We start from the raw sequence: 72,089 nt of genomic DNA, 5'->3' as shown, positions 1-72,089 counted from the left end.
AGTAAATGGAAACTAAGAGGATGGATAAATGGATGGTTGGGCTGGTTGATGGGTGGGTGTGTGTGAACGAATTGGAGAGTAAATGGAAATTTGAGGATGGTGGGTGAAAGCATAGCAGTGTAAATGGAAATCTGAGAGAATGGATGGATGGATTTGTGGGTAAAATGATAGCATAGTTAATTGAAATTGACAGGTTGGATGAGTGAAAGGATGGAAAATTAAATGGAAATCGGAGAGGAAGGATGTATGACATAATACGTGGAAATCTGAGATAATGGATGATGGATGGATGAATGGAGGGAATGGACCAAAAGATGGATGGATGAACGGAAAGGTGAAAGACTTAATGATGGATGCAATAACACATGGATGACAGAGTGTAAAGATAAAATGGTAGATATCTGTGTGTGAATAGTAGGATTAAAGCATGAAGGGCTAGATGTTTGGATGGAATAAACAAATGTGCTATTCTGGGAGGTTTGGGCTTTGCTTGCTTGGTGCCATCAAAGTTTTGCTTCAAAGTGGGGGGTATTTTAATTTTCTCGTTTCTCCCTGGTGCACGATTAATAAAAAGCATTACAATTGACTACAAAATAAAAATAAAATGCATAATCAATATGTTAGATACATCGTAAACTGGAGAAAAATAAGAACATAGTTTTAAGAGTTTAAAAACATAATGGTAGGCTAAAAAATGAGTTGAGTCAAACACTGCATGATGCAGAAAAAACCTGAATATTTGGCATGCGCAATGTTTTTAGCACTGGAACAAAGTATACCATTTTTAATCTCCCTACAGGATTACTCAGTCACTAGTAAGGAGGCCCCTTGTGCTCTTGTGAGGTAGTTGGTAAACTCCCTGCTCTACAGTTTACAACTATCGCAGGTAGGGGGCTCTGTGAATCAGGCCTCGCATCTTCTTTCTCTCCTAGGTGAGACCATCAGAGGGCTTTGGGACATGTATGGGATAAGGAATATGGTACATGGAACCATTATCTAGAAACTGAGCACACCGAGAAAGAAGCAATACCAAACCTCTGATGGCGGTCCTGCTGCGTTACTTCTCTGTAGACTCCAGAACGTTCTTCAATTCAAGCATCGTAGGTCACTCTGTTCTCCCTCCCAATGGGCCGGGTCCGGGTGGTAGGAATAGTAAACCCCCTTCTAATCTACTCACTTCCTGATCCCACATTGGGGTCCAGGTTCTATGAACGCGGTCGAATGTGGATGGGTCTCGGTGCGTAGCTATCTATGCAGGCCTGCAGCCAGGAACAATAATTATTTGGGGGCATGGCCCCTGTAATGACAACGTCAAGAAAATGTTCCGACCAAGTTGTATTGAATTAAACATTTTGAAAACAAGTCTGCAGTACTACTATTTCAATGCAGACTATGTAAGATCAGTAACACTGGTCAAAAGGTTATTTAAGGCAACTTTGACGATTTCACGATAGGAGTTTTGTCTAAGGCTGTGGAAGATGATACATCACAAAGCTTACTTGAGTATGTACACTGTTTATAATTCAAATACAACTGTACAGGAGACTTTTGGGCTCTCCTGAAAAGCAAAATAAAAATGAATAGCAATTTGTGGCTTTTGTTTTCTACTTCTGTTGTATGGAAATGTAGGTGAAAATGTGTTTGTTGCTTATATTTTAGTCTGGGTGTTCCAGTTAGTGGTCATCGTTCACATTTGTCTAACAGTTTACCATTTGTAATCACCTGTTAGGGCACCTGTCCCTCATTGGTTTTTCCTCCTTTATTTATACCTTCTTCCCTCTTTACTCTAGTTTTCCTCATAATGTAGCCTATTTTCCTCTTGTTTTCTGACAAGCAACGTCCATCACCTGTTGGTGAATTGCTGGTTTGCTGAGGACGCTGTGCAGGGACTCCAAATCCCAGGAGCCTGCTAATCGCCGCCACCTGTGCCGCTGAGGTCCGCCCACTACCACCACTAAATAGCTACTCGCGGGTGCCGCTTCGCTGGGGTGAATTGCTGGTTTGCTGAGGAGGCTGTGCAGGGACTCCAAATCCCAGGAGCCTGCTAATCGCCGCCACCTGTGCCGCTGAGGACCGCCCACTACCACCACTACATAGCTACTCGCGGCACCCGCTCCGCGGATCATGCGCAGGCAATGCCGGGCAAAGCCCAGGCCAAGGGCGGGCCCGTTTGTGCCCGTTGGAGACCGGTGGAGGCTGGGCTGGGCCCCCCTTCTAAAATCTGCCGACTGAAGGTTAGTAACAACCACCTAATTGCCACGACGAACTATAACCTGTAATTTGTGCACTTGAACAAGCCATAATGTCGGGCCGTGAGGGAAATGGAAGGAAAGTAGCTACTGGCGGCCATGTGGTTGGGACCCCTGGATCAGTTTATTACAAGGGCCACCTCGGTGCTGGCCCATGAAATAGCCATAACAGAGCATTGCGTGTCCCAGGAACTTGAACTAGTAAAACATTCTTCATTGGGTGATCTAGCTTTGGCACAAACTCCTGAGAGAGCTAATCTTGGGGCCATAGCTCCTGAAGTCTCGTGTACAAGTGATAACCTTGGGTCACCAGAGGAGGTGCATGCCTTTTATTCACGAGGAGCCTGCCCAGGAAGGTAGAACTACCCGCAAGAATGCACTGGCCATTACGACTAAAAAACAACTAACTGCCAGTGCACCGGTAGGGACTACTAAGAAAGGCTTGCCCAACCAACAAACCCAGAATACAGGGGCAATCCCGAAAAGGAAACGGGATGGAGGCTCAACGAGGGGGGGAAAAGCCAAATTTCCTAAATTGAATGAACAGGGAGGTTTACCCGGTGCTAGTTCTAAAAGCCCGGATTTACCTCATGCGGAAATTCCCCCTGGTGTTCTCCTATCAATGGTCACTCCCATTGGAATGCTTCCTCCAACGGATGAAGGCTTTCTTTTAAAGATTGGTGGCCTTATCACCACGTCCCTACAACTCCTGTTTTCCAGACTTGCTTTGTTAGAGGAAAGGCTGGCAAAATTTGAACATTCAGTTCATACGTCTTTATTTCGAATGTTTCATCATAAAAGACACAAGCATAAAAATAGCAGCATCCAAAGATACACAGCAAAGTAATTTTTTAAAAAGCATTAAAATATCGCAATATATACACATAATACAATTTTATACCAAAAATACAAAGGTGCTCCTACCATGAAACATTACTTCAGATGATGAAATATGAAAATGTAATACTCTAAAATAACTTAAAACACAGCAGGCCTATACCAAATCAACCCCATACCTGATGGTTGGTCCTAATAATCCACATCCAGCCAAGGAATTTTGCTACCGCAATTACAGTACATTCCCTAGTATCAGTCCTGAGAATCCTTAAAGCCTCCAACCCCACCCGAGTACCGAGATTTTGACAAATAGGTTTAAGCCATTTTGTTCGGGGGGCTGAATAAGCAGGACATACAAAAAATATATGGCCAATAGACTCCCTTTGTCCTTTCCAATTTTTTGTGAATGTTCTTATAGGCAAGGAACCGATCCTAAACTGATGGTATAACTTCCTATTACTCGTCTTAGTGATGGTGTCCCAGTATTCTTCTAAGGACGGATCAAGTTTGTGTTCTAAGAACATTCCTGACAGGGATGAGGTATTTATCTGTGCAATATATTTTTGCCGGACTGAGTGCCAATATAAATCTTTAAAAGCTTTTTTCGATGGAAAAGGGTTGTTTGCTGGATCGGTCCACAAGTTACTTACTCCCATGTCCGCTAATAGCAATCTTACTTTTTTAAACCAGGGTTTATTACCTGAACCCACGACAGATCTGACATCCATAATTTCCTTGGCAAAAAGTGCCAGTTTGGTAGTAGTCCAGATCCTCCTCCATAAGGCCACCGGTTTAAAACGTGCAGCATCATCGATTGAGTGGCATCCTAGATCCATTAAAAGCGGCTTCAATGGACTAGAACGAGAGAGGCCTGTTATGTTTCTAAGAAATTTATTTTGAATTTTTACAATTTGGGATAGGTCCGCAAAACCCCAGAGGTCCGCACCGTACAGGATCGCTGAACTAATCCTGGAGTTATAAATCTTTAAGGCAGGACCTATCCTTTTTCTTTGTGAGGACCTCTGTTCTTTGACTAAACACCCCGATAACTGGGCAAACTTGAGCGAAAGAGTGTCGATCTGGAGCTTCCAGCTAAGCTTATTCTCTAAGACAACCCCTAGATATGTCATGACGTTGGTCTGCTCAAGCAATATGCCATTCATTGTGACGAGGCCCACCACTGGTCTATTTTTTGTAAGACTCATAAATTTTGTTTTTGCTACATTCACCTGTAGATCATTAATTTGGCAAAATTCCTCAAATTTGTTTGAGGCCGCCTGCAGGCCCTTCTGGGTTTTTGACAATATAAGGGTGTCGTCCGCAAACATAAGTAGCGGAAACTTAATGCCACCCAAAACTGGAGCATCGATTGGAAAAGCTGAAAAGTACCCTGTTAATGAACAACAAAAACAGGGTTGGTGCTAGTACGCACCCTTGTCGCACACCCCGGCAATCTCTTAGTGACCTGTCCTTGCTTTCCCCAGTGCACCTGCGCAAAATTATCATTATGCAGCTTAATCACTAGATCCAGGAGCTCCTGGGGCATCCCCATACTACTAAGTGCCCCCCATAACTTTGCCCTAGGAACCAAGTCGAATGCAGACTTAAGGTCCACAAAGGCGGCATAAATGGTGCCACCTCCCAAGCTAACAACTCTCCAATAAATCATTATAAACCGAAGCACCTTCTCGATAGTACTTATGCAGGATCTAAACCCAGCCTGCAAAGGAGACAGGATATCCTCAAGTTCCATCCAGCTCTGTAGTTTTGCCTGCGCCATCCTTGCAACAATTTTCTGTACAGAGTCTATCAAACTTATTGGTCGGTAGTTCCCCGGGGTGGAGCTTTTTCCCCTTTTCGTATATTGGCAGGATCTCTGCTCCACGCCAGGAATCCGGAATACATGCCCCCTTCGCAATTGCATTACCTAAAAAGGCAATGTATGGGACCCAGTTTGTTAAGTCATGTTTAAAGAGGTCTGCTGGGATGCAATCCATTCCCGGGGCTTTTCCACACGGAACCTTTCTTAAAGCATCCCCCACATCGTTGCAGTGAACATTAAGACTTGGCAGTAGGGCAAGGGACTTATATCATGAGAAGAGCAGTCTCTTTCCAATTCCATCCCCCTAAACTGGGACTCGAAATACCCGACCCAGTCCTCAGGTGACACATGGTTACCAGGATCTTGAGAATGAGGAGTGTTTCCCCACTTAACTATGTGCCACAACTTTGTCTGGTTTTTCAACCTGCTAGCTTCTAAGAGCTCCTCCCAGTGTTGGTCATACCACTCTTTTTTGGCGAAACTTTGTGCTTTACGATAGTTGATACTAGCCTTCCTAATGTCTGGCGTATTTCCTGACGTTATAGCTGTCGCCAGTAAGCCATAGGATTCACGGCAGGTTTTGTTATACCATGCTTTTCCAGGGGCTTGGGTTTCGGGCCTTTGGGTTTTACTGGTTTTGGAAAAATACGATATTAGCTCCAAGAAAAAATTGATTCATGGAGTGCAGTTGTCTTACCAATTATATCTTCCTGAGTTGGAAGCGATCGCAGGACACACAGAGTCCGAGATACCTCCAAATTAATCTTAACTAAGACCTCGGGGGTCATCAATGATCCTAGCCCAACAAACCCTGTGCATATCATTAGTGAGCAGGGCATCCGCAGTGATTGTCTCAGTTTGATTTATACTCCTTTCACCTCCATTTAAGTTTAGACTCAACAAAAGTGGGTTATGGTCACTCTCAGGGCGGTCAAGAATCAGCATATCATCAAGTATAGACCAGTACTCAATCTTGATGAGAATATAATCAATACGGCTTGTAGATTTTCCATTATCAAATGTTGCCCTACCGATTTTGTCAGAGGTGGAACGCCCGTTTACTGGTCTAAAACCATGCTCCAAACAGAAACCCATCCACTGCAAGGCTGCTTCTGTCCACTTCTTAAATGGCTTCACATCAAGTGGAGGAATATTCCATTGTACGTGATCCTCAACCAAGAGAGTTTCCCCATCATGGTTTAGGGGTTCGAACGAGCAGTTTAAGTCCCCGGCTACTATCGTATAACAGTCTAACCTGATGGTGTCAAAGAAGATGTCCAAATCTAGGAAGGTTGGGGAACCCCTCCCTCCCGGCTGTTTTCTAATATACACATTTACAATGAGGATATGTAGCTGATCAGGCCGTTTCAAATTTATGACAAGGATGTCCGGGCTGTCTACAATTATTTCCACTTGTCTATAATTAATAGATTGCCTAACCCAAATGGTTAGGCCCCCAGATGGTCTACCTTTTTTCCCTCTCACAGCCGCTTTATGGGGTCCACAGCCCACGTCTCCTGAAAAATCCGGATATCGTGTTCCTCCACAAATTCGATCCACTCGGCTATAGGTACTTTACTCATTAAACCTGCGATATTCCAAGAGACGATTTTTAACTTGTGCATTACAGTGGCTTGTATAGTGTGTTTGGGGACCATAACTAGTTGGGAATTCTTGGTGGCCACCACGCCCATGTTGATACCCCCATACTCATGGGGCCCGAAAGCCATCATTTTTAATTTACAACCGGCCTTCGGGAAACCCCCCCTTAATCCACGACACAGAGTTTCCCATTATTCGATATTGGGTACCTGGTAGGCGAACCAAGGCCCTTGCCAGCCAAGATGTGGTCTCTGTTTATGGTCACCAAACCTGAGACAGCTCCCTCCTCCCTACGATTATTTTCTCTGATGATACCCTTGCCCAAGTTAGAGGTTACATTTGCCATGCACTGATCCACTGGAAAACCTTTAGGATTTTGCCCCAGTCAGTCCACCCCCTCCAGTCCAGAAAGAATGTCATAACGGTTAGACAGGGGGGGACAGAACTCTTGCCAACAATCAGGGTTTGATCTACTAAGTTGATTATCTCGCCAAATTTGCGGGTTGGTTGGCAGGCGGGGAGATGTACGAACATGAAAGTAATTCCCCACCTGACCCTGTCCCATTACATATAAACCTTACCACCCTAGGGTCCCTGAAATTCACAATTATACAGTCCCCCTCTTTATCCTTCGGTCTACAACCCAACCAGCTCACCCTTCTAACATGTAAGATCTCTGCATTAGTGTAGGCTGGGAGCGACCTGTTCCTATTCAACCAATAGATGACCTTATTTTTCAACTCGCTATGGGTTTCCAATATGTCATCTCGTAACCCGGGGACACCTGTCAATATTACCATATAGGGGACAGACTCGGGGGAAGATTAATACAAGGGAACTTCTTGTTCCCACCCTGTTTACCTAAAACATTATTCCTTTTGGATTGTATCTCCCCATCCACAACAGGGATCCCTAGCTCTTTTCCATCATCCCTACCAGTCGTTTTTGTACCCTCTCTACTACTATGAGTTTTCTTTCTTATATCTATTCAACTCTCAGTACAAGATTGAATTTGGCAATTATCCACACTACCAACTCATTCTTGGGGGGTGTCGTTAGTGGAGCTCACTGGACCAGGGGCCTCTTTATGATGTACTAGGGGGCCACGACCATGTATGCTCTCCACGGCCTTTTCCAACATATAGGAATTTGCCGTTACGATTTTTTCTAATTTCCCCATGTATTCATTTATAAGTTTTATACTTTCTAATAGTGGTAGCATCAGGGATTTCACTAACTGCTCAATTTGTCCCTAGAGGCCCTCATTAGTTCCTATAACAACTTGTTGACTAGGTGGTTGCTTGGGATTCCTATTGCTTTTATCAATAGCGGGAGTAAAGGATTTCTCGATAGTAGGTGTAGTGGGTGTTGGCCTAGTGGTTTTAGTAACTTTGGCACATCTACCCTTTTGGGCACCACCCCCACGCTTTCTTTTGCCAGTGGACTGTTGGGCTTTGGTGCCTTTCCTAAGGTTCGACTCAGTGATTACATTTGTGCTGGTCAAAGTTGATGAGGTTGGCAAGATTAATTCTACCCGCCTATTTTCTATGGGTGGTGTACTGTCATTTGAAGTGTTCAATGAGGTGCAGACAACCAATCCTACAGACCCTACCAATACTGGACTATTGCTCGGGCTGAGATCACCATTGGGTTGATAGATAAGAGACTGCTCAGGTGTAACAGCAGACCTAATTGTACCCAACGATGATCGTTTAGCAAACAGGGGATCTAGAGATAGTCTTTTTTCGGTTAATACTATCTCATGCTCTAATACGACTGCTGCCCTAGTAATTAACTGATCAAGAGTTCCGGTCACTGACCCCCCAATAGTACCAGTCCCAACGTTTCTACCTTTCCCTGAACGAAGCGCCATTTATCTACGTGCACTAGAAATAAATATTATAAATAATTAAAAAGTGCAAGAGCGGCTAGTTGAATAGTGATCCAAATCTACAAAGCATGTAATAATCCCACAATATATTACAATCAAAGAATATGAAGCATGAAGTCTCACTTTTGGGATCACGAGTTAAGGGGGTGGCCCTGCCCGGCCTCAATCGGCCTCGGACGGCCTCAGACGGTCCTGCCCTTGTCCCGGGCTTCTCCCGGCGCGTGCCGTGCAGCGGAAGCTCAGGTTAATTATATACAATCAGGTAGGGGGCGGGAAGAGGCACACAGCTGTACGGAGTTACGGGGCTGCTGGTCCTCGAAGTCCCTTCCCGTCAGACCTCTCACCTTACCTGAGTTCTGTGTCCAGGGGCAGCCAGGAGATTTGAAAAAATAATGCCCAGGAAACGCCAAGGGTATTGTTCCGAAAATGCCAAGGTTTGAACAGCTACTGCGAGCGGCATTCAATAATGTCCAAGTTAGACTGTATCCAGAAGTCTATCCAAGTGGATGGTCAGGCCAAGCAGATACTAACTGAAAGACGTATGACTTCTGGTGAAAGGAATTTGACTATTGCCGCTAATGCCCTAGACCCAAAAGTACCAAAGGAAGGAATACCCTGTGGGAATATTGTAATAGGGAACACCGTCGCAAATGTTAGAACTCCTACTGTGAATTGCGACTCTACTAGAGGCAATAGAGATCATTGTCAATCAGTGGAAGAGGGTCTAGCCACAATCGTACCAGGGGGCCTGAAGGAACCAGTCACGTCCGTTAAATTCACTAGTGCATATTGATTTGCCTCCGGAGTCAGTCCCTTTTGCGGTAGTTTTGGCAGGGGTTCCTGCTTTAGTCGAGGGCAGGTCGGAATCACTTACTGAGCTAAAGAATAAAAGAATCCATTGGCTTAACATCAATAGGCCATTGCCCCCAAATGTACGTAGTCAAATTCTGTTTGTTCGCAGAGTAAGTTGTGTAGGGAGGAGGAACAAAGATATTCCAGGAAATTGTGTAATAGTCAAATTCGGTGACAGACGGGTAGTCTCACATATCTGCGAGGGGTCATGTCAAAACCAGAGAACAACTATCCGGGCCCTTGGCCTTAGCTACTTTTACCCAATAATGCCACATGTGGAGTTGTTTGGGTGTTAGCAAAGGACATGGGAGAGACAACATATACACGGAAACCCTGCTAGTGGTAGCAGGCCAGTAGGCATGGTTTCGGGATATATTATTCCAGTAAGAAACAGATACAGTGCCTTGCTTATGGTCGACTGACTGGTTCCAAACTGTTTATTAAATTCCACCACCAGTAACCATTCTTGCGACCCTCGACTAAGTTTGGGGGTCGATATTTTAGGTCAATCGCTGGAGTGCTGGGGGAACATGGGCTGGGAAGAAACTTTAAGGAAAACATTGCTCGGCCACGGGGAGGATGTGGATAATATGGCAGTCGGCTTTCCATATACGAGTGCAATGACTGGTGAGGAGGATTCACACCCCCAAATCCCCATGAATATTTCTAGCAGTCCAGGAATGGAAAACTCAAGCAGGTAAGAAGTTGAGTTAAACTCTGGGGGCGAGATGGAAATTAGTGTGAATGGCTTTAAGATTATCTCATGGAATATAGCAGGATTGCAGGGTAAATTAGAGCAGACGGATTGGGGCACATTTGTAGATAAACATGAGATTTGTTTATTTCAGGAAACCTGGGCTACAAACAACTTGTACAAAGCTGGCTTTGTGTCGTATAGTGAGCCAGCAGTGAAAGGTGGGAGAGGTAGACCATCAGGGGGCCTCTGCGTATGGGTGGGCATACACTTAGGGTTTAATGTGAAGCGTTTGAACACCCACACACCGGGCATTCTTTGTATTCTCCTCTCTAAGGTAAACTTCCCCAACCTGGCAGTTATTAATGTTTATTCTAGGCCAGTTAAATATGGGTGCACGTCGCCAACTCTGGATCATTTAGCGGCCTTACTTGCTACTCTATCGGGGAATATATTTCTCATAATTCCAGCCAAATCCGCCCTCAGATCCCTCCATTGGCTGCCAATACGGGAGAGAGTCAATTCAAATTGCTGTGCATTATGCACAAATACTTACATGGCAAGGGCCCCCCCATTTTGAGAAGCTTGATCAGCCCCTATATAGCCAATAGGGCACTCAGATCTGACCACCTGTACCTCGCTAATGTCCCCAGAGTAAAGAAGGCTCGAACAGGAGGATGACGCTACTTTGTGAACGCCGCAAAGCTTTGGAACTCCCTCTCCCTCAATATTCGCACTGAACCCAGCCTTTAGAAGTTTTGCAAGCTGTTGAAAACCTTCCTTTTCCCTTAAAGGTTCCACCACTTCCGCTAGCTCTGGTCTAATCTCTTTTCTTAGCGCTGGGACGCCTACGGGTAACCACGCGCTCTATAAATCCTATTCCATTCCATTCCATTCCATAATAGGTGGCGATTTTAATTGCCACTTCGAACCCCTAAATGGGCTGACACTACCAATTACCTCAGAGGAGGATGCAATACTATCAATCTCGGCAGCCAATGCTTATCCAATAAGGGGATGGACCCCCTTGGTCCTCCAAATGACATCCTTAACACTGACATATTCGCCTAGGGCCTGTAATGGTCGGTTCCCCGATGATAACCCGGGGCACTTTTGATACAATAAGTTAGCCCAGGAATCGATAATAGATAAAAAATGTATTAATACTGAAATCTGGCCAAAGTACTAAAGTTCCGTGTCTATCCGAGGGCCGAAAGTGATCACAATCTGTTGGTAATAACACTTGAAACACATGTACCTGAATCAGGGGTAGACTTAGAATATAATCACCCCGATAATCTAATAGTGGCCGCGGGAGGTCGACGCATCCGCTGGGGTGCAATATGCCAGTCTGAAGACATCATAGCGGGAATGTATTCAATCGTCATCCCAATGTTGGAAAATGCAATTCTTCTTTCAGGCACCCTTTTTTATAGCAATAAATTAACTGAGAGTAAACAACTAAGAGGAAAAAGTCCTTGGTATAACCCGGCATGCAGAAACGCGAAAAGAGTTCTCCTGACATGCCTTAGAGAGGGCGATACGATTAGTATTAGGGAAAGTAGGTCTTTTTTTAAACAAATGATCACGTCTGCGAAAGCAGAGTGGGAATTGGGAAGATGGCAGGCAATCAAAAATGCCTTAGCCCATAAAGACACCAGAGGCTTCTGGAATTTGGTCCATACTGGATGATTGGAAGGCAAGTCTACTATGGAGCCCAATATTAGCGAGGAAGCCTGGTGCCTCCATTTTAAAAATGTATACTCTAGTTATAAAACAACCCCACGTCTGACTGGGAATATATGCAAATCACGAATTTTAGCTCCACATATGGATGCTCCGATCTGTACTTTAGTTGAGGTATCATCTGCAATCAAGAAGGTACTACCAAATAAGGCCCCCGGGCTAGATAGAATCCCTGGGGAACTGTACAGAAGTGAACAGGCAGTGTGGGTCCCATATTTACAATTACTTTTTAATGCGATCCTTAATGGATTGTCTCCCCCCCCCACATGGGCCGGGCGGAGATTATCCCAATTTATAAAAAAGGATCTCCAATTGACCCTTTAAATTATAGAACCATTAGCCTCATTGATGTGTCCCAAACAATATACGCTAGAGTCCTATTGGCCAGGCTCCACGAATGGATGGAGGATCATGATATCCTAACTCCCCTTCAAGCCGGATTCTGAAGTCGAATCTTGACCATAGATCAGTTGTCTAGGTTACAACTGATCTATTGGAAGCACATAGTACTTGAGGGTGGAAGTTTGTATCTCACATTCGTGGATCTAAAATCAGCCTTCGATATGGTGGATCGCGATCAGTTGGGGGACATTTTGTTAGATATGGGTTTCCCACCGTATCTATGCCATCAGTTTAGGTGCCTCCATGAGGGAACATTTGCTAGGGTGAGAAAGAATGGTAAATTTCCTGTAGAAAAGGGGGTGAGACAGGGTTGTGTGCTTGCACCCACTCTTTTCTCCCTCTTTCTTAATGGATTGATTGAAGACCTTCTTGCGGTTAAAGATATTGATCCACCAAAACTGGCAAACCGCAAATTCCCTGCATTGATGTTTGCGGATGACACCCTGCTCCTCTCGAAATCCCCTATGAAATGAAATGAAATGTGTATTTATAAAGCGCGATTGCTTCCCAGGGGCGTCCAAGCACTGATGTGAGGTGTAATTGCTGAACAAAGGAGGGTTAAGCCAGGAGAATTAATGATAAGCATTAAACAAAAAAGTTTTCAGTTGTTTCCGAAACAAAAAAAGGTTGGGGGTGGACCTGATTTGGAGGGGAAGGGAGTTCCATATTTTGGCGGCATTGAAGGAAAACATCCTTCCTCCAGCTCGTGCCCTTTTTATTCTGGGTACTGAGGCCATAAAAGCCTGACTTGATCTAAGATTTCTGTTAGGATGATACTGAGTTAATAATTGGCGGCCGATTACTGGTCCTGTTTGCCAAAAAGCCTGGTGGGAAATGCACATTGCCTTGAAAGCGATTCTTTGTCGTACAGGTAACTAGTGCAACTTGTTCAGTCCAGGTTTGGCTGATTGTCTACGGGGCAGTTGGAGCAATGTGCGGGCTGCACAGTTCTGCACTATCTGCAGCTTTCGCAATGTGTATTCTGGGGCGCCTAGATACAGGGCGTTATTAAAATCCAGCCGCGATTCAATCAGGCCTTGTACGGCTACCTGTTTTGCCTCCATAGGCAGGAGAGGAAGGACTTTCCTCAGCATCCTAAGGAGACCAAAACAGGTTGCAGACAATTTTGTAGCCTGAGTGTTAAAGGAAAGAGCTTTGTCCAGCCAGACCCCCAAGCTCTTTATGTTGTCTTTGGGGGCTGGAGGGTTGCCTAGGCAGGGGGGCCAAAGGGAATTGAAGTGTACCGGGGATGTGGGTCCCAGAAGCATCAACTCCGTTTTATCCCCATTGAGTTTAAGGGAGGATGTCGTCTTCCATCCCTTGACTTCCTCCAGGCATTTCATTAGTCTTGATGATGATGCTTGACCGCCCTGCTGCGCCAAGGAGACCACTAGCTGAGTGTCATCTGCGTATGAGATGATTTTAATACCAAACGGATGAACAACCTCAGCTAGTAGTTTCATATAGATGTTGAAAAGCGCAGGGCTTAAAGAGGAGCCCTGCGGGACTCAGCAGCTCAGTGGCCTGCTAGTTGAGACAGAGTCTCCGTCAAAGATCTGGAAAGACCTGGTGTTAAAAAACGATTCGAGCCACTGCAGTGCCCTGTCCGCTATTCCGACATCCGATAGACGGCTCAGCAAGGTGACATGGCTGACCGTGTCAAAAGCGGCACTCAGATCAAGGAGGACCACTGCCACTGATCCCCCTTGATCTAGAATCTTTCGGGTTTCCTCAGTGACTGCTAACAGTGCGGTTTCTGTTCCATGCTTCGGTCGGAAGCCCGTCTGCGAGGCATCTAGCAGTTGGTTATTCTCGAGAAAGTCCACAATATGGGTGTTGTTAAGTCATGTTTAAAGAGGTCTGCCGGGATGCAATCCATTCCCGGGGCTTTTCCACACGGAACCTTTCTTAAAGCATCCTCCACATCTTTGCAGTCAAACATTAAGACTTGGCAGTTGGGCAAGGGACTTATATCATGAGAAGAGCCGTCTCTTTCCAATTCCATCCCCCTAAACTGGGGCTCGAAATACCCGACCCAGTCCTCAGGTGACACATGGTTACCAGGATCTTGAGAATGAGGAGTGTTTCCCCACTTAACTATGTGCCACAACTTTGTCTGGTTTTTCAACCTGCTAGCTTCTAAGAGCTCCTCCCAGTGTTGGTCATCCAACTCTTTTTTGGCGAAACTTTGTGCTTTACGATATGTGCTTCCTCATGTCTGGCGTATTTCCTGATGTTATAGCTGTCGCCAGTAAGCTATAGGATTCACGGCAGGTTTTGTTATACCATGCTTTTCCAGGGGCTTGGGTTTCGGGCCTTTGGGTTTTACTGGTTTTGGAAAAATACGATATTAGCTCCAAGAAAAGTGATTCATGGAGTCCAGTTGTCTTACCAATTATATCTTCCTGAGTTGGAAGCGATCGCAGGACACACAGAGTCCGAGATACCTCCAAATTAATCTTAACTAAGACCTCGGGGGTCATCAATGATCCTAGCCCAATGAACCGTGCGCATATCATTAGTGAGCAGGGCATCCGCAGTGATTGTCTCAGTTTGATTTATACTCCTTTCACCTCCATTTAAGTTTAGACTCAACAAAAGTGGGTTATGGTCACTCTCAGGGCGGTCAAGAATCAGCATATCATCAAGTATAGACCAGTACTCAATCTTGATGAGAATATAATCAATACGGCTTGTAGATTTTCCATTATCGAATGTTGCCCTACCGATTTTGTCAGAGGTGGAACGCCCGTTTACTGGCCTAAAACCATGCTCCAAACAGAAACCCATCCACTGCAAGGCTGCTTCTGTCCACTTCTTAAATGGCTTCACATCAAGTGGAGGAATATTCCATTGTACGTGATCCTCAACCAAGAGAGTTTCCCCATCATGGTTTAGGGGTTCGAACGAGCAGTTTAAGTCCCCGGCTACTATCGTATAACAGTCTAACCTGATGGTGTCAAAGAAGATGTCCAAATCTAGGAAGGTTGGGGAACCCCTCCCTCCCGGCTGTTTTCTAATATACACATTTAGAACGAGGATATCTAGCTGATCAGGCCGTTTCAAATTTATGACAAGGATATCCGGGCTGTCTACAATTATTTCCACTGGTCTATAATTAATAGATTGCCTAACCCAAATGGTTAGGCCCCCAGATGGTCTACCTTTTTTCCCTCTCACAGCCGCTTTATGGGGTCCACAGCCCACGTCTCCTGAAAAATCAGGATATCGTGTTCCTCCACAAATTCGATCCACTCGGCTGTAGGTACTCTACTCATTAAACCTGCGATATTCCAAGAGACGATTTTTAACTTGTGCATTACAGTGGCTTGTATAGTCTGTTTGGGGACCATAACTAGTTGGGAAATCTTGGTGGCCACCACGCCCATGTTGATACCCCCATACTCATGGGGCCCGAAAGCCATCATTTCTAATTTACAACCGGCCTTCGGGAAACCCTCCCCTGAATCCACGACACAGAGTTTCACATTATTCGATATTGGGAACCTGGTAGGCGAACCAAGGCCCTCGCCAGCCAAGATGTGCTCTCTGTCTATGGTCACCAAACCTGAGACAGCTCCCTCCTCCCTACAATTATTTTCTCTGATGATACCCTTGCCCAAGTTAGAGGTTACATTTGCCATGCACTGATCCACTGGAAAACCTTTAGGATTATGCCCCAGTCAGTCCACCCCCTCCAGTCCAGAAAGAATGTCATAACGGTTAGACAGGGGGGGACAGAACTCTTGCCAACAATCAGGGTTTGATCTACTAAGTTGATTATCTCGCCAAATTTGCGGGTTGGTTGGCAAGCGGGGAGATGTACGAACATGAAAGTAATTCAAATCAAAAGATTGGATTCCACCCTCCCCACCCGACCCTGTCCCATTACATATAAACCTTACCACCCTTTGGTCCCTGAAATTCACAATTATACAGTCCCCCTTTTTATCCTTCGGTCTACAACCCAACCAGCTCACCTTTCTAACATGTAAGATCTCTGCATTAGTGTAGGCTGGGAGCGATCTGTTCCTATTCAACCAATAGATGACCTTATTTTTCAACTCTCTATGGGTTTCCAATATGTCATCTCGTAACCCGGGGACACCTGTCAATATTACCATATAGGGGACAGACTCGGGGGGAAGATTAATACAAGGGAACTTCTTTTTCCCACCCTGTTTACCTAAAACATTATTCCCTTTGGATTGTATCTCCCCATCCACAACAGGGATCCCTAGCTCTTTTCCATCATCCCTACCAGTCGTTTTTGTACCCTCTCTACTACTATGAGTTTTCTTTCTTATATCTATGCAACTCTCAGTACAAGATTGAATTTGGCAATTATCCACACTACCAACTCATTCTTGGGGGGTGTCGATAGTGGAGCTCACTGGACCAGGGGCCTCTTTATGATGTACTAGGGGGCCACGACGATGTATGCTCTCCACGGCCTTTTCCAACATACAGGAATTTACCGTTACGATTTTTTCTAATTTCCCCATGTATTCATTTATTAGTTTTATACTTTCTAATAGTGGTAGCATCAGGGATTTCACTAACTGCTCAATTTGTCCCTAGAGGCCCTCATTAGTTCCTATAACAACTTGTTGACTAGGTTGTTGCTTGGGATTCCTATTGCTTTTATCAATAGCGGGAGAAAAGGATTTCTCGATAGTAGGTGTAGTGGGTGTTGGCCTAGTGGTTTTAGTAACTTTGGCACATCTACCCTTTTGGGCACCACCCCCACGCTTTCTTTTGCCAGTGGACTGTTGGGCTTTGGTGCCTTTCCTAAGGTTTGACTCAGTGATTACATTTGTGCTGGTCAAAGTTGATGAGGTTGGCAAGATTAATTCTACCCGCCTATTTTCTATGGGTGGTGTACTGTCATTTGAAGTGTTCAATGAGGTGCAGACAACCGATCCTACAGACCCTACCAATACTGGACTATTGCTCGGGCTGAGATCACCATTGGGTTGATAGATAAGAGACTGCTCGGGTGTAACAGCAGACCTAATTGTACCCAACGATGATCGTTTAGCAAACAGGGGATTTAGAGATAGTCTTTTTTCGGTTAATGCTATCTCATGCTCTAATATGACTGCTGAATACAAGGTGTGATTAATATATCACTGTAAGGCGCGCTAGTTGTACTTGAAACCCGTGGGTTTCTCCACAAATTTTTAGAGTTGTTTGATTGGCTTTTTGTAAAAAGGACATTCACTTTATTTATGAGTTCATCATTTGTTTTTATTCATTTCCAGAAAGATTTTCGTCAAAATTCATAATAATTCATTAAATTCATGAATGTTTTCTTGCATTGCTTCATGCATTACTTCATGCCCGCCCAATGCATTTCGGGTTAAACCTTCGTCAGGGGCCTAGAGGATGAAAACATACAGGACCTTAGTATTCAGTGTCCGAACTTTACTCGTAAATACATTGATTTAATAAATACATTCGATTAGAGCTCTGCCATAAACTAACGAAATACAAAACATGTTGAGTTCACAAGATGTGTGGATATGGAGAAAAACGGATGCTGGTAACTGAAAAGGACACAACGAGTTAACGTAATAGCAGACTACTAACGAGGGTCGAGTTTACCACGGTGAATAAATCGAGGAAATGCGGGATAAACGAAGTAGTGAAAAAAACGCCAAGGACTTACCGGGAGGATAATGCATAACGCTCTCGTGGTTCCGAACGCGGAACTGATCGGATGAACTGAGAGCCAATAGGGTAGCTAGTTATAGGTATGTGTGGGGATCACGTGATAGTGTAAACACAAAACAAAGTCAGAAAAAAGACTTCAAGATTTAAGTGGGGTCGAGGAGAAGGATATACGAAAAAATTCTTATATAATTAAGACTGCAGTCTGTGTGTTTTCGAAACCCGCGGTCAAAGGACCGGGTGGAGATTAATGCGCGCTCTAAGATAGGGTGACGGGCTGTCACGTGGTGCGCCGTCAGATAGTAAACAAACCTTCGGTATCTGATTAATGGCATGAACGCGATGTGGAATATTATGAATGTGATCTGAACAGTAAAAAGCAAAGCATGTGGGGGAACGGTGAGAAAAATAAACCAAAATAGGCTAGCAAAGTGCTAGATTGAAAAAAACAATGTGTACTCGAGATAACGATAACAGGGGTTGAAATCACAAAAAACAATCATACATATAAAGTTGACCGTACAAAATATAAATGTAATATAAATACAATATATCAAAATGCTATGGTACATACACAAAATAAAACAATCTGAATTCAATCTCTGATCTGTACATTGATGGTAGAGATGCGGAAAGTCTCTCCTAGTACCAAGTGTTGTGTATAAAGTCACAAAAAGCATGAATGTTCGATTCTGTCATTAATCCCTGTCGGTTGAAGGGAATTTAGTTTTTTAATCCAATGGAATTCTGCCTGTAAACGTTGTTTCAATGGGTCTGTGTCATATCGTTGTGGGAGTATCTCCAGTATGGTAAATTTCAGTTGCGCTATTTGGTGACTACATTCTAGCCAATGATTGGCTACCGCTGATTTTGTCTGCTTTGTGCGGATATTGCTTTTATGTTCGGAAATTCTGGTTTTGATTTTCCTTTCAGTTTGTCCGACATATATTTTGCCGCATGGGCATTTAATAGCATAGATCACATTTTTGGTGTCACAATTGCCAGTATATTGAAGATTGATTTTGTGACCTTTAGATGGATGCAAGAATGTGTTCCCCAGTATTACATTATTGCAATGTATGCAATTATAACATTTAGACATTCCTTTATGTGAAGTTTTGATAGTTTTTGTGGATGTCAACATTTCCCTTAAGTTTCTTGATCTTTTGAATGCAAAGGTTAGTTGTTCATTATAGAGGTTAGTTAAGTCAGGTTCATCTTTGATCAAAGCCCAGTGATGGTTAATGATTTTCTTAATTTTTTTCGCTGCTGTAGAGAATTTTAAGACACATACTGTTTTTTGTTCTACAGTCTTTGGTTTGGGTGTTAATAGACTCTCTCTAGACAAAGTCCCTACTTTCTTCATTGACTGATCCAAAATATCTTTAGGATATCCACGATCTAGATATTGCTGTTGTTGATCTTCAATAGTTTTATCCAAAATCTGTTGGTCAGAAGTGATTCTTTTCAGTCTAATGAATTGAGATGTTGGAAGATGTTTTTTCAGTGTTTCCGGATGAAAGCTCTGGAACAATAAGCTAGAGTTGCGATCAGTGGCTTTTTTGTACACTTGAGTATGTATATCTTGATTAATGATGGTTATACGAACATCTAGGAAGGAGATGGTTTCCTTATGTATACTGTGTGTGAATTGAATTCTGGGGTTCACTTGATTGAGTTCCATGATGTTAGTTAAAAGTTTTTCTTTCTCGCCTTTCCAGATTATAAACAGATCGTCAATGAATCTTTTGAATATTATTAGGTGGTCTGTCCAATTAGTATTGTTCAAAATGTTGTCATGTTCGAATTTTGACATATACATATTAGCGTATGAGGGCGCTCTCCCCAAAGCCCATCGATGTCCCGTTACATTGATTGAAATACCTATTGTTCCATTCAAAATAGCTGTGATACAGCGCAAAGTGCATTAGCTCAATCAAAAAAATCTTATTTGCTTCACATTCTTGGTCTTGTAGCAAGTTCCATTCAAAGGCTTCAAGGCCTTCATTGTGCGGAATGGATGTGTACAGTGATACTACATCAATTGTGCCTAGCCAATACTCCGTGTCAGGTTCCAATTCAATAGTTCTGAGTAAATTCAAAAAAGCAGTCGTGTCTTTGATGTAAGTGTGTCCTCTTTGGACGATTGGCTGGAGGAAACAATCTAAATATTTACCAATGCTGTCTGATATTGACCCACAAGCAGACACTATGGGTCTAAATGGTGGTTTCTTCACAAGAAAGCCTAGTTTCCGAGTATTGGCTAGGCACAATTGATGTAGTATCACTGTACAAAAAAAAACAAATGATGAACTCATGAATAAAGTGAATGTCCTTTTTACAAAAAGCCAATCAAACAACTCTAAAAATTTGTGGAGAAACCCACGGGTTTCAAGTACAACTAGCGCGCCTTACAGTGATATATTAATCACACCTTGTATTCATAACTTAAGGCACCACTGGCACGGTGCGACAAGGAAACGCGCCAAAGAATTTTTCAACCTCAACCAAGATACTGAGTGCACGGAGATCTAATAACCTAATATGACTGCTGCCCTAGTAATGAACTGATCAAGAGTTCCGGTCACTGACCCCCCAATAGTACCGGTCCCAACGTTTCTACCTTTCCCTGAACGAAGCGCCATTTATCTACGTGCACTAGAAATAAATATTATAAATAATTAAAAAGTGCAAGAGCGGCTAGTTGAATAGTGATCCAAATCTACAAAGCATGTAATAATCCCACAATATATTACAATCAAAGATTATGAAGCATGAAGTCTCACTTTTGGGATCACGAGTTAAGGGGGGTGGCCCTGCCCGGCCTCAATCGGCCTCGGATGGCCTCAGACGGTCCCGCCCTTGTACCGGGCTTCTACCGGCGCGTGCCGCGCAGCGGAAGCTCAGGTTAATTATATACAATCAGGTAGGGGGCGGGAAGAGGCACACAGCTGTACGGAGTTCCGGGGCTGCTGGTCCTCGCAGTCCTTTCCCGTCAGACCTCTCACCTCACCTGAGTTCTGTGTCCAGGGGCAGCCAGGAGATTTGAAAAAATAATGCCCAGGAAACGCCAAGGGTATTGTCCTGAAAATGCCAAGGTTTAAACAGCTACTGCGAGCGGCATTCAATAATGTCCAATTTAGACTGTATCCAGAAGTCTATCCAAGTGGATGGTCAGGCCAAGCAAATACTAACTGAAGGACGTATGACTTCTGGTGAAAGGAATTTGACTATTGCCGCTAATGCCCCAAACCCAAAAGTACCAAAGGAAGGAATACCCTGTGGGAATATTGTAATAGGGAACACCGTCGCAAATGTTAGAACTCCTACTGTGAATTGCGACTCTACTAGGGGCAATAGAGATCATTGTCAATCAGTGGAAGAGGGTCTAGCCACAATCGTACAAGGGGGCCTGAAGGAACCAGTCACATCCGTGAATTCACTAGTGCATATTGATTTGCCTCCGGAGTCAGTCCCTTTTGCGGTAGTTTTGGCAGGGGTTCCTGCTTTAGTCGAGGGCATTTACTGAGCTAAAGAATAAAAGAATCCATTGGCTTAACACCAATAGGCCATTGCCCCCAAATGTACGTAGTCAAATTCTGTTTGTTCGCAGAGTAAGTTGTGTAGGGAGGAGGAACAAAGATATTCCAGGAAATTGTGTAATAGTCAAATTCGGTGACAGACAGGTAGTCTCACATATCTGCGAGGGGTCATGTCAAAACCAGAGAACAACTATCCGGGCCCTTGGCCTTAGCTACTTTTACCCAATCATGCCACATGGGGAGTTGTTTGGGTGTTAGCAAAGGACATGGGAGAGACAACATATACACGGAAACCCTGCTAGTGGTAGCAGGCCTGTAGGCATGGGTTCGGGATATATTATTCCAATAAGAAACAGATACAGTGCCTTGCTTATGGTCGACTGACTGGTTCCAAACTGTTTATTAAATTCCACCACCACTAACCATTCTTGCGACCCTCGACTAAGTTTGGGGGTCGATCTTTTAGGTCAATCGCTGGAGTGCAGGGGGAACATGGGCTGGGAAGAAACTTTAAGGAAAACATTGCTCGGCCACGGGGAGGATGCGGGTAATATGGCAGTCGGCTTTCCATATACGAGTGCAATGACTGGTGAGGAGGATTCCCACCCCCAAATCCCCATGAATATTTCTAGCAGTCCAGGAATGGAAAACTCGAGCAGGTAAGAAGTTGAGTTGAACTCTGGGGGCGAGATGGAAATTAGTGTGAATGGCCTTAAGATTATCTCATGGAATATAGCAGGATTGCAGGGTAAATTAGAGCAGAGGGATTGGGGCACATTTGTAGATAAACATGAGATTTGTTTCTTTCAGGAAACCTGGGCTACAAACAACTTGTACAAAGCTGGCTTTGTGTCGTATAGTGAGCCAGCAGTGAAAGGTGTGAGAGGTAGACCATCAGGGGGCCTCTGCGTATGGGTGGGCATACACTTCGGGTTTACTATGAAGCGTTTGAACACCCACACACCGGGCATTCTTTGTATTCTCCTCTCTAAGGTAAATTTCCCCAACCTGGCAGTTATTAATGTTTATTCTAGGTCAGTTAAATATGGGTGCACGTCGCCAACTCTGGATAATTTAGCGGCCTTACTTGCTACTCTATCGGGGAATATATTTCTCATAATTCCAGCCAAATCCACCCTCAGATCCCTCCATTGGCTGCCAATACGGGAGAGAGTCAAATTCAAATCGCTGTGCATTATGCACAAATCCTTACAGGGCAAGGGCCCCCCCATTTTGAGAAGCTTGATCAGCCCCTATATAGCCAATAGGGCACTCAGATCCGACCACCTGTACCTCGCTAATGTCCCCAGAGTAAAGAAGGCTCGAACAGGAGGATGTCGCTTCTCCGTGAACGCCGCAAAGCTTTGGAACTCCCTCTCCCTCAATATTCGCACTGAACCCAGCCTTCAGAAGTTTCGCAAGCTGTTGAAAACCTTTCTTTTCCCTTAAAAGTTCCACCACTTCCGCTAGCTCTGGTCTAATCTCTTTTCTTAGCGCTGGGACGCCTACGGGTAACCACGCGCTCTTTAACTCCTATTCCATTCCATTCCATTCCATAATAGGTGGCGATTTTAATTGCCACTTCGAACCCCTAAATGGGCTGACACTACCGATTACCTCAGAGGAGGATGCTATACTATCAATCTCGGGAGCCAATGCTTATCCAATAAGGGGATGGACCCCTTTGGTCCTGCAAATGACATCCTTAACACTGACATATTCGCCTAGGGCCTGTAATGGTCGGTTCCCCGATGATAACCCGGGGCACTTTTGATACAATAAGTTAGCCCAGGAATCGATAATAGATTACATTTTTATTAATACTGAAATCTGGAACAAAGTACTAAAGTTCCGTGTCTATCCGAGGGCCGAAAGTGATCACAATCCGTTGGTAATAACACTTGAAACACATGTACCTGAATCGGGGGTAGACTTAGAATATAATCACCCCGATAATCTAATAGTGGCCGAGGGAGGTCGACGCATCCGCTGGGGTGCAATATGCCAGTCTGAAGACATCATAGCGGGAATGTATTCAATCGTCATCCCAATGGATCACTGAAATAATATCGAGGGACAGAATATCGACCATCAAAAATATCGTTGAGAAAATATCGACAGTCAAAATATCGAGTTTCTATCTACAAACAGGTAAGTACAAAAATATCGAGTTAAAAATATCGTTTACAAAAATATAGTTGTAAAAAATATCGTATTTACTAAAAACAGTGTTAAATTAAATTAATATTAATAATTAATGACTAAAATATACTTAAAATTACTTAAATTAACTTATAATAATTAAATAATTAATGAAAGTTAAATAAATATTTTTTTATTTCATATTTATTAAAACAGATATATATAGTAACAAAATATAATAAAATAATACCCAAAAACTGAAAACTGACCCTGAACCCTAAAAATACCCCTTTACCCAAAAACCCAAAACTGACCCTGAACCCTAAAAATACCCCTTTACCCAAAAACTGAAAACTGACCCTGAACCCTAAAAATACCCCTTTACCCAAAAACTGAAAACTGACCCTGAACCCTAAAAATACACCTTTACCCAAAAACTGAAAACTGACCCTGAACCCTAAAAATACCCCTTTACCCAAAAACTGAAAACTGACCCTGAACCCTAAAAATACCCCTTTACCCAAAAACCCAAAACTGACCCTGAACCCTAAAAATACCCCTTTACCCAAAAACCCAAAACTGACCCTGAACCCTAAAAATAAAAACCAATTTTTTAACTATCTATATTATATACTTACATATTTTCACTTTCTATATTATTTACAGTCGATATTACTTCACTTACCTTAAAAACGATATTTTGACTGTCGATATTCTGTCCTGTCGATATTTTGTCCAAACGATATTTAAAACTCGATATTCTGTCCAAACGATATTTTGGAGTCGATATTATGTCTGTGTACCCATCCTAATGTTGGAAAATGCAAGTCTTCTTTCAGGCACCCTTTTTTATATCAATAAATTAACTGAGAGTAAACAACTAAGAGGAAAAAGTCCTTGGTATAACCCGGCATGCAGAAACGCGAAAAGAGTTCTCCTGACATGCCTTAGAGAGGGCGATACGATTAGTATTAGGGAAAGTAGGTCTTTTTTTAAACAAATGATCACGTCTGCGAAAGCAGAGTGGGAATTGGGAAGATGGCAGGCAATCAAAAATGCCTTAGCCCATAAAGACACCAGAGGCTTCTGGAATTTGGTCCATACTGGATGATCGGAAGGCAAGTCTACTATGGAGCCCAATATTAGCGAGGAAGCCTGGTGCCTCCATTTAAAAAATGTATACTCTAGTTATAAGTAAAAGTAAGAATCCAATGTATAGGATTCAGAGACCTAGTTTGTATGATGGTAACTGATCAATTTATCTCAGTATAAACCAAGGAAGAAAGAAAAATTTCTTTCTAGTGTCCCCGCACTCACCGGGGTTTCCCCACGGTGACATGCTTCATCATTGGGGCCATCCCAGTTCTCTATGAAAAGGGGCGTGCTGCGACTAGCGGACTACGCAGGAGCACTTGTATTGTGAATGACTATGTGTGGTGTGAAGTGAGAAATAGTGGCAGAGTGGGTGTGAGTGACTATTAAAAATACCGTGCTAGTGGGCCTCAACAAATTTTATTTCGCTCCTAGATTGGTATATTAAAAAGGGGTTAACACTGCTCTTTAACCATTAATCAGGGTTAAGTCAGTGTGTGGTCAACATGTTTCAAGCTCCCCAGGCTTTTCGTCAGGACCATACAGGGACCAGCCCTGTATTTACCACTCCTTTGCGTCCCAAATGTGGTGTAAAAATGATCTAGAGAATAATAAATGCTGTTAACTATAAAACATGCGTATTATACATACGATTGTACGTTTTCGTTGTTCATATAGCGGTGCTTAATAGCACTTCATGGTCTTAGGTAGGGAGCAGGATCACCTCATGGAAACATTGTTCCTTACTGGCGAAACCGCACAATGTTACCTAAAGATGCAGTCCGGAGGGGAACGAGTAGGTAACATTGTGCGGTTTCGCCAGTAAGGAACAATTTTTCCATGAGGTGATCCTGCCCCCTACCTAAGACCATGAAGTGCTATTAAGCACCGCTATATGAACAACGAAAACGTACAATCGTATGTATAATACTCATGTTTTATAGTCAACAGCGTTTATTATTCTCTAGATCATTTTTACACCACATTTGGGACGCATAGGAGTGGTAAATACAGGGCTGGTCCCTGTATGGTCCTGACGAAAAGCCTGGGGAGCTTGAAACATGTTGACCACACACTGACTTAACCCTGATTAATGGTTAAAGAGCAGTGTTAACCCCTTTTTAATATACCAATCTAGGAGCGAAATAAAATTTGTTGAGGCCCACTAGCACGGTATTTTTAATAGTCACTCACACCCACTCTGCCACTATTTCTCACTTCACACCACACATAGTCATTCACAATACAAGTGCTCCTGCGTAGTCCGCTAGTCGCAGCACGCCCCTTTTCGTAGAGAACTGGGATGGCCCCAATGATGAAGCATGTCACCGTGGGGAAACCCCGGTGAGTGAGGGGACACTAGAAAGAAATTGTTCTTTCTTCCTTGGTTTATACTGAGATAAATTGATCAGTTACCATCATACAAACTAGGTCTCTGAATTCTATACATTGGATTCTTACTTTTACTGCTACGTTGACTAGGAGGCCGACCTAGTTTAGTTTATCCTCCTTCTCCCTCCATCCTTTTACTTTTACTCTAGTTATAAAACAACCCCACGTCTGACTGGACATATATGCAAATCACGAATTTTAGCTCCACAAATGGATGCTCCGATCTGTACTTTAGTTGAGGTATCATCTGCAATCAAGAAGGTACTACCAAATAAGGCCCCCAGGCTAGATAGAATCCCTGGGGAACTGTACAGAAGTGAACAGGCAGTGTGGGTCCCATATTTACAATTACTTTTTAATGCGATCCTTAATGGATTGTCTCCCCCCCCCACAAGGGCCGGGGCGGAGATTATCCCAATTTATAAAAAAGGATCTCCAATTGACCCTTTAAATTATAGACCCATTAGCCTCATTGATGTGTCACAAAAAATATACGCTAGAGTCCTATTGGCCAGACTCCACGAATGGATGGAGGATCATGATATCCTAACTCCCCTTCAAGCCGGATTCAGAAGTCGAATCTTGACCATAGATCAGTTGTTTAGGTTACAACTGATCGATTGAAAGCACATAGTACTTGAGGGTGGAAGTTTGTATCTCACATTCGTGGATCTAAAATCAGCCTTCTATATGGTGGATCGCGATCAGTTGAGGGACATTTTGTTCGATATGGGTGTCCCACCGTATCTATGCCATCAGTTTAGGTGCCTCCATGAGGGAACATTTGCTAGGGTGAGGTTCGGAAAGAATGGTAAATTTCCTGTAGAAAAGGGGGTGAGACAGGGTTGTGTGCTTGCACCCACTCTTTTCTCCCTCTTTCCTAATGGACTGATTGAAGACCTTCTTGCGGTTAAAGATATTGATCCACCAAAACTGGCAAACCGCAAATTCCCTGCATTGATGTTTGCGGATGGCACCCTGCTCCTCTCGAAATCACCTATGAAATGAAATGAAATGAAATGTGTATTTATAAAGCGCGATTGCTGCCCAGGGGCGTCTAAGCGCTGATGTGAGGTGTAATTGCTGAACAAAGGAGGGTTAAGCCAGGAGAATTAATGATAAGCATTAAACAAAAAAGTTTTCAGTTGTTTCCGAAACAAAAGAAGGTTGGGGGTGGACCTGATTTGAAGGGGAAGGGAGTTCCATATTTTGGCGGCATTGAAGGAAAACATCCATCCTCCAGCTCGTGCCCTTTTTATTCTGGGTACTGAGGCCATAAAAGCCTGACTTGATCTAAGATTTCTGTTAGGATGATACTGAGTTAATAATTGGCGGCCGATTGCTGGTCCTGTTTGCCAAAAAGCCTGGTGGGAAATGCACATTGCCTTGAAAGCGATTCTTTGTCGTACAGGTAACCAGTGCAACTTGTTCAGTCCAGGTTTGGCTGATTGTCTATGGGGCAGTTGGAGCAATGTGCGGGCTGCACAGTTCTGCACTATCTGCAGCTTTCGCAATGTGTATTCTGGGGCGCCTAGATACAGGGCGTTATTAAAATCCAGCCGCAATTGAATCAAGCCTTGTACGGCTACCTGTTTTGCCTCCATAGGCAGGAGAGGAAGGACTTTCCTTAACATCCTAAGGAGACCAAAACAGGTTGCAGACAATTTCGTAGCCTGAGTGTTAAAGGAAAGAGCTTTGTCCAGCCAGACCCCTAAGCTCTTTTTGTTGTCTTTGGGGGCTGGAGGGTTGCCTAGGCAGGGGGGCCAAAGGGAATTGAAGTGTACCGGGGATGTGGGTCCCAGGAGCATCAACTCCGTTTTATCCCCATTGAGTTTAAGGGAGGATGTCGTCATCCATCCCTTGACTTCCTCCAGGCATTTCATTAGTCTTGATGATGATGCTTGACCGCCCTCCTGCGCCAAGGAGACCACTAGCTGAGTGTCATCTGCGTATGAGATGATTTTAATACCAAACGGATGAACAACCTCAGCTAGTGGTTTCATATAGATGTTGAAAAGCGCAGGGCTTAAAGAGGAGCCCTGCGGGACTCCGCAGCTCAGTGGCCTGCTAGTTGAGACAGTGTCCACGTCAAAGATCTGGAAAGACCTGGTGTTCAAAAACGATTCGAGCCACTGCAGTGCACTGTCCGCTATTCCGACATCCGATAGACGGCTCAGCAAGGTGACATGGCTGACCGTGTCGAAAGCGGCACTCAGATCAAGGAGGACCACTGCCACTGATCCCCCTTGATCTAGAATCTTTCGGGTTTCCTCAGTGACTGCTAACAGTGCGGTTTCTGTTCCGTGCTTCGGTCGGAAGCCCGTCTGCGACGCATCTAGCAGTTGGTTATTCTCGAGAAAGTCCACAATATGGGTGTTGACATATTTCTCGAGAATTTTGCTCACCCAGGGGAGCAAGGAGATCGGGCGATAGCTGCCGGGATCATCGGGATCAAGATTTGGTTTTTTAAGCAGGGCCCGAACCCTGGCCTTCTTCCAGGCAGGCGGGACGGTGCAGGAGATGATGGAGGCATTCAGGAGATTCATTATGGTGGGAAGCATGGCTTGGCTTGCCAGCAACATTATCTCTGGCGGGGCTGGATCGCATGGCGATCCCGATTTTACTTGATGAGCTAGTAGTTCCAAAGATTCAAGATCTAGCAGAGGGAAATGATCTAATGTCGCCAGAGGTTGAGGGGAGACCACCCCAGGGTTCCCCTGTCTCTGTGCACTAGGGTCTGTTACTACGGCCGGGAAGGAGGAGTAAATTTGGTTGACCTTCTGGTGAAAAAAATCTGTTAGGTCATTGCAGTGAGCTGAGGTTTTAGCAGGAAGCATGGCAGAAGTGGAAATTTTGGTGAGACTTTTTACTATATGGAAAATTTCCTTAGGTTTGGACTTAGCTTCCATGATCTTACCCGCAAAATAGGCTGATTGAGCAGCCTTTACATAGCCCTTGTAAGAATTGATTGCCTCTCTGTATAGGGTTTTCACCTCTGGCGCGTAATCCATGCACCACCTTCTTTCCAGTTTCCTACAGAGACGTTTCGTGTCTCTGAGGGACTTTGAGAATCAGGGGGCGATTTTGTGTGATCGTTTTGATGTAACTTTGCGAGGGGGAGAGTAGGTTCAAGAGATTTTGCGATCCACTCTTCGTATTCTTGGTTAGCTACACTCGGGTCCTCATTATGGAGTGGGCGGGTATGCACCAGATTGTGGAGTCAGAGGTCAACAGGTAATCTGGCCCAGTTTCTGGAGTTCTTAACCAAAGGAGTGGGGGGTGGTGATTTAGACGTGGTCCATATAAAAGGGATGAGGGAATGGTCTGTCCAGGGGAGACAAATGGGGATGCAGCGTGTCTTAGAGGAATTTAGCCAGTTTGCAAGAGGAGGAATCTGGTGGTTAACATTACCAAGACAAAATGTATGGTTTTTAACGCAAATTCCACCAACTGCCCACATCCGATGATGGATGGCAGCCCTCTAGACTCTAGACTAGAGGATATTGGCATCACTGGTGCCGCTCTCACGTGGGTTAAATCCTTCCTCACGGACCGCTCTCAACAAATCTGGCTCCCTCCCTACCAGTCATCGATTAGCGGGGTGGACACTGGGGTCCCCCAAGGGTCGACTCTAAGCCCCCTGCTCTTCAATGTATATCTGACACCCCTGGTATATCTTGCAGAGAGTCTGGGTGCCAAAATAATGGCCTATGCCGATGACACCCAGCTCCTCTTCACGTGGGACAAGAGCAACCTTGACACGTTGAGAGTCCAATCCTGCTTGTCCTCAGTATTTGCTTGGCTAGCCAAGGCGGAGCTCAAGTGTAACGAGGACAAGTCGGAGATCCTCCTGTATGGCCAATTCCCGGTGGGATTTAGGGAATCCATCTGGCCCATTGGACTGCCTTGCCCACCTGGAAACTGTGGAGTTGCTAAGAACCTTGGGATATGGTTCGGCGCTGACCTGTGCTTTCGAGACCAGATCTCGAGACTGGCGGGAACCTGTTATGGGACATTGATCACCCTCCGGAAGTTCTTCCCTCTTCTTCCCCAGGAAGCGAAGGAAACAGTGGCTAGAGCACTCATACTGTCGCGCCTGGATTACGCTAATGCACTTTACGCGGGCGCTCCTGATTTCCTGCTTCGCAAATTGCAGGTGGTCCAGAACGCGACAGTGAGGCTCCTATTCAACATCCCTAAATGCCATAGTGTACGAAGACAACTGGCGGATCTTCATTGGCTTCCAGTTGCTCTCAGAGTGCGCTTCAAGGTCCTAACACTGGCCTTTAAGGCCTTACACGGTCCTTGCCCACCATACCTCAGTGCCAGGTTTGCTTTCTATCAACCCCTGCGACAATTGAGATCGGCCTCTCTCAGACATCTGGTCACTCCGAGATTTAAGAGAGCTCGTCTGGGAGGAAAATCCATGACGGTCATAGCTGCTCAGCTATGGAATAGCCTCCCTAACCATTTGAGACACACGACTAACCTCATTTATTTTAAAAAGCACCTTAAGACTCACTTATTCAAGCAATTCATGTAAATGCACATATCCTCTCTTGTTATGTTATCCCTTTGTTATTTTCTGACACTGAATCCCTCTTCGCGCCAGGACAGTCTTGACTAGCAGTGCGCGCTACAAGAAATATATAACATAACATAACATAACATTAGATAGGGTTTCCATCTTTGACTATCTTGGACTCACTTTAAATGATAAAAAGAGGTGGGAACCACAAATGAATGAGGCAAATTTAAAGGTAACCCAGGCCATGAGAGGGATCCTTAAATTACATAGAACTTCGGCCCTAAAAGATATAATCCCATCATTAGAGATTTTTAAAATACAAGCTAAGGGGTTCTACCCTATACGGGGCAGAACTGTGGGGGCATTGCCAGGTGAATGCTCTCACAGTAACTGAAAATGGTTTTATGAGGCAGATTTTAAGCCTCCCAAAAAACACTCCCCTTGAACCGCTTAGAATGGATTTGGGCATCTGCCCTACAGCAGATCTAATATCGGCGCGCCCATTGATGTACTGGAGGCCCCTCTGGAGTACCCCAGAATTGGCCAATTGTAGGGATGAATTAAAAGTGGTACTCTCTATGTTGGAGGCGGGTAGGATCCCACGGCTGGCTTTTATCAGGGACTCATTTAGAGCAATGGGCAGGGAAGATTTATGGACTAAACCTGAAGTTTCATGTGCGGAAATTTCAAAAAAGTCCTTGGCATGTTCCGTGAAGGAATATAAGTTGACACGCACTGTACAGATTGTGGAGCCCTCTAGTCTAACTTATGGGTTCTTCGATTTTAAGTGTCATTATAAGTTTGAGCAAGTGATAGACACTATTGCCTAGATGCATCAAACAGATTTGCATTCGCAAACGGTGCGAATCGCAAAAATCGGCCATTTGCGAATGCAAACCATGGTTTTGGGATGCATCAAATTTAAAGGTATTTTCGCTTTTTTAGGAAGTGCAATATATTTTGCAATTTCGGAAAAAAATCGCTAAATTTGCGATTTGCAAATAAATTGCGAAAAAATGCAATGCATGAAAAGTCGCAATTTGCGATTTGTTAAGAAATCGCAAATAGGAATTCTTAAAATTAGAAGAAGTTGAACCTGGTGCTATTTTAACTAACTTTGTTCACTACAGCTGACAATCATCAGTACTGCATATAAGGACCTCATAGACCTTGATTTTGCATTTCAGGATGGCTGCACTTTTCTTTTTGGCTCGCAGGCAGAGGTTGAGAGTAGCTGCAGGATGGAGGAGAAGGCTCATACAAGAGAGAATCTTGTGCGCATTACCTTACTAGGGCAGACTGAAGCAGAGATCTTTGCTAAGTATAGGTTGAATGCTGACTTAATTTTAGACTTAATCCAAGAATTGGACCCAATTTTGCAGAGGCAAACACGCAGGACACAAGCAATACCAACCCATGTGCAGGTATTGTGTTCACTGCACCTCCTTGCTTCTGGGTCATTTCAGGGAGTAATAGCCATTGCTGGTGGTGTCTCCCAGAGTTCACTTTCAAGATTTTTTAATGCCTTTCTAAATGCCATGTTACAAAGAATAAGGTATCATATTAAATTTCCAAGCACTCAACAGGAGTTGATGAAAACCAAACTAGATTTCTACAACATGGCTCAATTTCCACATGTGATTGGCTCTGTAGATGGCACACATGTTCCCATTTGCCCACCCTCTGAAAATGAGTATATCTTTCCCAACAGAAAATGCTTCCATTCCAAGCAATTTGTAATTCCAAAACCATCATCACAGACATAGTTGCCAGTTACCCTGGAAGTGCCCATGACTCCTACATTTTTAGACACAGTGCCATTCATGCTAGACTGCTTGCTGGTCAATTTGGTGATGGATATTTGCTTGGTAAGTATTTTTTTGAAAATTGATAGAGATTTTCCTTTTAACTCCACACTTTTTCTCTGTGCATTTTTTAAAATCCATTGTTTTCAATTACAGGAGATAGTGCCTATGCAGTAAGGTCTTATATTTTAACACCATACCTAAATCCAACTTCCAGGAAAGAGCAGCATTACAACCAGGCTCACATAACTATCAGGAATGTGATAGAAAGGACCTTTGGGGTGATGAAATCACGCTTTCGAATACTTCATAAGACTGGTGGAGCATTACAATATCAACCAGACATTTGCTGCAAAATAGTGGCAGCATGTGCAATGCTACACAATCTAGCAACAGAGAGAGTCATAGAACTAGAAGAAGAAGATGTTTTACCTCAACAAGACAATCAGCCTCCTCAACCACAAGCAAGAGCACATGGACCAGAGGCAGCAGAGGGGAGAAGGAGAAGGGCAGAGATCACACAGCATTACTTCTGAATGAGGTAGGAAACATACTCTGTATTTTTTTGATTTGAAAGCAGTGTAATTTTTTATTCAAAGTGAAACATAAATGCATTAAATTCATGGTCTTAGATTGTTTTGCAAGCTTGAAACTGAACTTTAAATTAGAAATGTTAAACTGATAAACATTGCCCCATAGGTAACTTGGACATCATTAATACTAATCAAGAGGCAATACAGACATGTCATTTCTTACGGCCACGCACTCCTAATGCCTTTCCTGCATTTTTTTCACTGTGCATGACCATATTACTTGCATCATTCTGCTTTCTATTACTGCACCGTGTGCCACTTAAGCAATGCTCCATTGTGCCACTCACAGCACTGCTGGCACCACTCTCCCCCATTGGTACTTGTTTTTCTTGGGAATCATTAGAATGTGAATTTCCAGAGGGATCATAGTTAGTCCCCATTCCCTTTTGAATATGTTCAAATGTTTTCTTCAAGAGTTTCTGGGTTGAAAGGGTCTGCTTGCAGAGGGCACTTGTACAATTGGCAAGGCGAGCCATTTGCCTGTTATGAGCCTGCATGTTGTTCAGAAGTCGTACCTGCCTTTTGCCACTTATATTTTGATGTTTTTGCATCAATGTGCACATGGTCTCCAAACAGTTAGCAATGCGGTCAAGCTTCAATGAAGATGTTTCATGCCCTGTCTTCATTACATTTACCATTTTATTCATACTGCTTGTGAAGGAACCCATTTGCTTGCTGATATGTCCGAGTTTACCTTTAATTACTCTAATGTCTTTCCCTTGCAGGCGCTGTATCTTGAGTATTTTGTCTTCAACATGATTGCCAGTGATGGGACCCTCTCCAAAATCTCCACTTTCAGTCACATTACCTCTGCGCAAAGAAAACTGCTGAAGTCTCCTTCGCCTACTCAGCCTGCTATTTGTGACTGTGGTAGTGCTTTGAGGTTGCCTTTTAACAACATTGTTATTCTGCTCTGTTTCTGAATCAGTTTGGAGCAGTTGTCGCACTCTCTGTCTTTCCCCTGTTTGTAAAATGGATGCTGATGTGCTAGGGGCATTTCCCTCTTCATTTTCTTGAACTTCTTGGGTATTGAAATCCCTTAAATCCCGCTCAATTATTTCCTGCAGAGCCTCTATGATTAAAGAAATGCAAACATGTAGTTATTAAAAGTTTGCACTTTCCTAAACGTAATTAATAAAAGGTTATTTTCTAAACATTCACATGATCACAGTCTCATCCTTAAAAGTTCTTTATAGTAATAAAGTTTGAATTGCAATTTGATGTTTTGTGTACATGATGGACTTAAAAAAACTACAACTCCCATAATGCACTGTTCCAAGTTCGCAAACTTTAATTAACTGTTGTGGGTGACACACAGGTAAGATATAAAACACAAGATAAATGAAAACCTTGTATTCCAACTACTTTCTCAAGACTCATTCAATTTTTAGTGCCCATTCAGACAATCAACAGCATGTACAGTTCTCTTACCTTCAGATGGAGTTGGAACCTCAGAAGTATCAATGTCTATGACTCCAATAACAGCCTCAGTCAACAGTGTGCCTTCCACCATGTCTTCCAGGGGGGTGTTGGGTCTATCCCTGGGTGTTCCACCTCCAGTTTTCTTGGAAGATTTAATCCTGTTTGCTAGCTTCTCCTTTGCACGACTGCGCAGGTCATACCATCTTTTTTGTAAAATATTTATGTCACGATGTGCCACTCCTACAGCGTTAACCTTTGCTTGTATGGCAATCCATAGGTTTCTTTTTACAGCTTCAGGAACCTTGAGAGACAGCTTACCAAAAAGCTGTTCCTGTCTTGCAGTCACCTCCTCAATTAAAATTTCCAACTCTTGATCAGAAAACTTAATTTTCCTTTTCCGGGCTGGCCCCTCTTCAACAGGATTCTCATTTTCCATTTTTCAAAAGGTTTCTCAGGCACACACAGCAGCAGCAAACTCCAGGGAAAGCACACAGAGCAAACTGTCAAACTTCACCTTCAAAAAAAGGGAGCAGCTGTGCCTAATTGCTGTACTGGCTTTCAGGCAGTTGATGTAATGAAATTCATCATGTGTGTCAAATCGCAAATTGCGATATCGCTAAATGCGAATTCGCATTTAAGAATTCGCAATTTCACTGCGATTCGGTAAAATTTGCGAATATTACCGAATCGCTAAAAAATTGCGAATAAATTGATGCATTGACTTTTACGATTCCGTATTTGCGATTCCTTATTTTTCGCAAATAAGGAATCGCAAAAAAAAACGTTGATGCATTTACCCGTATGCAACCTGTTTTAGCAAAAAAACTGTATCTCCAGTTTAGATATGGGACCTTGCCGCTTAACGCCCGAACAAATAAGTGGAGAGGCACTTTGGGTCGTCCTTGCCCTGGGTGTTTGATGGAGGAAGAAACCGTGATTCACGTGGTCTTCTTCTGTTCGGCATACAAGAGTGCCCGATCTAAGTGGGTGATCCAACTTTGCAGGAACCTGGGCATTAGAAATTATATAGAAATTTACAGGATTTTAAAAACAGATACTGACCCGGTTTTGCTGTTGTGATCTCAACATTTTTATTTGCGATGTGGTCAAAGCGTAGGTATCTTCTTAAAAGCTGCAATGTGGTCTCTGGAGACTCGTAGTTTGTTTACGCGGTGCAAGAATTATGTGAGATTCATTGACAGTTGCACCGTGAGCTCTGGGAACTTGTAATCTGCTTATGTTGTGCTAGAATTATGTGAGCTTTATTATAGATACCTATACACTTGCTATACCATTTGGATTGAAACAAGCTATATGATTATTAGTTGAGGAAGATTGTTAGACACTTTTGAATATGAAATTTCTATCTGTTTTAAATAGACATTTTCGTACTTCTCATTTTGATATATTTTACTGGCCAAATTCCCTAAAAGTGTGCCCATATTTGCTTAAGTGCTAAGTACTTTTGCATTTGTGAATGTATTATCCATCTCAGTAGCTTGTTTTCTGTTTTTATGTGCTTTTATGGCTGTAATAGCCGAAATAAAGTTACAAAATGATACATCACAAAGCTTACTTGAGAATGTACACTGTTTATAATTCAAATACAACTGTACAGGAAGCTTTTGGGTTCTCCTGAAAAGCAAAATAAAAATTAATAGCAATTTGTGGCTTTTGTTGTCTATTTCTGTTGTATGAAAATGTAGGTGAAAATGTGTTTGTTGCTGATATTTTAGTCTGTGTGTTCCAGTTAGTGGTCATCGTTCACAAATGTCTAACAGTTTACCATTTGTAAGCACCTGTTAGGGCCCCTGTCCCTCACACTATTGTTTTTTCCTCCTTTTTTATACCTCCTTCCCTCTTTACTCTAGTTTTCCCCATAATGTAGCCTATTTTCCTCTTCTTCTTTTTCTGACAAGCAAACGTCCATCACCCGTTGGTCTCTTTTGAGTAAAATCATGTCATTTAAGAGGTAAATTCCTCACTCCATCTCTCTCTCTCTCTCTTATTCCTTTTCCACTCTCCTGTTAGATCTACCACTTTTGTACTGCATTCCCGAAGTACTAAATAAGCATCCAATACAATTCACTATGTCTCTTGGTCTGTGTCTATAAGTGACTAAATGTTTGGTGGTCTATCAACATGGATGCATGTATGCCTTGTATTTGTGTATGTGTGTTTGTAGGCATTATGGTTTTTGTGTGCCTGGACATCATTAGATGTTTTATATTTCAATATTTGCAGGTATTCATCCATTTTACTGTTTCAAATTAAAAGTGTTGTAAATATCTGGTATTACTATTACCCAGTTTAACCACATTCAACTTATCATCCTCAGATGGATGAAAGACTGGTTTTGCTTTGGCAGGTACTCAAACCATGACATATATGATGCAGCATTCTCAATGGGTCTCAATAAGTACTTGTTCCTTGGTCCTAGAAAGAGTTAAGGCATGACACTGGCTGCAATGGGGGATGTTCTGCTGCCATATTTTGTGAATGATTAAAAGGTCCCAGTACAGACTGTCTACTATTACATATGTCCTCAGTGATGACAGTGAACATGTACATGACCCCAAAGATGAATCCTTATATTTCACCCCTACACCTCCATCAAGGAAAAGAGGGTTACTGAGGCTCAATACCTCATGTCATGCTACCCATTCATGTTCAAGATTTATCGCCCCCTCCCCCCCCCCTCCGCTGCCTCTCATGTGACTGAGGCTCTATATCTATGGCTCAACCTTCAAGATAAGAAATAGTGAGTGGAGGCCTGAAGGATCATCCATAGATCAAAGTCTAGCATTAATTATTGGAAAGGACTGAAAAAGACCATGACTAAATATATTAACTGAATTGCGGCAGGCACATGGAAATTACATGCACACCAAGTGAAGAGAATTAAGTTAGATCCAAATAAAATGTATGAAACGTTGCTGAACACCAATGAGTGGCTTAAAATATAGGGCATTCAAAAATATAGGAATATATAGGAAAGTATGAATTTGCTCACCCTATAAATAATTTACAGGATAGAGTGAAATCGTAACTAGTGCTCTCTGTTTTTACCTTCTTCAATAATATATAATGATGCGCCAATTCCAAAGAAAAAAAAAACCTTGACAATGCTGTACATCAATAAATATTGTATTTCTGTTGTGTATATCATAGGTTTGGTTGGTCTGCACACATCTACAAAGGCCTTTTTGAAGAACTAATACACATACCTTCCCACATGGTCCAACTTATTATCAGACTGCAAACTACATCCAATCCAATGACATTAGGAGTGAACAAGGAGACAAAGAAAGACAGGGAAATATGGGTAGAGACAGCGAGGTAAAGATGGAGGGAGCAAGACATGGATATAAGTAAGGGAGGAAACAGAAAGCTAGGGAAAGAACAGTCAGATAAAGACAGGGAGATATGAGAAAATAAAGATAGAGAGAGAAAAGAAGAAAGTGGCACTGAGATACAGAATGTGAGAGAGGGAGAGACAGAAAGTGAGAGAGGCAGAGGGAGAAAAATATAGACAAAGAAGGTCAGGGAGAGCAAACAACAGGGAGAGACCGAGGAGGAAACAGGAAGAGACATTTGTATCTCCTTCTATTTTTATCTAGTTATCCAACTATCTATAATCTATCTACCTAGCTCTATCTTTTATTATATGCCTGTTTCCCTAACTTTGTTTATATCTTTTTGTGTTGAAGCATCTATCTGTCTGTCTGTCTGTCTGTCTGTCTGTCTGTCTGTCTGTCTGTCTGTCTGTCTGTCTGTCTGTCTGTCTGTCTGTCTGTCCGTCCGTTCGTCCGTCCGTTCGTCCGTCTGTCCGTCCGTCCGTCCGTCTGTCTGTCTGTCTATCTAGCTATCTATCTGCTTTGGTCATTTTATTGCACAAAATGCAGTGGTAAATAAAACAGATTTCACACAGGGAACTATAAATTTGGGAAATATTTCATGGTTCCTTGTGAAATACCACAAACAACTCTCTAGACCTTTACCATTGTCACGGCCCCTAGAATTCCACTGTAAGGTTATCTAAATTATGTAGCAAAAAGGGTAAATTACGTAGCACATTTCAGTTTTTTAATTTATTTTTAATTTTATTAGGACATCAGAAAAATAAAATATTACACAAGGTTACATAACATAGAAAAGACATGCCTGATGTCCAAACGTCTAATTTTGTTCACATCACGATGACCAATTAATCCTTATTTAACCATTTGGTTAATGGTTCCAAAATCTTTTCGCCCTTTAACCTTGCCTTGATTCCCCGTCTCCTAAACACAGAAATCTCCCAGTTATAAATAGACAGTAGTTTGCCAAACCACACATGGATAGAAGGAAGAATCTGATCAAGCCAAACACTGTCAAGACAAAGCCGAAATACTGCCATTGCAATATAAACCAATTTCCTATCGGATTCCTCCATTTCCTGATTTCTGATCCCTAACACTATAGCCTGGGGGGTCAGTGCAACAAAATATCCCAATATACGAGACGTTGTTCAATTTTAACCAGCAGTTGGAAAAGGCTAGGGCAGGTGGCAAACATGTGTGTGCTGTCTGCTGCCAGCAACCCACACCGAGAACAATGTATCTCCGAAGTCCCTCCCCATCTGTGAATACGAGCCGGAGTTATATATAAGTTACACCATGTCTTATAACGTTGTACCTGTAAACTTGCTGAAATACATGCCGTTTGACTAAACAAGAGGGAATCTTCACACTCTCCCTGCCTGTCTTGTAACATTGTTTGCCATATAAAGTAGCTGTTGTAGATTGACCCCCCAGAATCAGATCTAATAAAGGAATTCTATTCCACAAGATAAGTTTTTTGGTGAGAAAATCCTTTCTCTGGAGATATTTAAAAAAAAAATTATTCTCAATCCCGAATTTCTCTTTAATTACCTCAAAATTAAATATTTCAGTATTAGATATAAGATCCCATATAGACAGAATTCCTTTCTCATTCCAGAATTTAAAATATGTATCTTAAAAAATCTCCGGGAGTAATTTATTATTTACTAGAGGGGAGTATCTGTGTATCCGCCCAATCCCAAACTTTTTCCTGACGGCTGTCCTGACCCTAAAAGCACCGAGCAGAACATTAAATTTGACCCTCTTGAAAGAGGCATAATCTATATGACGCATAAGGAGTCCTCTAGCTTCTGCCCCATAGATTAATTGATAAATTGATATTTCCCCGCATCCCAAATGTCCCCCTTTCAGCAGCTCAACCATCTGTTTCAGAGCAGTTGCCAAATAGTAGATTTGAAAATTAGGCACAGACCACCCTCCCCTGTTTCTGGTTAAGGTCATGTATTTAAGAGCCCTTCGTGGGCGCTGCCCTGCCCATAGGAACCACAAGACTAGCTGATTTAACTTCTGGAGCCACATTTTATTAAAACAAAATTCTGGTAGTATTTTTTCATCCTTTTAAGCGAGAAACATTTTTGTGAAATCTGCAAATCATGTGAATTTATGGAGCAAATGATGGGGCCAACATGGTAAATCTTTAATTATGTGTTAAATACTGCAACCACAGAATCACAAATATCCATTGGCCTTTCCTATTGCCCATTGCATTAGTAAGACTTTATTCTTAAACCTTAACAGTTTGATTCCAGACAGTGCACAGTTTTAAATGCATCTTAAATCAAACTGATTGTTCAAACTAACTACTGAAATAAACATGTAATATAAAATATATTTATATATATATGTATATATATTTATATGTATATATTACCTACTGGCGGTCGCCAGTAGGTATATATAGTTAGGATTTTTTCTCTATGGGATTTTTGAAAATTCTATGTCTAATAACTTTGGCGTTTGAGGACGGAATTGGTTGAAATTTTCAGGAAAATGGAACATTTTGTTTCTGAGCAGCCACTGAAAATTTGGGGGGGGGGTTTGTCAAGGGGGGGCCGAGAAAAAAGGGGGGTCCCAAAACGCGTTTTTCCCATGTTAATTTCCATAGGGCGGTTGGCCTCACTTTTAGCCCGAACGGCTGAATGGATTTGCACGAAACTTGGCAAAATTGTAGGGACTGTTAGCCTGATGTGCCTTTGCTAGGTCTCAAGATATGTGCTCCAGTGGATTTTGAGAAATTAACGTTCAAAAAAAGATATATATCTGTAAGCGCGCTCCGGGCAGCGCTCCGGTTCGCGTACTTGACGCGTAACGGAACTTCGCGAAGCGAAGCTGATTGGCTGTCCGGTGTCTGTCAACATTCTAAACAGTCCGTAGCGGCCGCCATCTTGTCTCTCGGTAGGATCGAGAGACAAGAGGAGGCCAAAACAAAGGGGGAAATGACCATAAGGGGGCATAGTAGATCCTCCCTGACCCCCTAGGTTTGATGTGGAGGCTTTAAAAGGGCCCCGCGGGGCAAAAAAAAAAAAAAAAATTTTTGTTTTTTTTGCGTGGGGAGCGCCCGGTACGCGCACCGGGAAACGGTCTGGGGAGCGTACTATAAGGAAAAAAGAATGATAGACTTTTCACATATTGTATGTTAATTGATTGTTTGTTTTGTTGATTTTTGTTTAATTTCTTTATTTTTTAAGCAATTATTTATTATTGTGATTGTGTTTCAAAATTTAATAAAATGTCTAACATTTCACTGTCTGAAATGTCGTTATTTTCATTGAACATAGCTTGTAATGTTTGAGTGTGTAAAATTTCCTCATTTTCAAGGAGGACATCTACTGATTGCACACATTGCAGTAGTTCTTCGTCCCAAGTTTCATCCATAAAATTAATGTAATTTGGATCAATGATTTCTTTGTTGGTCTCTGGAAGGACAATTTCAAATGAAATTTTCTGTTCGCCTTCCATTTTGCCTGAAATTTGCATTAAAAAAATATATATTAGTAGAGATAGGGCACTGTTGGGATTAATTTTAGATAGGCAGTTTTTAACAGTGAATTTATCTTTGGGCAGTGTATAGTATCAGAGTGGAAGTAGGAATATAAAAAAGTGTATGTGATTTAAGGTAAATAAATTCATAATTATACAAGACAAGCCTAACTCTATCCATAACTATAACAGAGAAGTCTATCTAAATGTATAACTACTACAGAGGGATAGTATATAACTATCAGAAAAAATTTACCATATTAACTTAAAGTGCACAATATACTTCAGTTTTTAAAATAACAACTTACCTTTATAAAGAAGTTGAAGTAATTACTGAAAATCCTATTGAAATGTACACCAGGAAGTAGTAGTCAAAATGGCTGTGTTTCTCTCTCTTTTTTTATATATATTCAGGTACATAACCAATCAAATGTCAGGTAAAAAAAGTAGAAAATGAAAGTAACATTTTAATTGGTTGTCAATTTCAACACTTCAGATGTGTTTTGTGAAGTAATTTACCTCAGGGTATTTAGAGAGGTCTACAGGCTAAATAACTAAATGGAATTCCAACCAAATTAGTGAAAATGGTAGGGATTGGTATGTAGTATGAGCAATTCTATATTTGGTGAAAGTGTCTCCAGGGTTTCTTCTGTAAATTACTTTCCCACCTTTTTTAATGGAGCGCTTCCCGGTGAGCGTCCCGGTACGCGAACTGGCAGCGTTACGGAAGTCCACCATTTTGTGTTTCGGTTGAATTAAGATACAAGATGGAGGGCAAATAATGTTCAGAATGGGTAGAAGGGGGCACGGTAGACGTATTTTGACCCCCTAGGTTTTCTGAGGGTGGCTGAGGAGGCCCATATGTGCGGAAAAAAACATTTTTTTAAAAAATTTCGCGCGGTTAGCTTCCGGTTCGCGTACCGGGTAGCGCTCCGGGGAGCGTACTTTGTTGAAAATTTGTGAAAAAAGTTAGAGTAAAATAATAATTGTGAGTGATCAGATGTAGGGTAGATCTGAGAAGAGCTTTTGGGTTTATGGTACATTTAGGTACTTATAAGTAGGTACCAATGCACAGTCTTAAATTCAAAATGAAAACTCTGTTGCCCTCATCTGAGAAGTGAACTCCATCACCTCTGTAGATATCTTGCATGTAGTAACGCAAGTTATTGTTGTACATGGAGCCCATTCCATGGTCTCTCATGTAAGCTGAAACAGATTTGTTTACATGCTTCCTCGACTTCTCAATTTGTGGACAAAATTGGTTCGACCACCTCCATTTCTGTCTTTGGCATATATTTGAATATACCAAGGCAGTTTGAGGAAAAAGTGCCATCAATTGCTCAAAGGTGTCCTTTAAAAACATTTCCAGACCTACACCAGTCAAAGTGCCCAAGTCATTACCTCCACAGTGCACAATTAACAGGTCAGGTTTAGGCAAATGCATAAAGGTTTTCACCAATGGTATCAACTGGTGACAGTTTAATCCTCTGTGGCCAAACCACTTAATTTCCACATCTTGTAAATTGAGATTAGGTAAATTTCTGTTCTCAGCATAACTTTGAGCCCAGTAGATGTAACTATGTCCAACAATCCAGACAGAAAACATGGTGAGAGAAGGTTCTGCTGCAGTCAGATGAAGTGTGGCAATGAAATGGCAGTTGGAAAAAAAGAGTTTAAAATGAAAAAAACTGTGGAGTTTCTGTGTTAAGGAAGCAGTAGCAGTGATTGGTGGATTTTGATTGCTGAAAACAGAAAGTTAGGGTGCATGGATGTGTTCTTTGAAAGATGTAATTTGAATGGTCAAGAAAAAATCATTTAATGAAAGATTGCACTGGATACGCAGGTGCACTGAGAGTTCAGAGTTCAATTGAAACATTGTTGTGTGAACTTGCAAACATCAGAGGTCTTTCAGGAGGTGGTTGCTATGCAAAAAAGGCAGAAAGGCCAGAGGGGGGAAGGGTGTTGATTTGAAAAAAGTGAGGGAAGAGTTTTGATTGGGTGACATGAGAGATATGTGTGATGAGTTACAGCATTTCTGTGCTTTTCATAGCTGCAGACTCTGGAGTGCATACCTTTTGCTCTGCTAAAGACAATTTGGTGTGTTTCTGAGACTGTTTTAAAACTCATAAAGTATTTGCTAAGGTGAGAAAAGATTCATTTAATTTAGATAGAGAATAGTATGGTTTTGGGAGAAAATTATGAAGAAAGTTGTGTATTTAAAATGTTGCTTGGTGTCAAGTGTTTTACAAATAGATTTTGTTTCTTTGTGTTACATAGCCATGTTAAAAGTGACACAAAAATGTTGCAAGGGCCTTAAAAAAACGATTTCATGTGTCTTAGGCCATTTTAAGTCATTTCTCCTTGAATGTAGATATATAATTCATTTAGATGATGTGTTTAAAAACGATTTTTTAAAACAATTAGGTTTCTTGATATGTACTGCTAGAGCTTCATAGGTTGCTTGGGGCATATTTATAAGGCCTTTGAGTCTCTCTGATGTTATTTTTTCCATTTTAATTTAAGACCTTTCCCTTTGGTGCAAGGTCCTTGTAAATATGCCCCCATCTGTGCTAGGCAAATTTAGATTTTAATTCTTTGACTAACATAGCCATGTTAAAAGTGACACAAAAATGTTGCAAGGGCCTTAAAAAAAACGATTTCATGTGTCTTAGGCCATTTTAAGTCATTTCTCCTTGAATGTAGATATATAATTCATTTAGATGATGTGTTTAAAAACGATTTTTTAAAACAATTAGGTTTCTTGATATGCACTGCTAGAGCTTCATAGGTTGCTTGGGGCATATTTATAAGGCCTTTGAGTCTCTCTGATGTTATTTTTTCCATTTTAATTTAAGACCTTTCCCTTTGGTGCAAGGTCCTTGTAAATATGCCCACATCTGTGCTTGGCAAATTTAGATTTTAATTCTTTGACTAACATAGCCATGTCAAAAATGACCCAAAAATGTTGCAAGGGCCTTAAAAAAACGATTTCGTGTGTCTTAGGCCATTTTAAGTCATTTCTCCTTGAATGTAGATATATAATTCATTTAGATGATGTGTTTAAAAACGATTTTTTAAAACAATTAGGTTTCTTGATATGTACTGCTAGAGCTTCATAGGTTGCTTGGGGCATATTTATAAGGCCTTTGAGTCTCTCTGATGTTATTTTTTCCATTTTAATTTAAGACCTTTCCCTTTGGTGCAAGGTCCTTGTAAATATGCCCACATCTGTGCTTGACAAATTTAGATTTTAATTCTTTGACTAACATAGCCATGTCAAAAATGACCCAAAAATGTTGCAAGGGCCTTAAAAAAAACGCTTTCATGTGTCTTAGGCCTTTTTAAGTCATTTTATTTATGATAGGTGTGTGACTTTTTTTCGCCGCTGTGCGTCACTTTTGTGACGCAGCGGTGGTGCAAAAGATTTCCTATGTGGTGACATATTTACAACTTGATGCATCTAGGCAGATGTGTCATGCTGTAAAGTCCCGTGCCACATGAAACCGATGCAGCAGTGATGCAAAATATGCACCATATTGCAAGACAGGCCTCATTTCATCTCCAACAAGATAAGAAGATGAATGTTTTGTAAATGTCAAAATTGTTGTATACACTGCTCAACTTCTGTGTACTCTTTGATATGCTAGAGTCCATCTGCACTATGAGATACCTAAGCAAAGGAAACACAGGTGATGTGATTGTGAAATGAGGAAAAGAAACTCCATATTTTTCAATTACATCACCTGTGTTTCCTAAGTTTCTGAATGACATTGTGCAGATGAGGTTTAGGTCTGTCCACGGACACAGAAGAGGTCTGGCCTTTGTTCAAGAGTGAAGTGGATATGACTTACTTTATTGGTAGGCCTGCACATGTATTATCTGCTCTATACTCTTCAACAAGTGTAAATCTCATCTGCAACCCTGAGTAGGCCTCACCTCAAACAAACCTCTGGATAGGTCACACCTTATCGTCATCCTGAATCAATCATTTAAAATGTTAGGGACAGATTTATGATAGGTGTGTGACTCTTTTGCGCCACTGTGCGTCACTTTTGTGACGCAGCGGTGGTGCAAAAGATTTCCTATGTGGTGACATATTTACAACTTGATGCATCTAGGCAGATGTGTCATGCTGTAAAGTCCCGTGTCACATGAAACCAATGCAGCAGTGATGCAAAATATGCACCATGTTGCAAGACAGGCCTCATTTCATCTCCAACAAGATAAGAAGCTGAATGTTTTGTAAATGTCAAAATTGTTGTATACACTGCTCAACTTCTGTGTACTCTTTGATATGCTAGAGTCCATCTGCACTATGAGATACCTAAGCAAAGGAAACACAGGTGATGTGATTGTGAAATGAGGAAAAGAAACTCCATATTTTTCAATTACATCACCTGTGTTTCCTAAGTTTCCGAATGACATTGTGCAGATGAGGTTTAGGTCTGTCCACGGACACAGAAGAGGTCTGGCCTTTGTTCAAGAGTGAAGTGGATATGACTTACTTCATTGGTAGGCCTGCCCATGTATTATCTGCTCTATACTCTTCAACAAGTGTAAATCTCATCTGCAACCCTGAGTAGGCCTCACCTCAAACAAACCTCTGGATAGGTCACACCTTATCGTCATCCTGAATCAATCATTTAAAATGTTAGGGACAGATTTATGATAGGTGTGTGACTCTTTTGCGCCACTGTGCATCACTTTTGTGACGCAGCGGTGGTGCAAAAGATTTCCTATGTGGTGACATATTTACAACTTGATGCATCTAGGCAGATGTGTCATGCTGTAAAATACCGTGCCACATGAAACCGATGCAGCAGTGATGCAAAAGATGCACCATGTTGCAAGACAGGCCTCATTTCATTTCCAACAAGATAAGATGCTGAATCTTCTGTAAATGTCAAAATTGTTGTATACAGTGCTCAACTTATGTGTACTCTTTGATATGCTAGAGTCCATCTGCACTATGAGATACCTAAGCAAAGGAAACACAGGTGATGTGATTGTGAAATGAGGAAAAGAAACTCCATATTTTTCAATTACATCACCTGTGTTTCCAAAATTTAAAAATGACATTGTGCAGATGAGGTTTAGGTCTGTCCACGGACACAGAAGAGGTATGGCCTTTGTTCAAGAGTGAAGTGGATATGACTTACTTCATTGGTATGTCTTCACATGTATTATCTCCTCTGTACTCTTCAACAAGTGTAAAGCTCATCTGCAACCCTGAGTAGGCCTCACCTCAAACAAACCTCTGGATAGGCCACACCTTATCGTCATCCTGAATCAATCATTTAAAATGTTAGGGACAGATTTATGATAGGTGTGTGACTCTTTTGCGCCGCTGTGCGTCACTTTTGTGACGCAGCGGTGGTGCAAAAGATTTCCTATGTGGTGACATATTTACAACTTGATGCATCTAGGCAGATGTGTCATGCTGTAAAGTCCCGTGCCACATGAAATTGATGCAGCAGTGATCCAAACATGCACCATGTTGCAAGACAGGCCTCATTTCATCTCCAACAAGATAAGAAGCTGAATCTTCTGTAAATGTGAAAATTGTTGTATACACTGCTCAACTTATGTGTAGTCTTTGATATGCTAGAGTCCATCTGCACTATGAGATACCTAAGCAAAGGAAACACAGGTGATGTGATTGTGAAATGAGGAAAAGAAACTACATATTTTTCAATTACATCACATGTGTTTCCTAAGTTTACAAATGACATTATGTAGATGAGGTTTAGGTCTGTCCACAGACACAGAAGAGGTCTGGCCTTTCTTGAAGAGTGAAGTGGACATAACTTACTTCATTGGTAGGCCTTCACATGTATTATCTCCTCTGTACTCTTCAACAAGCGTAAATTTCATCTGCAACCCTGAGTAGGCCTCACCTTAAACAAACCTCTGGATAGGCCACACCTTATCGTCATCCTCAATCAATCATTTAAAATGTTAGGGACAGATTTATGATAGGTGTATGCCTCTTTTGCGTCACTGTGCGTCACTGTTGTGACGCAGCGGCGGTGCTAAAGATTTGCTATGTGGTGACATATTTACAACTTGAAGCATCTAGGCAGATGTGTTATGCTGTAAAGTCCTGTGCCACAGGAAAGTTGCGTCAGGTTTCATATAGGTGTTTTGTTGCAGGGTGGGCATTCATTTGCATGAAAGCCCTGTAAAACTAACACAGTGAAATTTAGAAGATTTCACTGAGTCAGATTTATAGCATTGCTGAATCAAATCCTTACGCCTGTTTGAAACAGGCATAAGGAGTGAAGCACCATGCAATGTGTGGCTTCCTCCTGTGCATTGCAGTAGACATGTCGTGTTTACGACGTGATTCGTGCAATGTGCTGCTTTTGCGGCACAGATGCATGACGCATCTGTGCTGTTTTTACTCAATGGTGCTCCACATTGTAAATGCGGCACACCATGGGTGGCAGAGCAGCGGTGCACGTTAACTGGTGCATCCCCGGGGATGCGCCAGTTAACATAAATCTGCCCCTTTACATTTAAGTATGAGCAGGGCAAAAAGAGTCGTTGGACATGGCTAAATAATAGCTGCAAAATGTTACTCTTGTTAAACAATTTTACTATTATAGTCTCTGACATTTGTGCCTTACTCTGCAACATCTCATTGTTGTTCTCTTTTTTTAAAGATAACAACAACATCAAGCATGAGTGATAATGAGGAATCAGTTGATCTTGATCTTATCGTTGAACTTGTGATTGAAACGTCAGTGGAAGTGGATCCCTTAGATGATTTAAATCCTGAGGATGAAGAAGACTATGATGAGGATGCTGATTTGTCAGAATTGTATGACATAGGTTGGGAAGCTGACCTGCTTGAGCCTATGGAACTATAAACATTTATTTTTAAAAGTTAGAAGAAATTAAAAGTAAAAATGTAAACGGTTTCATTTAAAATTAAACACACCTTCAAAAACAGGTTATGTGTAGTGTCTTCAATAAAATATTAAAATATGCTCATTAAATTAGATCAGATTCACATAAAAAACAGCACAGGTAAAATAAAGAAGAATTCCATTTCTTTTCTGCTATTTGTGTATTCTAAATTTGCCAAAGCACTAAAAAATATTCTATGTAAAAATGTCAAGTAGTGTGTTAAGTTTTTGATGACTGTTATTGATTTACTGTTTGGTAATAGTGGTTAATAACATTTTTTATTATATTTTACCACAGATTCAACTGCAGATCATTTCAAAATTTGAGAATGCCAACCAAAGATAGAATTAAAAAGGCTGCAAAACGTCAAAGACAGCAGGTCCATGAAATAATGCAGCAGTCCTCTACAATAAAAAATCGTCAAGTCACCAAGAAAGCACCGGGTAAGACCACGAAAACATTCATAAGAAACATTTCTAGAAAAAAAAGTAGTACTACAGAAAATGTTTTTGTCCAGAAAAAGAGAAGCAATTTAAATGGAAAGGAAAGGCCAATCAAAAATGTTACTGCTAGAGCAAGAGATAACTCTGTGCATGATAGTAGAAGGAAACAACAGTTTAGGGACATTCGTAAACGAATGTTCCGCAACAGGATAATTGGCAATTTGCTAAAAAATATTAAGAAAGGTCAACAGAAAGTGGTTTTTTATAAGAGAAAAAAAAAAGTTGAGAAAGTTATTGATCAGGCGTTTGAAATTAAACTAAAGTTATTTATTTTGATAATCAATAGAATTAGGAAGCTAAACAAGGCAATTTATGATTTCAAAAGAAATAGTAGATGGAAGAGAACAGTTAATCGTAGTAATTTTTGTGAAGTTTTTTCCGGAGAATGGATGCATAGTTCAAGTTGTGAGGCATTTTTCAATGAGGAGAGTTATTTCCAGGATAATGATTTGGTGCATGCAGTTGACACCAGCGGTCGAGCTTATGAGGTGAAAGATGGTTGTCCAGTTGAAAAAGAAAAACTTGTGACAACAGAGGCAGAGGATGTGTTAGGTAATGAGGTTTTAGGAAGACGTCCTAAGGGACCTGTGTACACCTGGAAGTGTAGTAGTATTTGCAGTGTGCGACAGGATTCTATCAATTTGCTTTGTGATTTTGTACGGACATTTAATAAGAAAAGTTTGAAGCAGAAAATGAAGTTGTTGCAAGAATTAGACCCTTGCAGAGTGAGAGAAGTGACAGGTTTGCATGGTCATTCACTGGCTTGTCTTTCCAGGAGAGTATGCCAGAGTGTTTTCATCATTTCAGGATGCTAGCAGTGCATCATAATAAAGTGAGGAAATTAGTTAGAATGTTGTATTATGCTAAGAGTCCAGCAGTTATGCTTAAACAATTATGTGCTGCTCTTTTGCATGGTTCTAAAATAGATGTGAAGAATATGTGTGAAGAAATTGAGTTTTGTTACTTTGGAAGTAAAGAGGAGAATGTTGAAATTGACCCAGAAGAAGAGGGTAATGTGGAAGATAGTGTACAGGTTTCCAGTACAGATAATTTTCAGAAGGAAATTGCCACGTTTCAGGTGAAATCAAGTGAGAGGCCTAGTTTCACTTGTGTGTGTTGTTGACGCACTTATTATAAGAATCAGACTAAGTTAGTGGATTTATATGCAAAAAGTGAAAGGGAAAATAATAGTGAATGGAAGGATTTTGCTACATACTTGATGGTAGAAAATTGTTTTGATTTGGGATTGGATCAACGTGTGTGTACTTATTGTTGTAATAAATTAAATCAAAACCAGATGCCTGCTAGAGCGGTTCATAATAATCTGGAATTGGTTGAGATTCCTTCTGAATTGAAGGATTTAAATACTTATGAATCTATTTTGATTCAAAGTATCCATCCCTTTCAGGCTATTGTAAGAATGGAGCCAAAGACAGGGAAATTGCCTCCATCAGATTTACAGAGAGGATTAAAGGGAAGAGTTGTTTATTTGCCTCTAGATTTGAAGAAAAACATTAACACAATTGGAGTAGAAAAAGTGGAAGAGGAACCTCTGGTTATCTTAGTTAATGGGGTTCCGACAAAGAATAAGAAAATATGGCAAGATTTAGTGGATGTTAGGAAAGTCAAAAAGGCAACATTGTTTTTGAAAAAAAAAAATAAGTACTATAAGAATGTATATGTTGCAGAAGAGGAAGTAAGTGAGGAAGAGGATAGCGATTTGTGTGCTGGTCAAATTGAGAAAGTAGAACCCTCTAAAAGTGAAGAAATATATGAACATTATAGTGTTCATCCTTTGCATTCCAAGGAAGTCATGGGGAATGCTATTGAGTTGTTTCAAATGAAACAAGCCAAAGGGAGTCCCATTAGTGTCTGGGAGGAAAGTTTGGAAGCTCGGTGTTTCCCACAGCTATTTCCAACAGGTCAAGGAGGAAGATATGATGAGCGACCTCATCAAATTCCTGCTTCTGAATACCGGACTTTACGACTGTATGCAGAAGATGCTAGGTTTCGACAATGCATTCCCTATTTGCTTCATCTCCTGTTTGAAAGCGATCTGTCTGGACTGTCATATGCAGTGAACCACATCTTGAAAAGTGGTACACAGATGCAAAACATCTCGGCAAGTGACTTTATGGATAAAGTCAATGTCCAAGACAGTATTTTGGATTCTCACCTGATTAATCTCATGGCGTGTCAGCGTGGTACTAATGAGTACTGGTACCGTCGTCATGGTGATTTAAAATGTATGCTGAGGAACTTAGGAACTCCCACATGGTTTCTCACTCTGAGCTGTGCCGAGTATGGCTGGGAAGACTTACTTGAATTTCTACGAGAGGCAAATGGAAACATCGAAAACATCGAATTCAAGACACCCGGAGAACTGTGCTCTTTGGATCCAGTCAATGTATGCAGGTACTTCAATCATAGATTTGACGCTATGATGTCTTTCATCATGAATAAGAAGAATCCACCTCTTGGAGAGGTGTTGGATTTCTTCTGGAGAAAGGAGTACCAAGCAAGAGGTGCTCCTCATATACATATGCTGCTGTGGATCAAGGATGCACCTAAATTTGGAACAGATCCAGAAGACTCAGTGATGAGTTTCATACAACAGTATTCTACGTGTGCTGTTCCAAACGCAAAGGAGAAGAAAAGCCTAAGAGAAAAAGTTCTACGTTTCCAAAGCCATCGTTGTGGAAAGTACTGTCGTCGTAAATTCAGAAACAAGGACAAGTTCTACACCAAATGTCGTTTTGGCTTTCCACGACCGGTGATTTCTAAAGGAAGAGTAAACAGTTTGATGTCTTCGCTGCGACATAATGTGATGAAGAAATCACCTAAAAACACATACAATTTGAAGAGGAACGAAGAGTCCAAGTACATCAACGACTACAACCCAGTGATTTTGTCCATGTGGAATGCTAACATGGATATACAGTTTGTGGCTGATAACTGTATGGCTGTGGCTCGGTATGTGACATCTTACATCACCAAAAAAGAAAAGACAGAATTGAAGGATATGTGGGAGGACATTTCCCATGAAAAGAGCCTCAGTAAGAAGTTGTACAGTTTCAGTCTGAAGATGTTGTCGCATCGAGAAACCGGAGCTTACGAATGTTCTGACCGCTTGTCTTCAGCAAATCTCTATGCCAAATCTAGGAGTATCGTTTGGGCGAGTCTTGGTCTTGCTGCAACGCGTAATCGAGTTCTGAAACCTGTGCGGGAAATTGAGTATTTGGCGGAAAAGGAGCCAAACAGTACCGACATTTTGAAGACCAACATGTTGGATACATATTATCCAAATCGAAGCAGTCACCTCGAGAATGTTTGTCTGTATGAGGTTCTACAAAATTATATATTCAAGAGGAACATCAAAGAAGATATTGATAAAGGAGTGTATGCTGTAATTGGAAGTGAGGGATGTCTGGTAAAGCAAAGAAAATGCCACTTGGTAAACCATCGAAAATTGAGTGGCGAATCTCCTGAAAAAAAGGAGTTTTTCTATTTAGCACTTTTGCAACTTTTCAAGCCTTGGCGTGCAGAAGAGGAACTGCTTGGAGATTTCCTCTGTTACGAAGACTCTTTCACTGCCGCCAAGGAGACCATAGAATGTCCTGCTTTTCCCAAATATGTAGAAATGTTGAATGCGGAAATCGAGCAGGAAGCAACGATTGCAGCCGAGATTGCCAGAGACAGTTCTCAGGACAGTCAGAGCTCTGTTTCATTGAGTCAGGATCCACTAGGAGGCCCTGTTATTGAAAATGAAGCTGCCACTGCCATGAATGAAGTGGAAAGAGCCATGGCACATGCTCAGGAGGATGCGAATAACTTAGTAGACTTGGAAAGACAACTCAACGTTGAGCAGAGGAAAATATATGACGAAGTTACCAAGCAAATTGATCACGGATTAAGTCATGAGAAGAAAGAGTGCTCATGTACGTTGTTGAAGCCTGTCCGACTGTACGTGAGTGGAGAAGCGGGAACTGGAAAGAGTTTCCTCATTAAAGCAATCTCATGTCATCGCTGTCTTGTGTTGTCACCGCTCCAACTGGACTGGCAGCACATAACATTAAAGGTATTACTTTGCATTGTCTACTGATGCTGCCAGTGGAGCATGATAACAAATTACAATACCACAAGTTATCTGGAGATGCTTGTTGTGAAGTTTCAAGAGTCTTGAGGAAAATGAAACTTCTTATCATTGACGAAGTAAGCATGGTTTCCAATGTCATGCTTGCCTTTGTGCATTTGAGAATGCAAGAAGTTCTTAAAACAGAGTATGATGTGTTATTTGGGGGCAAACACATCATTGTTTTTGGAGATCTTCTGCAGCTGACACCAGTGAAAGGACAACCTGTGTTCAAAATGCTCACGCATGAAGATACCAGGAAGTGCCTAGGGAGCATTGGCAACGTCAATATATGGTTAAACTTCAATTATGCTGAACTGCATGAAAATATGCGTCAGGCGAAGGATGAAGTTTACAAGAATATTCTACAAGATGTCAGAATTGGAAAAGTGACCGAGCATGGGAAAGAAGCTTTACATGCACGATTACTGTCAAATTTATATCCAGAACAAGACGTTGTGCCTGAGAATATTTTTCAGAAAATTACTGAGAAGAAATCTGGAATATGTTTGATGCCAACTCTTGCAGAATGTGCCATCTTCAACAACAAAATGTTGCATTTAGAAAACCAAGAGATTGTGAAACTGGAAGCTATTGACAGAGTAGAGCATATGGGATCTACAATTATTTTGTCTGAGAATTTGAAAACAAAATTGGATTCATTAGAGAAGACTATATCTAAAACTGCAGGTTTTAAAAAGACTCTGAATGTGTGCTTAAATTGCCGTATAATTTTAAGAAGGAATTTACATGTTGAAAGAGGTCTGGTAAATGGATCAATGGGTAATGTTGTTGATTTTGTGAAATACAGAAATAGAGATGGAATTGAATTTTTAAAAATTAAATTTGATGGCATTGAGGAAGTACAGCTAATTGGTCGTTGCTCTGCTAGGTTTTTGCTTGTAAAAGACTTATATGTTCGCCGTAAACAGTTTCCTGTTTGATTGGCATATGCGGTGACAATCCATAAATCGCAAGGTTTAAGTGTAGACAGTGCATTGGTGAATATTGGCAGTTCTGTGTTCAAGGAGGGTATGGCATATGTGGCATTGTCACGAGTTAGAACTTTATCGGGATTGTACTTGATTGAGTGTGATGTCACAAACATTTGTGCGGATCTAGATTGTGTTAAGGAATACAATAGGTTAAGAAGAGAGTATGCGCCACATTTGCCTCAATATCCTTTGTTTGAGAAACGTGTGGTAGGCCGGAAACGAAGAAATGTCACCAATACTATGGAGGTTGTAGCAAAAAGACGAAAAGTCGATGAACCTGAAATTATAAGCAGAAACAAAAAGGATTCTGTTGAAGATGTTGTTGGTTTTCAATTTGAAAACAGTTCTGGTGTCAACTGCTATGCTAATGTAGTGGTTAATGTTTTGTTTTCTCTAGAAAATGTAAAAGAAGAGATTGTGGTCAATTCTGATCAAAGATTTTGCAGTTTGTTAAATTCTGTGTTAGAGAAATGTAGCACTGATAAAACAAAAATAGAAAGTGTGTCTGAAATTCGAAATCTGTTAGACAGATGTTCAGGTCAAACACAATTCTCTCAAAATATTCAGCAAGATTGTCAGGAGTTTTTAATGTATATGCTTGATGTATTGCATGCTGAAGGTGTAGATGTAGATCACCTGTTTGGGCTTTCTTATCAATGGCAGCATGACTGCGAGAACTGTAGGGTATCAAGTACTACTAGTGTAGACTCAGAAAGATTTATATATTTAACTTTGCCAGACAGTAAATCAGTCTCCTTTAATAAGCTAGTAAAAGCAGCTGATCACAACATGGAGTGTAGCCAATGTAAATCTGAAATGATGTCAACATTATTTATACGGACATATGGCCAGTATGTCATTTTAATGTTCCAACGATGTAGGCCTGATGGAACAAAATTGACAACTTTAATTAAAAATGTTGTAGCTTCGCAGTTGTCAATATCAGGAAGGACTTTTGTACCTGCAGCAATTATATATCATGACGGTCCTTCAATAACATCAGGACATTACACAGCTTATTTAAAGTCTAGAAACGGCTGGTCATTCTGCAACGATTCTGTTTTAACTTTCAAAAAAAAATTGCTGTATGACCTTAAAAATTCTTACCTGGTGTTTTTAAAACCAAAATTTTAGGGAAAGAATCTCGGGATGTGCTCTGAGGAATTTCAAGAGGTTCTAATGGCTCCTACACGATTTGGCCTTGAGGATAAGTGTAGTACAGAGACAATAGTTCCTGGAAAAAAAGAAGATTTTCTTACAGAAAGTGGTGGGCACAGATTAATTGAAGGACAACAGAGTATTTCCCAAAGCAAACGGTCTACTTACCATAACAATTGACGTCATGGAAAAATAACTGCACTTTGAATGAGTTCAGAAAAACTGTTTCTTTTTATAAGCTAATTCAAGCAGCCAATCAAAACATGGAGTAGAGGGAATGTAAGTCTGCAATGCTGTCTAAATTATTGGTCCAAACTTTTGATTATAATGTCATTTTAAAAATCCAATTATATAAATCTGATGAAAGTAAGTCTTCAACTTTAATTACAAATGTTGTGGCTACACAGTCGTTGATTTTAGGAAGAACATTTGTAACTGCAGCTATTATATTGCATGATGGTAATTTGACAAGATCCGCTTATTAGACAGGTTATTGAAAATGTAAAAAAATTTGCTGTTTCGGAAATTATTGCCATTTGACTACGATACAATGTTGCCTTTTTACTAAAAAATATTCTTACTTTCTGTTTTCAGAAAAGAGAATTTAGGGTAGGTAACTGGCGTATAATGATTCTAGGGGTTGATATAATTTTATCTACTGTTTTATATTGCTTTGTGATTAAAAGTGATGTAGAGAATTAAATAATTGTAGTAGTCATAGAGGTACTGTAAGTCTGCTTCATAGTAAGCAGTATCAGTGTCATAGGAAATGTAGAACATGAGTGAGCAAAAAGGGTAAGATATTACTAGTCTAGGATTGTGAAAGTGATCTTGAACGTTTTCTTTCTGAAAGTTGCGGAAATACAAAATGACGGGATTTGCTTACAAGAATTCCAAGAGTTATAAATGGCTCTTACACGATTTGGCCTTGAGGAAACATGTGGTAGAGAGCGAGAAGTCATTTATTGTATGTAACATATTTTTCAAAACGATGGAGCTTTTCTTTCAGAAAGTGGCGGGCTGAAAAAACAGCACAACTGAGTGTAAGCTGTTCATAGGACATCCTTCGACGTCATGGAAAGTAAGTTACTTTTGAGGAGTTTTGATTTCTGATTGGTTATGTTATATGGGTTTTTTAAACACAATCATTTTGATTGTGTTTTTTTTTCCCCGCTGTTATATGATGAATACCTTCAAGGCACTGTTTTTAGTGAAATTTGATACATTCTGAGAACAGCAAAAATAAACCATTTAACATGTATAGTTAATTCTGTACTGTTTGTATTTATGATGTACATTTAGAACTGTGTAGGAGGCATGGAGAAGGTGAGGCTTCTGTAAGTGTCAAAGTTGTTGCATTCAGTGCGTACTCTTTCATATGCTGGACTACATCTGCATAATGAGATACCTAACCAAAGGAAACACAAGTGATGTGATTGTGAAATGAGCAAAAGAAATTGCATATTTTTCAAATACATTACCTGTGTTTCGTAACATTACGAATCAAATTGTGCAGATGAAGTTTAGGCCTCTCCAGGGAAACAGAGGAAGTTTGAACTTTATTGGTTGCCCTGCACATGTATTATCTCCTCTGTACTCTTCAACAAGGCTAAATTTGATCTGCAACCCTGAGTAGGCCTCACCTGAAACAAACGTCTGGATAGGACACACCTTATTGCCATCCTGAAACAATCATTTAAAATGTTAGGAACAGTTTTATGATGATTGTGCACCTCTTTTGCGCTGCGATTGCGTCACTTTTGTGAGACAACAGCAGTGCAAAAGATGCACCATGTTCCAAGATAGGCCTCAGTTCATCTGCATCAAGATACTGTTAGTTTAAAATGTATATCTTTAGGACTGTGTAGGGGGCCTGGAGAAGCAGAAGCTTCTGTAAGTGTCAAAGTTGTTGAAAAACAGTTTGTCCTTCAATCTTTTCCCTTGTCTTTTCTAATTTTTAAATACATGTTTTAATATTTTTCAAATGTTTGTTCTCTCTTTCACAGATTGAAAGTATAAAAATAACAAGTGACTAAGTTAACGACAATTATAAGGTAAATGTTTTGTACTCTTTTCGTTACATTTCTATCACATTTAACTACTATTAGTTCCACTGCTTCATTTCTTTAACCCTAACTTTCCTGCCTTTGCTACTTCCCTCATTCCTTTCTCTATTACTTTCTTACTTACTCTACTCCTTCCACTCCTTTTCTCAGTCCCTCTCCTCATAGTTCCTCACTCTTGTTCACTCACTCCGTCTCTATTACTCTTAGTGTCTCTGACTGATCACTCTTTCACTACTTGTTCATTATGCTTTCTCTGTGTAGTTGAAGCACACTAAGGGGCATATTATGAACACAGCCAATAAATTTTTTGATGCTTTTATCGGCAGAAAACTGCTGCAAAAGCGGCTGTAGCGGCAGTTTTCTGCTGCAAAAGCGGCTTTAGCGACACATTTCTGCCAATAAAAGCTGCGAAACTTTTATTGCCTATGTTGATAATATGCCCCTATGTTATTTACATTTCTTTGCTGTTTCAATTATTCCTTTTCTGTTACTTCTTCTTTTCTGCTTTCTGTTTTTTCTCTCTGTTATTCCACATGTTTTAATCTTATTTTGAACATTCACTCACATTTCTAAGAAACTCTTCTTTGTTATTCTTCTACTCTCCTTTTTTTCTTTCACTTCCTTATCTATTTTCTTTTTCACAATTATACCCTCTTCCATCTTTTCTTCGGTAAATAAATCTATTAAACAGTATCTCTGGTTTAGTCCCTATAGCTGTCTTTGTTTTAACATTACTCTCTGTTTACTTCCCTTATACTTACTCTTCTTTTTAAATATGTTTTGGTTCGCTCCCGGTTCGCGTACCGGCGAGCGAACCGGGAAGCGAACCAAAAGAAATAGAGCTTGCCAGAGTGCTAAACATTGTAGCAATTTTTTTATAAAGGGGAGGTAGTTCTGAAAAGAACTTTTTTTTATGTTTTTGTTGTTTTATATATATATATTTTTTTCTGAACATTTTTTTATTTTTTTATTTTTTGAACAGTTTTATGTTTTTTTTGGTTTTTTTGGGGGGGAAACAACAAAAAACAGGCATTGGAAAGGGCTCAACAGGAGCAAATTTTATTTTTACTTTTTGGGGCGTTTAGAGCACTTGTGGTTTTCAAATGCTCTGTTTATTAAGTTAATGCTCATATTGGCACATGAGAGCAATGTACCACAATATAAACAGGTAATCTTCATATGGACAAAGTTGTCCTGAATGTTTGGCACGGTTTCCCGTGCCTCTGGCCCCGACAGAGATACCTGTGACGATGTCCTGGCCACAGGAGTTGGTGGATTGTCCTGAAGGTGACGCATCTCTGCCCGGCTGTAGTTTAGTGGATGCCACCTCAGCATGTGACGGTGCATAGTATAGTTGCCGTAACTATACTTCTTTTCTGTGCCTCTAGATAAGTCCTCTTTACATATCAGGCACGTCACATATCGAGCATTAACTTTTTTCTGTCCTTCAGGAAATGAAAAAAACTGCCAAATGAAACTAGTTTTATGATGAGATACCCGGGGCTCCTCTTGTAAAAACAGTGTTTCCTGTATCTCCTGTTCCTCTTCTTCCTCCTCTTCCTCCTCTGTGTTGGTAATGAACTGTGGAGGTGGTCCTCTCTTCCTATGAGGAGGTGGTGGTGGTGGTGGGGGTGCACCAGCTGAAGCTACTAATGAAGCAATTGCTCAGTGATCACAAAGGGTCTTCCTCTCACAAAGATGAAAGTCAGAGTGAAGAAAGAAGGAGGGGTTTTCATCATTTTGGAAAAAAAATAGGTCTAAACCAATGAAAAGTGTTATTTTTAGGTCACATGACCTAGCCTTACATCATTAGGAAACCAAAAGTGAAATGAACCAATGAAAAGTTTTATTAACAAGTCACATGACCTGTTACGCTTAAGTTACGCGCTGCGGAACGCGCCCCGGATCGCTTCCGGGGAGCAGCGCTTCGCGCCTCGGTTTGCGCTCCGGAGCACTTCCGGGTGCGCTAACGCGGCGCGTCATAAGACGCATTACGCGGCAACGCGATATGTCGCGCTTTCGCGACGCGCCCCGGATCGCTTCCGGGGAGCTGCGCTTCGCGCCGCGGTTCGCGTACCTGAGCACTTCCGGGTGCGCTAACGCGGCGCGTCATAAGACGCATTACGCGACAACGCGATACGTCGCGCTTCCGCGACGCATCACGATGTTGATTTCTAACGCGGCAGTTGCGCAAACGGAACGTTTACTGGTTCGCGGACCGGGTCGCGGCACCACATTGAGCTAACGGGAAGCTTCCCGGTTCGCGAACCGGGAGCGAACAAAAAAAAATAATAATAAAATTTTTTATTAATAAACATATAAAATATATTTTTTGATTTAAAGAAGAATACATTTTACAGCTATAGATATTAGCTTTTAAAAAACCAATGAAATTCACTGAAAAAACCATAGGTTATAGACCATATATAGTTAGGAATTATCATTTAAGAAACCTTTTTTTTACTCACACAAAACCATTGAAATTCCATATATAGTTAGTTGCACTAACTATATATCGCGCACCTGCAATCCACTGCTGATGATGTCACATATTACATCATTCATGACATGGTCAGTGACATCACTGATGACATCACTGATGACATCTCAAATGACATCACTGATGACATCACTGATGACATCTCAAATGACATCACTGATAACATCTCAAATGACATCCCTGATGACATCACTGATGACATCTCAAATGACATCACTGATGACATCTCATTTGACATCAATGGTCACATCACTGATGATATCATTCATGTGACAATACAATGCATCTCCTCACACTTTAATATAACCTCTGTTACACCCAGTGTTAAATACAGAATATAATTATTTAAACCATTGACACACCAATACTAGTTACTACATACGCACTCACTGATTCCTACGTCTACACACACATTCACTCATTCACCCATACAATCATTCATACATACAATCACTCATCTTTACAACACTATCATATGCACTCATACACCTATACAGACACTCACACTCTGCCACTGATCCATGGAGTTACTCACACACCTAGTCAGTCCTGTAAAGAATCAATCACACTTCCATTTTCTAATCTATACAGTTAAACATAGAGTACCTTACATTTTCAAACATATACTAACACATACTTACTCTCTTAGACAATCATTCATACAAGAACACATTGATCTGCACAGAGTCAGACATCTCCCAGCCAGCCACACACACACTCAGTCTCCCATACAAATACTTGGACAATCAATCAATAACCCATATAGTTACTCATATAGCTACTGATCAACACATGCAGCACTTTACAGAACAACAGACATAATGATGCACAAATTAAGACAGTTTAGTCACTAACCCATGCACTCAGTGAGACACATTTAATCACTTACTCATTCATAAAGTCAGTCACGCACCTACTAAATCTTTTATTTAGGCACTTCTACATCTACTCATTTTTCAATATGTAAAACATTTTAAACTTTACAGAAACACACAGTCAATGGATGATGTCATCAGTGATGTCATCAGTGATGTCATTTGAGATGTCATCAGTGATGTCATCAGTGATGTCATTTGAGATGTCATCAGTGATGTCATCAGTGATGTCACTGACCATGTCATGAATGATGTAATATGTGACATCATCAGCAGTGGATTGCGGGTGCGCGATATATAGTTAGTGCAACTAACTATATATGGAATTTCAATGGTTTTGTGTGAGTAAAAAAAAGGTTTCTTAAATGCTTATTCCTAACTATATATGGTCTATAACCTATGGTTTTTTCAGTGAATGTATATATATATAGATTCACTTATACAATCAGTCACACATCTACTAAATCATATATTCACACACTCATACACCCACTCATTCTTTAATACACCCTGGTATATATATAAAACATATTTACACTTTATAGAAACACACAGTCACTGGATGATGTCATCAGTGATGTCATTTGAGATGTAATCACTGATGTCATAAGTGATGTCACTGACCATGTCATGAATCATGTAATATGTCAAGTCATCAGAAGTGCATTGCGGGGGCGCGAGTTATAGTTAGCTGAACTAACTATAACGCTGGAATTTCTATGGTTTTGTACAAGTGAAATGTCCAACTAACTATAACGTGCCTGAAACCTATGGTTTTTTCAGTGAATTTCTAAGGTTTTTTAAATGCTAATTTCTAACAATAATGTACCAGAAACCTATCGTTTTTTCAGTGAATTTCAATGTTTTTTTAAATGCTAATTTCTAATTATAACGTCCCTGAAACCTATGGTTTTTTCAGTGAATTTCAAAGGTTAATTAAATTGAATTAAATTAAATTAAATTGTAATTTCTAAGTATAACATAGCAGTCGCGTTTGCAGAGTGGTGGAGAAAGTTGAGCATGGCCTTCAAACACCTCTTAGCAATCCCACTGTGTGGGATTTACTGGAGGTAACAGAAGGATTAGTTAGCCCCCAACGTCAACCTTGGGGGCCAACTACCCCTTTTATTACCATCAGTAAGTCCCACACAGCAGGATTGCTAACTTCTTATATAAGGCACCGCCCCCGCACCACTGTGCAAATGCACCCCAAGCACGTTGTAAATTGGGGGATTAAGTCCCCTTGAATCCTGAAGGTCCCTGTGGCCAACTAGCTTACCAGGTACCTCCAGTAAGCACCACTGAGCTGCTTTGCAGAGAGGTGGTCCAAGGCCATGCCCCTTTTTACACCTCTCTTCAATGCAGCTCTGTGGCGAGTACTGGAGGTACCTGGTGGGCTAGTTGGATCCCAGGGACCCTCAGGATTCAAGAGGAGTTAATCCCCCAACTTACAATGCACCAGAGGGCCCGGTTGGACAGTGGTGAAGGGAGGGGGTGGGACCTGATGTGACAAGTGTGCAAACGCGCCTGTGGCGCTTTTTAAGGTGGGGGATTAAGTCCCCTTGAATCCTAAGGGTCCCTGGGGGGCAACTAGCCCACCAGGTACTTGCAGTAAGAGCCACAGATCTGCATTACAGAGAGGTGTAAAAAGGGCATGGCCTCGGACCACCTCTCTGACCTGAATAGACTTTTTTGGGACAATTTCGCGAAGATTCATCAAATGACACCAAAGTTATTAACAAATCAAAAAATGCTTTTCCTATGACCTACTGGAGACCGCCAGTAGGTAATATATGTATGTATATCTATATCTATATCTATATCTATATTCACTGAAAAAACATAGGTTTCACACACGTTATAGTTAGGAATTAGCATTTAAAAAACCTTAGAAATTCACTAAAAAACCAAAGGTTTCACACATGTTATAGTTAGCTGGACATTTCACTCATACAAAACCAGTGAAATTCCCCCGTTATAGTTAGTTCAGCTAACTATAACTCGCGCGCCCGCATTGCACTGCTGATGACATCACATATTACATCACTCATGACATGATCAGTGACATCATTAATGACATCACTGATGACATCTCAAATGACATCACTGATGACATCATCCGGTGAATGTGTGTCTTTCTGAAAAATACATATTTTTTAAATATGTATATCTAAAGGTCAATTGAAGAATAAATGGGTAAATTAGTCTCTAAATGGATGTTTTGTTTGTAAAATTGATTGTATAACTGACTTATTAAGTGTATCTTAGTGAATACATGTATTAGCGAGTAATGTTTAAATATGTAAATATCTGTATCAGTGTCTAACTTTGTCTATAAGTGGCTGCATGGGTTGGTGAGTAGCTGCATGAGTGTCTATATGGGTCATTAGTTGGTTTTTGAGTTTCAGTATGAGTGTCTGTATGGTTCGGTGGAGGCTATTACTTAGCGCATAGATGCATGAATGACTGACTCACTGTTTGTGTGTGTTTTGAAGACAGCATGTATGCTGGACTATATGGGTGGATGAGTGTGTGTATGGGTGTGTTAGTGAGTGAATGACTGTCTCAATAGTGTCTTTATGAGTAACTACATATGTTTTAATCTACTATATGTGAGTATTGATGTATATAAGTGATTATATGTGAGAGTGAGAGACCGGAAGAGTTCCTGTATAAATAAGTATATGTTTCTATAAGAGATTGTTTAAGAGAGTGAGTAAGTATGTGTACGTTTCTGTAAAAGTAAGTGAAGTGGTGTGTTTATAGCTGTATATGCAAATAAATGGATTTTCGATAGTTTATTTGCATGTGTGAGTATGTGTGTGAGTAACTCTATGGATGAATGTCAGTGTGTAACAGGATGTATAGGTGTATGAGTACATATGATGAGTGAGTACATGTGTGAGTGACTATATAGAACTATTGGTGAATGAGTGGATGTGTATGTAGATGTTGGATTTACTGAATAGGTTGTTGTAACTGGTATTGGTATCCCCATTGTTTTGAAAATTTGAGTTTCTATTTTTGAATGTGTGTATCAAAGGTTATATTAGAGTGAGAGGAGGTCTGCCACTCTTTCACAAGGATGATGTAATCAGTGATGTCATTTGAGATGTCATCAGTGATGTCATGAGTGATGTCACTGACCATGTCATGAGTGATGTAATATGTGACGTCATCAGCAGTGCATTGCGGGTGCGCGAGTTATAGTTAGCTGAACTAACTATAACGGGGGAATTTCAATGGTTTTGTGTGGGTGAAATGTCCAACTAACTATGACATTTGTAAAACCTATGAATTCCTAACTATAACGTGGCTGAAACCTATGGTTTTTTTCAGTGAATTTCTAAGGTTTTTTTAAATGCTAATTCCTAACTATAACGTGGCTGAAACCTATGGTTTTTCAGTGAATTTCAAAGGTTTTGTAAATGATAATTTTTAAATGTATTGTTATATTTTTTTATACTGATTTCCTACATTATTTTAAATTATTTATTTTTAGATATTTTATTCTTTAAATTACATTACATATTTTTTATATAATTTCAAAAATATATTTTTTTTAAATATTGAACTTGTAATATATTTTTTTTTATTTAATATTTTTTTTTATATATATTTTATATATCAGGCAATGATATCCTATGGAAGGAAATTCAAGTTACTGGTAATTACAGTTACATTTACTTTTCAGGAATAGTAGTGAGCTGAAAGATGCAGCACTGAGGTCTCTCCTGATAACAGGTGAGTAAATGGGAATTCGTAGTTCGGCTGATTTTAGAGGATTTTTTTTAAGTTCCAAAACTCCACACTTCGAAAAATTTCCAAGTGAAACCAGTCAATGTTAGCCTATGGAAGGAAATTCAAGTTACTGTAAGTATGGTTAGAATTACTTTTCAGGATCAGTAGTGCGGTCAAAGATGCAGCACTGATGTTTCTTGTGATAACAGGTGAGTGAATTGGAATTCGTAGTTCGGCAGAATTTACAGGAATATTTCGCTCAATAGTGAAGGAAGGGGGCGGGGCCTGAGGTAACATGTGTGCAAACATGCCCTGTGGTGCGTTTTAGATTGGGGAATTAATTCCTCTTCAATCCTGATCTCCCCTGTGAGCCAACTAGCCCACTAGGTACCTCCAGTATGCGCCAGGTAGCCTTGTTGCAGAGAGGTGTTCAAAGGACACACACCCTTTTTACAACACTCTGCAACACAGCTCCGTGGCGCTTACTGGAGATACCTGTTGGACTAATTGCCCCTAGGGGATCTCTGGATTGAACAGGAATTAATTCCCCAACTTAAAACAAGCCTCAGGGCATATTTGCACTCACATCACCTCAAGCCCCGCCCCCTACCTTCACCACTGTGCAAACGCACCCTGTAGAGTGTTCTAAGTTGGGGAATTAAGTCCCCTTGCATACTGGGGGTCCCTGGGGGCCAACTAGCCCACCAGGAACCTCCAGTATGCGCCAGGAGGCTGCGTTGCAGAGAGGTGTAATGAGGCTACACCCCTTTTTATGCCTCTCTGCAACACAGCCCCCGGGCGCGTTTGCAGAGGGGGAAATAATTCCCCTTGCATACTGGGGTCCCTGGGGGCCAACTAGCCCACCAGGAATCTCCAGTATGCGCCAGGGGGCTGCATTACAGAGAGGTGTAATGAGGCCACGCCCCTTTTTACACCTCTCTGCAATGCAGCCCCCTGGCGCGTTTGCAGAGGGGGAACTAATTCCCCTTGCATACAGGGGGTCCATGGGGGCAAGTAGCCCACCTGGAACCTCCAGTATGCGCCAGGGGGCTGTGTTGCAGAGAGGTGTAAAATAATCACTTTGCCCCGGGGGTGGCCTTCCCCGGAACAGTGTGGGGGGTTTTGGGGCCCCCACACTTCTTTTTCACTATATTTGGGGCCTTGGGAGGTCCTTGTGGGACCCCCTGAGCAGGCCTAGGGGGTCAGGGTGTTTCTACCCTACCCCCTTTTTGCGGTCTACATGTTTGTTTTTCTACTTTCTTGTGCCTCGGTTTACCGAGCACAAGATGGCTGCCAACACTTCCTGGTTTGGAGTGTTGACAGCCAATGACCAGGCAGCTCGTACTCGCAAAGGTACGCGTACGTACGCCTACATACGCGTACGTACGTGTACCCCGCGATTTTAAAAAAAATGTTTTTATTGGCCTTGGGGTCCTTGTGGGACCCCCTATGCAGGCCTAGGGGGTCAGGGTGTTTCTACCCTGCCCCCTTTTTTGCGTTCTACACGTTTGTTTTCCTGCTTTCTTGTGCCTCAGTCTACTGAGGCACAAAATGGCTGCCAACACTTCCTGGTTTGGAGTGTTGACAGACAGTTGACAGCCAATCAGCATGCAGCTCGTGCTCAGAAAGGTATGCATGCGTACGGTAAGCGCTTATAGATATATCTATGATTTTACTTTCGATTTTCTCAGGAACTACTGAACGGATTTACACCATTTAACAAAAAGCGTGATCTGCGAACAGAACTCTACCTTTTTGCCAAATTTGGTGTAATTCCTTTCAGCCGTTCGGGCTGTAGCCCTGGCTAAAGGTCCTATGGAAAATTGCATGGGGAAAACACGTTTTGGGATCCCCTTTTTTCTCAGCCCCCGCTTTACAAATCACCCCCAAACTTTCAGGGAAGAAGCGGAGCGGAGCAGGCCATTTTCTTTGAGAAATTCGCGTAGATTCGTCCACCGGCGCCAAAGTTCTTCCAAATAGAATGTTGCGGATTTCCTATGGAAACTAGGTCCTAACTATAACTACCTACTGGAGACCGCCAGTAGGTAATATATATATATATATATATATATATATATATATATATATATATATATATATATATATATATATATATATATGTTTAATGTTGCCATTTCACGGTTCTGGTGTAATTTGTAAGCTATTCGTTCTTCAGTCTTGTGGTTTATGATGTTACCACAACCCTCAACACCAATATTGGACCATATTACACTTTTATCGCAAGGTTCCAAGGTCTGTGCATGATTGGCTGCTCCAGTCTAGGCTTTCTGTTTGCATTCTGGTACTTCTGGTCTGGCTTACTGGATTATAAACGAGAACTACAAGTCTCAGGATCAAAAGAACAAAAACTGGTGTGGGGCACCCAGTCACTAATGGCAGCTATGCTATGAACGGAGCTGCTGCTTTTTGTTACCACTGCTGCAAAAGAAGGGGTAAAAGCTGAACATGTCAAACATTAGTGTCTTTGCTTTTTTATGAATCCCATTGCAGCAATGTTTTTGTTTCATGTTATGGTTAGCTAGAATGATATTGTTAGTGAAAATGGCTAAATGTGAGCACATAGATCAGATACCATACTATTCCAGACTCAGAAGATCGCAATAGCCAGGTTTATTTACAACCCCATAAGTATATACTGAAATTAGAAATTTTAAAGTTGAGCCCAACATTTTAATTAAATTTTTACTGTTTGATTGCCACAAAAACAATAGCAATGTCTCTGGGGCTGTGTGATAACAGTGCTGTGTCAGTGACTTGTCTTTGTGTTCCTGTGCTAACACTGACTCTCTTGACTTTTGGTTTTGAAAACTTGGCCACCCTAAAATTAACAGAAATAAAATGTGGTTTAAGCCCCACTGAAAGAGTTTAAAGCAAGATTACAAAAGGAGAACTCCCCATAATTTTGCAACTCTCTGTGTGTGTGACTGCACTACCTGAGATGGAAAAGAGTTCCTGCCCAGCCTGGCCCTTAGTCAACACACTGAGCGCAATCTACTATTATGACTATTCTAAAGCCATATAATAATCTTGAAAACATCATGTTAGAAGACTAGACAAGCGACTCACATGAGAAATAAATCGAAGCACTACAATGACCAGCAAGCCACGGGCGTGGCAACGCCCATTGGGGCGGGAACATTGCAACATCTATCATAATAAGTGCCGAGAGAAAAAAGCTCTGACTCCTGTCGCAAGCTGTAACCACAGCCCATGAAGAAGTGCTAACTTGCACGAAACGCGTCGGCTGAACTACTTTTTAGCGAGGCTTGTTCTGGCTGCAGGGACCTTGCTGTTCTATACAACATTAAACATATATATATATATATATATTACCTACTGGCGGTCGCCAGTAGGTATATATAGTTAGGATTTTTTCTCTATGGGATTTTTGAAAATTCTATGTCTAATAACTTTGGCGTTTGTGGACGGAATTGGCTGAAATTTTCAGGAAAATGGCACATTTTGTTTCTGAGCAGCCCTTGAAAATTTGGGGGGGGTTTGTCAAGGGGGGGCCGAGAAAAAAGGGGGGTCCCAAAACGTGTTTTTAACATTGAGTTTTCCATAGGGCGGTTGGCCTCACTTTTAGCCCGAACGGCTGAATGGATTTGCATGAAACTTGGCAAAATTGTAGGGACTGGTAGCCCGATGTGCCTTTTGTAGGTCTCAATATATGTGCTACAGTGGATTTTGAGAAATTAACGTTTAAAAAAAGATATATATCTGTAACAGCGGACCGGGCAGCGCTCCAGGACGCGTACTTTTCGCGCAACGGAGCTTTGTGAAGCGAAGCTGATTGGTTCTCCGGCGTCTGTCAACATTCCAAACAGTCCGTAGCGGCCGCCATCTTGTCTCTCGGTAGGATCGAGAGACAAGAGGAGGCGAAAGCGAAGGGGCAAATGACCATAAGGGGGAATAGTAGATCCTCGCTGACCCCCTAGGTTTGATGTGGAGGTTTTAAAAGGGCCCCGCGGGGCAAAAAAAAAAAAAATAATAATAATCGAACGGCTGAATGGATTTGCACGAAACTTGGTAAAATATTAGGGACTGGTAGCCCGATGTGCCTTTGCTAGGTCTCAATATATGTGCTCCAGTGGATTTTGAGAAATTAACGTTCAAAAAAAGATATATATCTGTAACAGCGCTCCGCTTCGCGTAACGGAGGTTTGCGACGCTGATTGGTCATTCTGTCACTGGGCTATAGTTGGGCTACATCTGGCTGATATTTGGGCTACATTTGTTTTTTTTCGTCTCTGGCGGCCATCTTTGGGCTACATTGGGCTACATTGGGCTTCATTGGGCTTCATTGGGCTACATTGGGCTACATTTGGGTTCCAACATATATATAGGCCAATGTAGCCCAATATATATTTTTCAAAGTTAATTTTCGTAAAAACCACTGGAGCATATATCTTGAGACATAGCAAAGGCACATCGGGCTACCAGTCCCTACAATTTTGCCAAGTTTCGTGCAAATCCATTCAGCCGTTCGAGCTAAAAGTGAGTCCAACCGCCCTATGGAAATGAAGGAAATGAATGGGTAATTTGTAATTAGCAAATAGCTCATCGCAAACTAGGAATGGTAAAGAATCGCTATTTATTCCTTAAAGTTCGCTATTTAGGAAATGCAAAAAACTTTGATGATACATATGGCAGTTCATCTCTAACAAGATAAGAAGCATAGGGATAGATTTATGATGACTGGCGCATCACCAGGGATGTGTTAGTCATTCTGTGCCGCTGTTCCGTCACCTATGGTGTGCTGCATTTACAATGCGGCGCATCATGGGGCAAAAACAGCACAGATGCGTGATGTATCTGTGCTGTAAAGGTGGCGCATTGCTGGAGTTGTATCGCAAGTGTGATGAAGCTCCAGCAAGGGTCGGGGGTGCCCCTGTCGCAGGGTTTCTGTTCTCACACAGAACTGTGGACAGAGGATTGGAACCTCGGCGAATTAGGGTGCCCCAAAACTCACCTTAGTAATCAAAAACCCCTTAGCAAGCTAGGTACAGTGTCACATTGGATATAACAAACTCTCAATGTTTAGACAATCCAGAATATGAACTTATAGTACCTCAGGATACGTGGAACTCATGAACAGTCGGTCGTTATATATTTCTTAGAAACCAGAACATGGAGTTAAGAAGAACACATGTGTATTTGAAATGTTTATTTACTAATGCCGTCTTCTCAGGCGTAGTATCTTAGATAATACAAGTACACATATTATCAGTAGCAAAATTACCAGCATAGTTACTAGTACATAAAAAGCGAATGGTGACAGTATGTTAACATGCTGTAAATGAATAAGAGTTAGCAACACTTATAAGCAGCCGCGGGCCGTGGAGGGAGTTACGGTGGGGCAGGGAGGCGGGGAGGGGGAGGGGCAGGGTGGAGAGGGCTCCACCCTGCTTCTCCCCCTCCCCGCCTCCCTGCCTCACCGTAACTCCCTCCACGGCCCGCGGCTGCTTATATCTCACCCTCCCTAATACACATATTATATTATTTGCTAAGAAGGTCTCTTTGTGTTGGTTTAGGGCGTGCCCATACTTTAGTGTCTTAGATTTGAAGGAATCACATCAGCATACACCAGCTCTCTCTTCATGTGAACCGCATCAAGTGTTGTGTATGTGTGTTCGGCAAAGCAATATAAAACCCGCCTCATGCCCAGAATTGGCAGAAGTTGCACTTATGTTATGAGTATGAAGTCGTGGAGATCAGACCTCATAACAATTCTGTATCGTGTTGTTCTTGAAACTTTAGCACTCGCTGTACAGATATAGTTTAACAAGCAAAGCAGATAGTAGAGCAATAACATATTATTCTCATGTAAACCACGATGAACTACTAGGTTGAAAGCTAAAGCAACAACTAAGTGTCATGTGCAGAAGTTGCAAAAAAGGAAAAATGGCGTTTAAACCGGTAATGAGCCCATGCTAACTTAACACGGTGTAAAGATATCCAGGACGTAGATGACACCTCCCCATGATCCGGAAACGAACTGAATAAGATAATAGAAGTGCCATCTCATGAGAGCAGATTGCAAGTTTATATGTGGACGGTCCGCAAGGTAAAGCATTAAAAACTAGGAAAATTTTATGCTAAAGAAAAATAAAACAGCCAAGTACTTTATCGAGTCTTAAGCCAATAGGCAAGGTAAATAATAAAAACTTGACAAATAAGTCAATGAATTGTCAATGAAATGCTAGTACTCAGCATATCAAACATGAAAAAGGTCTATGACATAACTGTGTATGCAAAATAAGCTGCAACAGCCTCCAATAGGAAGTCACCGTCTTCATCCGAAAACAGTTCAGCCATCCAATTTAAAAGCGGAAAAGAACATACGTGCTCTCCCAGCACCGGATCCTCTATCACCATCAGAGGACAGCTCGGTGGGTTTTCAAGAAAGCTCTGTTCCAAGAAAGACTGTGTTGCCTCCAGTAAATTCCAGGGACCAATTAGTCCATGCATCAATGCCACAGCCATAATCCTTTCGCCAGGACAAACCAACTCGTGAGTAATGATAGGAGTCATCAGCTGATTAAAGTCGACGTCAGGAGAAACCGGTCCGCAGAGACACAAATCAATGGCCCAATCGAAATCACAGGTCAGGCAGTGAAATACAGGCTGGACACAGGTGAAGTAGGAGAATCGAAAAGATAATCCATATGCCGTGCTTAATATCGCCAACGGCATTGTGCCATAATATTCTAGCATGCGATTGCGGAACAGTGTCAGCAGCTGCAGGGCGGGAGGTTGCATAGGAGGGACATCCATATTTAAAAATGTAAAAAAGCACAAGAGCGTCCGCTGGTAATGCAAGTAAAAATGGCAATCCACGAAGCAGAGTGGAAAAAAACGAATGAAAGAAAGCAGGGATGACTCCAAAGATTTTCTCAAATGAAGTCACGAGACCACTGGTAACAACTTTAAAAAAGTGCGCCAGGGCCTTTGTGGAGGATGCGTTAGAGATAGTCCGAACCATCTTGCTGAAATGGAAAGGCAAATCTGAATTGAAAAGGGTCTGCACCTCTGTACGGGTGTTCGCTATGTGAAGCACGAAAGTTTCACGGGCCGAACTCAAGGCCACCTCTCTCTGAGACAAAAGAGCTCTTATTCTTGCCATGCCGTTGAAATCTGCTCCCAAGGTTGGCATTTGTGGTGAGATTGAAAACTCCCTATGTTCATGTGTGGGAGGAAATAGAACATTTCTGCAGCAAATAACCCGTTCACTTACTGTTACGATAAAAGGAATACTTTTAATTAACCCAGAACAATCTTCATTATTGAGCATCAAATAACTACCATTTTCCAACAACTTGAACGTGGGGATGATAGCAGGAACTGGCGTGCCTTGCAACACGCAAGCCATATTTGGTCGGTGTTTGTTGCATGAACCGTGTAACTGTATGTGCCTACACATTAGTGAATGATCTGGCGTCTCAGTGCATTCCTCTCCATTCAGATAAACTTCTTGATCATCTTTGAAACATCTGTATGTGTATGGAAGCGACCAGACCTCATGAAGAAAAGCACTACCTAAAGGTTCATAACGACCTATTGGTATATATTTCATACAATTTGAAAACTTATATAAAGCAAAAGGCAGCGTTATTAAACCGTGGATAAGGCACGTTGCCAAAAAACCCGCAATCCTCTGCTGATGATGTCACTGAGCATGTCATGAATGATGTAATATGTGACATCATCAGCAGTGGATTACGGGTAATAGTATCTCTAGTTTACTCCCCTATAGCTGTCTTTCTTTTAACATAAGTGTCTGTTTCCTTCCCTTATACTTACTGTTTTTGGTTCGCTTCCGGTTCGCGTACCGGCGAGCGAACTGGGAAGCGAACTAAGAGAAATAGAGGTTGGCACAGTTCCAAATATTGTACCAATTTTTTAATAACGGGGAGGTAGTTCTGAAAAGAACTTTTTTTTTATTGTTTTTGTTGTTTTATATTTTTTTTATTATTTTTCGGAACATTTTTTTACTTTTTTTGAATTTTTCTGAACAGTTTTATATTTTTTTGGGTTTT

The sequence above is a fragment of the Lissotriton helveticus genome, chromosome 6 (genome assembly GCF_964261635.1).
Source record: "Lissotriton helveticus chromosome 6, aLisHel1.1, whole genome shotgun sequence".
In the NCBI taxonomy this organism is placed as follows: Eukaryota; Metazoa; Chordata; class Amphibia; order Caudata; family Salamandridae; genus Lissotriton; species Lissotriton helveticus.
This window is presented reverse-complemented; position numbering follows the sequence as displayed.